Source organism: Lampetra fluviatilis, chromosome 57, assembly GCF_964198595.1.
Source record: "Lampetra fluviatilis chromosome 57, kcLamFluv1.1, whole genome shotgun sequence".
In the NCBI taxonomy this organism is placed as follows: Eukaryota; Metazoa; Chordata; class Hyperoartia; order Petromyzontiformes; family Petromyzontidae; genus Lampetra; species Lampetra fluviatilis.
The window spans coordinates 8,152,995-8,213,739 of NC_136331.1; the positions used below are offsets into that span (position 1 = coordinate 8,152,995).

Below are 60,745 nucleotides of genomic sequence, written 5' to 3' on the forward strand. Positions count from 1 at the left end.
ACACATAGAGACACAAACACAGAGAGAGACACATACACAGAAGCATCACAGCCAGTTATAGTCTGTTAAAACACGAGAGCTCCTGCCACATCGAGGGAAAGGGGCAACAGTAGCAGTGTTAGTGAGACACTTAGCCCGTGAATGTGTAATATGAGGATATATCCGGCTCACTGACGTATCACAACTCGTCATGGTGATTGGCTCTGCCGGTCCTGGTTTACAGCCAATGGGGGGAAGCCTGGGGGCATGGCCCTGACGTGATGGAAAGGTGACAGCTATAAGGATTGGTTCTGCTGGCTTTAGCCACAGCCAATGGGGAGATGAGTCAGGGGCGTGGTCCCGGGAGCTGACGAGGGAGCCTGGAAGTTTCCATTCAGGCTAACGAGAATTGGCGGAACCGTACCACGTGACCCGGGTATTAAATAGGGGTGGAGACGTACGACACGGGGTCAGAACGGGAACGAACAGGGAGGGGAGGCCACGCGGGAGCGGGGCTCCGAGCTGTCACGTGGCAGTGCGTCTCTCTCTCGATATCTGTCCCTCTCATGCTGCCTATCAGCAGCGTGAAGTAACTGTAAGATAAGTTGAATAAAAGACGAATTCCAGAAGTCGCCTCAACGAGCTTTATTACAAATGTAAAGACATTTAAAATGGTGATGTACTCAGAGTCAGAAATAACAGCTGACATCGGCAGTTAGGATGGAAACATCACAGTCAGTTAAGACTTAACCTGGTTAATAACGTCCTTTCAATGATTGCTCATTTTGTACCCATCCTCTCGGTTGAAGTTTTGTCTGTGTTTATATATCTGAATGGCTTCATGAACAAATCTCTGATGATAGTCGGTGGGTTTGCAGAGTACCTTCGTCTTGGAAAAATCTATTTCTTGTCAGCCCACAGCATATAAAACAATGATCAGCAACTGCAGAGGTATTGGTCCTACCGTGTTTGAAATCTGCCTTGCTTTCACGAACATGGTCCGAGATATGTCGTTTCATTTCCCCAATGTAACTGCTGCCGCAGCCACAGCTTAGCTTGTAGACACCAGGGTATTACATGTCAGGAATCACATCCTTTACAGATGGGATCAAATCACGGATTTTGTGTACTGTGTTTAAACGAACTTGGATCTTTTGTTTGTTTAAGATTTTGGAAATATTTTTGGTAACCCCTGCTATTGTACAGCAAGGTGATGGTTTTTATTGGGTCCTCAGATGGTGTCCCCTTGGCTGAGGAGACAGTTTTCCGATTGTGCAGTCGGAATATCCATTCATCCTGAGGGCTTGGTTTACGTGCTCCAGCTTGCTGGCTAGGTGGTGCTGGCCGGAGATGCAACGGGCCCTATGGTGTAGTGTTTTGAGGAGGGAATTCTTCTGGGCTGGATGGTGGTGGGATTCAGCCTTTGGATAGGCATCTGTGTGGGTGGCTTTCCTGTAGACAGGGTCACGAGCCATCAGGCCTCTTCATGATCAAAACATCCAGGAATGGTAACTTGCCACCCTTTTCCACTTCCATGATGAATTTGATGGCCGGGTGTATGGAATTGATGTGGTTGAAGAATTGGTTTAGTGCTGGCTGGCCATGTGGCCAGATGATGAACGTGTCATCTACGTATCTCTTCCACAAGGAAGGACGTAGGGTGGATGTCTGGATGGCATCTGTCTCAAATTTCTCCATGAAAACATTCGCTACCACTGGCAATAAGGGATAACCCATTGGGGTACATTCCTCTTGTTTATAGAATGTACCATTCCAAGGGAAGGAATTATTCTCCTTCATAGCGCAATATCTAGCGGAGACGTCTAGGGACGACGACAACGAGACGACAGCAACGAAGAGGCGAGTCCACTCCCAGAACCGGCAACCTCAAGCTCCGGCTCTCGGCTCCTTTTATATTACCAACACGGCCTGGCTCCGCCCTGACCGCGCCTCCCTTCTCGAACGGAGGACTCCAGATGGAGTCCTCCGTGACCCTTGCCCTAGTTCCTCCCCTCTGCCAACACACCTCACCGGCGTGTGTATTATCTGTCCACCACATTTGCTGCTGTTGTCCACCAGCCGGCGCTATTACACTACAGATTCATAAGGGGCTTTTGTTTGGACCGTTATTTGTCTGGAACCTTCACCCTGACCTGTTCGCGAAGAGAGACCCTACCAGGAGTACAAAACTCCAGGCAGACATAGCCGAGGGTTATTGGAATACGCAAACCCAACCACCACCACAATAAGGTTATGGTCCTTCAGGGGGTTCGCAAGTTGTGTTGGGAGTTTTTTTCCCAGCAGTGGTTTGTATTTATGAGATTCTCTGGGCAGTTTACAGTTATAGAGAGTTGAGTGGTTTTACCGCTTATCCATGGCGGATCTTCAATTGTCGCCTTTTCTGAGCATTTTTGTGGGGTCCTTTTTTTATGAAAGTTCACTACATTTAAAACCCTGTAGCTAGGAGGGGGATACACATAGTATGCATTAGCTATTGTGAATTGTGGATTTGCATAATATAGATGCCAGATTTGTGTGTTTTTACATTCATCTAGTTATTCTTTGTAGATAAGGACATTGTTAAGAGTAGTTTGGGGTATTTAACTTCCCTGTCCCTGAACATATTTCCATATCTCCTATTTCCTGTCACAGAATACACTTTCCTGATTCGTTGCTATAGGTAGGTTATAAACTGTATTAATCTCTGCCAAACGCTCACAGAACTGACAACTCCTGGTGTAGTCTGCAAGGCTGGTGTCTTAAACTAATCACCAATTCTGTTCTCACTCTAGTGCTCACACACAGCAACTATTTGCAAGTTGTGTTAGGAGATTTGTTCCGAACAGTGGTTTGTATTCACTGGCTCCTCTTGTCGCTGTTAAGTTATAGAGAGTTGCGTCGTTTCGCTGCTTAACCGTCAGACTGTTAAAATTGTCTCCGTTTCTGAGCATTTGTGCGAGGTCCTAAGTTCACCACATTTATGTTCCTATAGCTAGGGGGGACGGGCACGCAATTGTGAATGGTGGATTTGCATAATATAAATGCCAGCTTTGTGTTTTTTGTTTCTTAATCCATTTTTTGTAGATGAAGACATTGTTATGAGTACAATGGGATATTAAACTTCCCTGTCCCTGAACATATTTGCATAACCCCTATTTCCTGCCACAATACACTTTCCTGATTGGTTGCTGCAAGCAGGCATTCAACTATAAGTGTCTGCCCAACGCTCACAGAGCTGACAACTCCTGCTGTAGTCTGCAAGGCTGGTGTCTTATACTAATAACCGATTCTGTTCGCACTCTAGTGCTCAAAGTAAATCTTCGCAAAGTTGCATTGGGGGTTTTGTTACCTGCAGCGGTTTGTATGTATTGTATTTACAATACAATTGTATTGATCGCTGTAGAGTTATAGAGAGTTGCGTGGTTTCTCTGCTTATCCATGGGGCTGTTCAAATTGTCGCCATTTCTGAGCATTTCAACGGCACTTTTATGTGAGTTCCTTTTTATTAAAGTTCACGAAATGTATATAATCGATACAGTGCGCAAGTACATATTTTGCATATTTGTATATTTAGTTTTACCCTCTTATGCAGTAACATGTATATGTATGTTCAACTTCTTTCGCACCATACATAGGCAACCGTGCTAATGAGAGGTGTGGGGGAAGGACAACAAAGTTGAATGAAGTTCAATTTGTTCGACCGTTAAGAATAATCAGATATAAACAGTAATCGTTATATGCGGTGACTGTCTACCACCAATAAAATGTGATAGGCCTACCACCGACTGGGGATCGCCAACAGAATCATGATGTGCTTTGCTTGTGGGGTTTGAATCTGGGTGATGCTGATGCCTTGTGCTTCCAGGTGCCGGTGTTGTGAGGACAGCAGTGTGCTTCTCAGCAGAGGATTGCAGTGAGATTTCACAAAAGAAATGGTCCGAGGAGCTGCCACACTCATGCCTTGAAATCAAACAGAAGACAAAAACAGAGCGAGGTGAGGCTAGATGCTTCACACAATGCTTCAATGGAGATCTACCTCCTAACTAAGCTGACACACCGATATCGGGGATCCGACTCCAACCTTTTAGCCCAGGGGTCGGCAACCTACGGCATCTTTGGCTGCCCCCATCTCCCCGCATCTCGCTTCTCCGAACAAAATAGCTTGCAATTGCGAGTTTGCATGTCAAGGAAATGTTTTTTTTCACTTCATGGAAGCTGGTTAGCAAGTACGGGTGTTCGTAAGTCGGGCATTCGTTAGTCGAGGACTGCTTGTAGAGCTCAGTGGGCCTTACTTGGTAAAATAAAAAAAGTTGTAGTATTCATAGCTTATTTATAGTCATATTTTGTCATTTGCTGTATACCTGCTGTGGTTGTGTAAAAGTCGCTCTGGGTGCGATGCGGCTCTCGAACTATTTTGGTCAAAGACAAAAAAAATAATCTATCCTCATACTTTGAACGGTTGCCGACTCCTGGTCAAGCCTCAACACTGACGCCCATTGTCCAACTACCAACTGGCACGTTCCCCCACTTCCTGCCGCTCGTCCCCTACCGCCTCAGCCCTCCCTTGGATCCCGGACCCCTCATCTGGGGTGTTGGTGGATTGCAGGGCACGCTAGGGGATGTAGGTGGGGTCTGTTCATGGCTGTGATGCCACGAAACCATGCTCTCGATTTCTACCACGTGATGCACCCCCTTTCACCCAGTGACCCAGCCACCAATTCAGAGCAACTGATTGGGCCATGCCACCTGCAGTAGGCCCCCCTCTCAACCTCATAGCACTGCACACTATACCAAAATACACATTTACCTACATAATTGGTTTGATAATTGGATTGGGTATCACGAGTGCTCTGTTAATGGAAAGAAAGTGCACTGAGAAACCCACATTTGGTCCAAATGCACACATAACCCATTTGTTGAATCTGTTCCCTTTGCTCACGAAAGATGGGCTATACTTGCTGCAGACGAAGAGCGGGCAGTCCTACCAGGCGTTCTGCGACATGAACACCAACGGAGGGGGCTGGACCCTGGTCGCCAGCGTTCACGAGAACAACATCGCGGCCAAGTGCGCCACGGGAGACCGCTGGACCAGCCAGCAGGGCAGCAACTCGTCAGCTCTATTCGTAGACGGGGATAAAAACTGGGCCAACCTCAACACGTTTGGTGTGCCCGAGTCGGCCACTGATGACGACTACAAGGTTTGCCTGCAATGCAATTGCACCTCCTCCACTTGGACCCACACATTAGAGCAGGGGTTATACAATTTCACCAACTCACAACCTTCCTGAGGCAGCCAGATCGGTTTCTGTGACCCATACCTAGTGGAATAGTGCGTGAAAAATCTGATGGCTGGTGATTTCTAAGTCAGAGCAGGCATAAGTACAAATTTGTACCAAAAAAGGATGATTCAACACATTAAAGCAGTCATGTAAACAACAACAACAACGGTGTGCATCAGTGGTGCCTACCTTTGTATGAAGGTGTTAAGATTGCAGCTCACTTTGTGATAGTATTAAAGTGCAGCTTGCACACAGACACAGAGACAACACAGACATGGAGACAGCTACTGAGACACACAGACACGGAGACACAAACACAGAAACCCTTACAGACACACACAGTAACGATATATTTAAATCTTGATTTAAAGCTTTCGTGACTGCAGGAATCCATACTCTTTGGTTATTTCGTTAAAGTCACGTAGATAGCAAAAAATAATAGATCACGACGTTTCGATCGCAACACAAGCAACCGTCATCAGGTGTGAAACAAACACAGCAGGAGGACTGCTGACGTAGGAGAATACATTCACACAAAGACCCCCATCCAGCCTTAACATACTTTTGGGGAAACAGTTGTTAGTGAGGACCTATGAATGCCGGCACGGCACACGAGAGGGTTGGGTGACCAGCACCACTCCCGGCCGCATTTGTGTCCCAAGTGGCTATGTTCACACACTGCACCAGGTACTCACACACAGACACGGAGACACAGACACAGGGAGACGCACTCAGAGACTTGCATATAAATACAGAGACTTTCACGCAGACACAAATACACTCACGTGGTGGGGCAAATTATGTTCTGCGATTTTAGTAACGCCTCTTGATTTCCTTGTTTTCAAGAAAATAGGTATAAGAGATTGTGAATTCTCTAATCTACAATGCATTCTCACCCACTCATCTGGGGCCCACAATGAGTTATTGGCTCAGTGCGTCGCAAACTTGGTCTCTTAAATGGCCAACGTCAGAGGCACCGTTGTCAGGGCTGCCGTGGCGGCAGAGGCCACACGCCATGCTCCTTCCCCCTACCTGGGTACCTTCACTGCAAACTACACATAGTAGTCCCCTGACCCTACCTCTCTCACTCCCACCCCCACTCCCATTCTTATCTTCACTCACTCCCATCCATCGTGTCATCCCTTTTATTCCTCTGCCTCCCATCGCCATCAATCCATTCCCTACAATCTCATCAATGTTTTCCCCATACCCCCCACCAACCTCTTCTCTCCCCCTCCCTGCTCCCCTCCCCGCGCCTCCCCCACTTCAAACGTGGTCTCTAGAATTCACGCTCTGTTTGTAATACAACTGCTGCCACTCTGGATGCCTTCTTCTCCCCACACCTTGACGCCCTGGTTTCACTAAAACTTGCTACCATCAACACTGCAACCCCTGCTGTTCTCTCCTCTTTATGCTCTTTATTTATTCACTCTCCCCAGACTGCTGGGAAGAAAGGTGGTGGTGTTGGTCTTTTCATCTCTTCTCTCTGGTCTCATTCCCCTCCTCTCTTTCATTTGCTCTTTCGAGTTGCAACCCTCTTTTTTTCCTGTCCTCATTCCATCTCATTCTTTAAAATGTATTGCCGACCAGGTCTCCCTGCATCCTTCTTCGACCATATCGACTGCCTTTTTGCCTCTATTTACCCTCTTCCTCCCATCCCCTCATTCTCCCAGATAACTTCCAGCTCCACCTCAATTTGCCCTAAATCTACACAGTTTTCCTCCCTCTAAGAGGCTCCTTTAATCTATGCCTTCTTCCACCCCCACCCCATCCATATGTAGTGACACAGTTTGGAGACAGTAGTTATTGGAGGCACCTTCTTTATTCCACCCACAATGGGGACGACACACACCCTACGTGGGTGTACACTACATATATATATATATATCTCATAGAACTGTCTATCGTGGGCAGCACTCTCTAGCTAGAACAGTTGGCAGGCTGTCTAGCTAGCAGTGTCCAGTGTTGGTGAAGACGGTGGCGACGACGGTGGTGAGGGAATCTGCTTCCAGCAACAGCCCCGAGCTCTCGCTGAGGGCCCCCTCTTTTATCCTCCCGGAGTGGCCTTGCTCCGCCCTGGCCATACCCCCCTTCTGGAACCTACTGGCAGGTTCCCAGGGCTTCCAGATGGGCCCCTCCATGAACTCTGCCTTAGTTGTCTTCTCCCCGTGTATGCTGTCGCCTGTTGACATGTGTACTGTTGTACACTGCAGTTACCACTTTCAGTCAGCAGTCGGCACTATTACTCTACACATATATCTGACAACACTTTGGAGTTCTTCTATTGCACTGCTTCCCTCATCACCACTGATCTCTGCTCTCCTAATCACTGTCTCTTCACTCTGACCATCATGTCACCATCCAACCTATCGCTTCTCTCCCACCTCTGAAGAAGAAGACCTCCGATTAGCGCAGTTAGCTATGTACGGTGAGAAAGAGATTCAACATACATATACAGTATGTATATATATACAGTTCGCAAATGTCCAACGTGTCGTGCTCTGGATCTCCCAAACCCAAATGATACTTGGGAGAAAAACATACAAACAATTGTGTAAAGTCTGCTAATATAGATAAGAAATATGTGTCAATGTTTTTATTTTATTCTATGTGAAGGAACTGAAACAAGCAACACATGTCAATGAGTAAATTCTCGTGTCTGCCCCCTCGTTGCACTCAGTTAAGTGGTTCATCATAGCTCTGCTGCCTGTGTGTTTAATTTATTCAGAACCCGGGATATTACGATCTGGAAGCAAATGACATAGCAGTGTGGCATGTTCCCAATGGGACTCCTCTGCCTGCGTGGAAGACATCATCGCTCTTCCGCTACCACACGGAGTCGAAGTTTCTGAGTGCCTTTGGAGGAAGCTTTTACTCCTTTTTCAAGGTAGAGTCCTTTGTCTGACTTGTCATTGTGATTCATGAGGTTGAAAACTTCATATCAAAATTGTAGTGTGATGTTATATGTCTTTGACCAAACCACCTTGAAGGCACCGAAATTATCAGATCTCAGTAGCTAATTAGGGTTGTGCTTGCATAGTGATTGAATGAGTGACCAGCAATATTTAATTTAATGGATATATTTTCTGGAGCTCAGCCCCAGATAGCTCTGGTAGAAATTAATACCCATTGACCAGTAGGAACAGGTTGTTATCGCGCCTTCAGGACTTTACAGTGGATAGCAATGGACAGTGGAGCAATGTATGTTCCTATGTATGTCTATGCCTCCATAGATATGCTCCCTACCTCCACCAATCTGCACTTGTCCAAAGTGCTGATGTATGGCCAAGTAACCCCGATGACCCACAAAGGTGTAGGTAGACCTTAATCTAGCAGTGATTTGACGAAAAGGAAACCCCATACATGATATGGGTGATCTTAATGGGAGCGTACACATTAATACACATGAAAAAACACATTTTAAGTGGCGCAACACTGTTCGGTTGTTTTCAAGTAAATATTGATTGATGGTTCTCCTTTTGTTGGCAGACGTTCTTCCCGTTAACGTACAATTCCGGAAGCTGTCCTACCAATAACGGGCCTGCCTACCCCATTGTTTATGACTATGGAAGTGACGCAGTCATCAATTATTTCAGCTGCCCTAACTGTTTGAGTAAGTATTGCTTATACTGGTACTTAATCTGCGATGCGGTATGATTAACAGATTGTCAGAGTTATACAAAACATGCCAATTCGTTACTAGTACAGCACACCAGTGTGTTGGAGAATAAAGCCACAACATTTACAATTCGAGTACGATGTTTTGCCAGTAATTATAACTGGCATCATCAGGTGACAGCCAGATTTGTGGAGAAATCCTCCGGTTTCCTTCTGAAATAGAGCGGTCGATGTGATGTCGTCAGTTGTAAGCCAATCAGGTCCAAATGACAGAGGGGTGCGCAGGGGGGTGGTTAATGAATGCATATACATTTCAATGAATATATATGGTAATCAACACACATTATACATGCACATTATGCATGTACATCTTGCCGTTTCTTTGTGTACACGGAAATTGCAGTACTTGTCTGTTCACAGATAATCACTATCGACGTATGGTAACCTGTATAGGCATGCAGTTAAACAGTGTATGACTTGACGATTCGCCTCTAAGCAGCACTACCCATGTAGCTATCCTCTCTATTATGGATAGAGAGAGAATTATGGGTAATTAGGAATAATATTGGTCGCGAAAGCCTACGTGTTAGGCAAGCTACATGTGGGTTAAAAGGGGTGGAGGCATTCATATTACCGACGTTCAACATAGCCGTCAACCCATACGGGTTTACCCGGTATTCTCGTACAGGGAATTTATTTCTTAGGCCCATACGGTGTACATCCGTTTCAATACGGGCACATTTTTTTGTCTATTTGTTTCTGTTTCTCCCTTGCTATGGGACTTTGTAGGATGAACGTTGAGATTAATAAGGGCACGGGGTGACCAATAAGGTCTGAATTGGTCTGTAATGAGGTAGGGGCACTGATAAGGGGTTGACAGGTTTGATTTTGGGTCAAAATGAGGGTGGAGCTACGGCTGTGCTCAGTGGCTGTTCGCGGTTTTATTTATTTATCATGAAAGAGTTTAATTGTAAACAAAACGTATCCTGAGTGTAATCATATTTGACTACGCTAGTTAGGTGCCGAATTAGGAAATAGGTTGTAGTTTGCAAATAAAATTTAAAATAAAGGTTATTTTACGGCACCCGCAATTCCTAATGCGACGGATAAAGCGAGGGCACTTTGTTGGTGAAGTTCCCCACGAATCGCAACTTTGCAACTAACCTCTCTGATCGCTGTGGTTCCCCGATCTACCTGTTGCCCAATTGGATCCCCCCACCCATTGTGGACGATTGTAGGATAACCTTTTCTGCATTGAGGGCCCTTCGTTGTTGGCCTCTTCACCAAGTCTCATGAGACTGGCACGGTGCCCAACAGTTTTCTTTACGATGGCTGCAGTCACCCCACTCTTGAACAAAGCGAGGTTTAAAAAAAAATCAATATCCTAAAGCTGTGTAAAAGTGAGCGGCGCTGACAATAAAGTCGTACCCAGCTCACCGTGTGGCCCATTTGAGCCTTCCATAAATACCAGTTGCTTCAATGTTAATGACAACTGAAGTTGACAATGAGACCATTTTCCACAGGTGGAACGGCAACAGGGTTTGTGCAATTCAGAGTGTTTAACATCGAGAGAGCCCCATTTGCCATCTGCTCTGGGTTGAAGGTCGTCTCCAACTGTAACACTGAACACGTGAGTACTTCAATACTTGCTATCGAGCACGCTGCTACACCGATGGCAGCACAGACCAGTGCATACAAATACAGTAAACACTAGATCATGGGACCTTTTTGCCAAAATCAAAGCATGAAAAATAAGAAAGATACCTTTTGCAAGGAATCGAGTCTGTATTAACCACACGTACATGTGGTGAGCATGCAAACAAACATGCTCTGATAATATATGCATTGTCTTTTAAACAGATTGGCCGATACCAATCAGTTTCTAAGACCACAAGTACACGTGGTTGATGCAGACTTGATTAGTTGCAATATATATTTATTTGCTGTGTTAACATCTTAAACACGTGTTTTCTTGGCAGAAAGGGTAAAACCTATTCTTATTTTTCATATATTGCTCCTACATCTATGTTCCCCACCTTTACCAACCCACACTGACCAGCTTAAAAATATTGTGAAATCATCCCGACGGCCCACGTGGTATGAGGAGGCTTGTATCCAGCAGTGGCATGAAACAAGGGTTGCACATGGACATTTATATCAATCACAAGGCATGAGACCCATAGCGAATGAACTGTGATTTGAATTGTTTTCCAATGTATGATACGCACCGCAAACATTCACCGTTAGATCGTATTAATTCCAAGGCGGGATGAAGTTCTTCCCAAGTCGTCGCCATCTATTGACCGTTTTGGGATGTGATGTGACGTCATCGTCGCGCTTGTGCCAGAAAAGAATGCACTTTTAAGCATTGAAGGTTTTCTGGCGAGGAGTCACGAGACAGACACAGGTCTCTCCAGTGTTGCTGCTTGTTCGGAGTGGAGAGACCAAGTACTACGAAAGCACTTGGAAATGGCAACATCATCACCCCTCGCACTTTCCTGTGTTTTCGCCAGCCAGCCCAGGCCTCCCGGCTTACTGGAGCTGGCTTCTCATTATTGCTGGGGACGTCGAATTGAATTCCAGGCCCGTTTTTCCCTTGTGGCGGCTGCGGCAAGAACGTCAATGCAAATTCTATCCAACGCAACGGTTGTCAAGCTTGGTACCACAAACGCTGCACTAATTTAGCCCACATCGCCAGTTCAAATTCCGGCTGGTTCTGCAAATGTTGCTCATCATCCACTCCAACAACTCCACCTTGCACAACCACACTAGCACCACCACCTCATCCAATGCAACCACCGTTTCAACCACAACAAAACGTCCACAACAAAAACGACTAAAAAATCCTTCAACTAAACATCAACGGTATCAACAACAAATCTCTTGAACTCAGCACCTTCCTGCAACAAAACTCCATTAATATAGCCGCCATCCAAGAAACAAAATCTAAATCCACTTCTCGCCCACCCAACTTTCAAAATTTCACTTTCCTCCGTCGAGACTGACCAACAGCTGGTGGCGGTCGAGCTTTCCTCATCCATAACAGCATTCAATTTGAAGAAAATAAAATCTCAATGCCTCCTTCTGATATTACCACAGAAGTCTTAAGCATCCGTATCAAATCCCATCTAGGCCCACTCACTATAATCAACGTCTGCATCCCACCGACCAGTTCTTGCCCTCGCAACTATCAGTTCAATATAAATCGACTTTTACCAAACAACGACTCAATTGTTATTGGGGATTTCAACGCCCACAACAAACTTTGGTACTCTTCCCTTTCAGATGCACGTGGCGACCTCATTGCAGGTATCTTCAACGGCTCCCCCTATGGGATACTCAATGAAAAGATGCAAACCAGAGTTCCGTCACCTGGCCCTTCATCCTCACCAGTTATCTCAATAGCGTCAGGACACTTCCTTTCATCAATCGACTGGCAAGTCTTTACGGCCCTTGGATCCGACCACCTACCTATTGTGTTGATCCTCAATGCCGCCAGGCCTTCACAAACTCCTAAAAACCGCTTGTATTACAAGGTGAAAAAAAGCCAACTGGCGACTTTTTACTTCAGAATCAGAAGCATTATTCGCCGACAACATCAACCATATCCACACATCCGCACATAACTCTGAAAAGATTTTCAAACACATCATCGCAACTACCACCAAGCACACCATCCCGGCGGGTTGCTACAAGCAACACCTTCCCTGCCTCCCTAAAGAAGCCTCAATGCTAAAAAACCAACGAAACACTATTAGGACAAAAAATCCTACTTCACTACAATTCCCAGCCTTCAATATTGAAATCACAAAGCTAATCAATCAAGCCAAAACAGAACGCTGGCACGAGTTTGTTGAATCTTGTGACTACTGCCAAAATTCATCAAAACTTTGGAAGACCATCAAAGCCTGAGACGGACACTCCAAACCGCCACCCAATTGCGCAATCAATTTCAACAACAAACCCGACATAAACAACAATGACATCACCAACCACTTCAACAAACTTTTTTCATTAGTCGTCCCACACTCTTCCAATGAATCCACCCGTCAAAAAAACGCTCAAATCAAGGAACTGCCCCTAAACGACGCCCCCCAATTTAGCCTTGAAGAGGTGAAACTAGTTATCAAAAAACCCACAAATTATTCCGCAATTGGCCCCGATGGCATAGCTATGACAAACACCTCGGCCCCCTTGACATAACGTTTCTCGCCTCCACCATTAACGCCTCACTCCAGTGCAACCTCATTCTGGCCATCTGGAAATCATGGACAATCATCCCACTTTCAAAACCCGGCAAAGACCTAAATCAAGCAACGTCCTAGAGGCCGATTTCCCTACTTTGCCCATCAATTATAATTTAAGAGGCCCTCATCCTTCTAATCATCACCACCAACCGACCTCCATCATCTCACCAACATGGCTTTCGCCCTGCACACTCAACAACAACATCTCTTCTCAACCTAACCACCCAAATTACCAACGGTTTCAACGAGAAAAAGCCTCCATCCCACACTATCGTCGCCTCCCTTGACCTTACAATAGCTTTCGACACCGTTAACCACCTCACGCTCATCAACATTATCCAGGGTTCTACGCTACCATCAGGCCTTGTTTGCTGGCTTACAAATTATCTAATGGGCCACCAATCATGCACTCTCTTTCGTGATATTCAATCCTCCTCACGTAACATTCATGCAGGAGTACCACAAGGTTCCATAATATCCCCAGTGCTGTTCAACACCTACCTCCACGATCTACCAACTCCTCCAAAAGGAGAACAAGTAGTCAGCTATGCCGACGACATCACAGTTTACACTTCTAATCAAAATATACCCAAAATGGAAAACTCCATCAACTCCTATCTAAAACGGCTCAGCACTTTCCTAGCCAAGAGATCGCTTCAACTCTCAACATCCAAATCAACAGTCACCCTTTCACACCTGATCCGCATCAAGCCAACTTACATGCCAACGTCATAATAAACAACCAATGCCCTCCCACTAGCAAAAACCCCCAAAATTCTATGTGTAACTTTTGACACCATGTTCAGCTTCACTCAACACGGCAGAGACGTCCATGCAAAAGTTAACAGAGAAAATAACATCTTACTAGCTTTAGCCGGCACATCTTGGGGTCAACAAAAGGAGACTTACTCCTAACCTACAAATCCATTGGACGTCCCAACATCAATTATGCCAGTCCCATTTGGTGCCCAAACTTCTCCTCTACAGGTTATCCCCCTTCCAACCCAGCTTAAATAGACACTCCAAGCGTGGTGGTGTTTTCTTTTAGACGCTGTCGCCTCGACAGACCTGTCTTCACCTGAGGACGGCTACTTGTGTTGTGGCCGAAACGTCGTGAGAATTATTTTATTATGTTTTATTTGTATTGTTTTATTATTTCCATTCTACGTGGCTTTACCGAAAGAACCAAGAAGAGGTTATCAATACTCCAACCCGCCCAAAACCAAGCACTTCGCCTAACCACAGGATGCCACCTCATGGCGCCCATTGACCATCTCTAACAAGAAACCAAAGTTCTTCCGATTCAAGAACACTGCAAGCTTCTCACCGATCAATATCTGGCTTCGTGCCACTCGACGACGCATCCTTGCACAAAGCTACTCAAAGCCCCTGCACCTGCTAGGAAAATGAAATCCACCTTGCTTTCCTTCAGCTCTGCCAACGTGCAATCTACTTTTAATGCTCTTCCACCAAATAGCACCACCAAATCAATTTTGAACCACTTGTACACCGCTGCCACCATGCACTGCCTGAACGCCTACAAGCCCCCAATGTCGTGCTAGGGGGTTTGCCCCCACCCATATCGGACGACTAAAAATCTCGCACAAAACTGGCTCAACTCCGTTCAGGTTACTGCTCCATGCTAGCAAATTACCAAAACCGAATCGACCCAAACGCCCCAAACTGCTGTCCTTTGTGCCAAGCAACGCCAGAAGACGTCTCCCATTTTCTCAGTTGCCCAAAACGCGGACCAAACATGTAATCGATTGATCTCTGGCTAAACCCTTCCAAAGTGGCCACACAACGCCACCTATGAACAGAAAGTGCGAGAAAACCAACGGACACAGATATTATGGGCAAATCGACCGAGATAGACGACTGATAATATTTACCACCTGTGCTCCCCACCGATGATTTGCTCGTTTCTCTTTCGCATCACGCCTTCATTGTTGTTGAAGAGCGACTTGTTTCCAACTGCCCAGTAGCATCCCTCATGGGCCTCATCCACACACAGAGGCTGGTCTTGATTCCGCCGGTGCCAGTCATCGGCAAGTCCAGTCAGCTCCACATCTTGATCCACATCAGCCTTTCTCCGCTCTAGCCCATGTGATGCCCGAGCACATGCCCACTCAAGTAAATGGCAATATCTGTGTGTGCAGTTCTGTGTAGGCGGTGGCGGCTACGTGCCTGAGGAAGCTCCGAGGCAGTGCGGTGACTTTGGTGCCTTCGACTGGAACGGCTACGGGACAAGTGTGCAATGGAGCGCATCAAAGAAGCTGCTGGAATCCGCCGTCCTCATCTACTACCGTTAATCTGCCACGTGAAAAGCGCCCCGTGAGCAGCTAAAGTGAATTTATTTACAAAAAAATTACAGACATAAGCTTAGTCCTAGGGTAGGAGCAGGGAACCTCCCTGACTGGCGGGCCGAATGCTGCTTACGACTCAATTTCATACGGCCCACAATCGCATGACCCAACGATATTTATCCATTACTGATAGAACCTGATTAATACTGAGGGTGAGATAATAATTAGAATCATCATATGCGCCATCAGCTTCGAAGTGGACGTTCCAGATCCCCTTACATCGTCATTCACAAGACTAGGCCATTGGGTGCCAGTTTTAAGATCCACATTTTCTAATCATGAAACTAATCTTCAACTTACTCCATCGGGATTAAACGTAATCAATCGGCCCCAAACTGGCAGACTAATGCCCGTTTGCAGGCCAGGTTCCGGGTCACTTAGTGCAAACAGGGCCAGCTGCTACTGGTGCAGCCCTGTCGAATGTGTTGAGATGAGATGTGACGTGAAAGGAGGGCGCTATTATAAACAAAAACTAATTAATCATACAGTTACTCTACATTCACTTGTTATACTATATATTCACATGTAGTACTCTATATTCACATGTTGGACTAAAGAGCAGATATCCTTGCATATTCCTACAATACCCTAATATCTCAAGTAACACTTTATCTCACGTTACAGTCCAACTGATATATTCGTTACATTATACATGCTGCACTATTTCTTCAATTAATTTTCCATGTCTACATATTTGAATGCCTAAATAGTATGCCCCGTACAGCATTGGTCAACTTATTCCTGGCCTTAGCCCAGTATCTGTGAATCCCTTAAGGTCAGTGCTCGTCACGAATTTTCAGCAAGGGTGGGGGTGTGTCACTCTCGCTGTTAAGACATCGTCAGTGTGAGCGTGCCGCCACACATTTGAAACCATTGGGGGGTTTGACAGCAGCACGATCATGATGATGGGGGGGGGGTGTCTTCAGGAGCCACAGACTAAAGGTCACCAGGGGCCACTGGTTGGCTCCGTGTGGGCCTTGCAGTGAAGAGCCACTTGCCTAGAGAGAGAGGCAGCAGACGTCCTCCTGTGGTTAGATTGAGGAGGTGCTACTCTGCCTCCAAAGAGTCTAACTAATCCTCTCCAGGTAAATAGGCCTTACAAGCCTTGGAAATTGACCTCGTGGTTAGTTAGCCAATCGAAATCCGGCACCGTTTCTGTCAATGGCCACGTGCTTTCTCACTTCCAAGGGCATCGAAAATCCACGTTTATTTTTGCTTTGAAGACAGACGAAACTTGATTTTTTTAAATGTAGTTCAAAGATAGATTTAAAAAACAGTTACCGCTTTCTGTCAGAAGAGGGAAATGCGTCCCCTTAAATGTTCAATCCTCATCCGCACTTGCTTTTAATCAGCCCAACAATCCACGTGGTAAATTTAAAACCCCTTTAGCTACACCTGTACCATATTCTGCCGAACTGCGTAATGCATACCTGTTAACCCTTTATCAGCACCTACCTTATTGGTCACCCCGTGCCCTTATACATCTCAACGTTCATCCTACAAAGTCCCATCACAAGGGAGGAAAAAAAGTAATAAATACGATTTTTTTGAAACGGCTGTACGCCGTATGAACCTGAAAACTCAATTTCCCTGTACAAGAACACGGGGTAAACCGTGTGGGTTGACAGGTACGGTAATGGGAAAACCCCACGGTGTCTTGCATGCTCCCTGTTAAATGTCTCTCGCCGAGCTAGATGAGAAAATATGTGAAAGCATTTTCTTTTATAAATGTTCACCCTTTGCCTAATGCAAGTCAACAATCTACCCAGGAGTATACCTGTGGACATTCCACGTTGGGCCAACATCAATCGACGTTGGACCCCAACGTTGAATGTCTGAATCTCTCAATTCGGGGGATATATAAACAACGCGCTTTTATTTGTGCCAGGCGATATTAATAGGCAGCTTCATGAACGAACAACTAATTAACGATGCTCCATTTTTTGACGATTCATCTCCTTTTGATTGCGTTGGGTTTGTGGCTTTAGCTATTTGCTGATCATTTCTACTCTTATGCAAAATACAACCGTGCTAATAAAACGCATGCCAATTTCTGTACGTGTACTGACATTTATTGCCGTCGGAGCGACATTTTAAACACTTTCTAATCTCCAGTTGAAAGCATTAATTACATATATTCATTGAAATCTATATTGAAAACTCATTTATTTAGAACGTGTTTTTGTGTTCAGGTTTGTTGGCCTTCCACCGCACCCCTCCAATTACCGCGGTTGGCTACGTACGGTGCAAAAGAAGTTCAACAAACCTAGATTTGAGGGTTGTGGTGTTAGTAACATGGAATGCACAGCCAGCTACCGCTAATGTCTTCTTAAAGTACCATATCATGGAGAGAATACAATGCTAATCACCGCTTTTTAAAGTTGTCGTCGGTATATTTTCACGACAGGAAGTGCCCAATCGTATATGTTGCGGTTTAAAGAATGGCTCGTGGAAGCGTATATCACTGAGCCACCTCTGAGATCCCTGAAAGTGACCTCTGTTTCACTCTGTAGGGGGCAGCACTCACGAGGAACGTGTGATGCTCGCTACGTGACAGTAACACTGACATTTAATCTGCGAGCTGGAGTTTAGCAAAATTAATTAATGGAAGAAGTAAAGTTAATGCGATTCGTTCTTTTTTGTATGCAGATAGACTGAGACGATAAACTCCCTGCCCTTGAGAACCTGGTTTAACCTCAAGTACATGCCACCAGCCTGTATGTGAACTCCAGATCTCAGATGGCGCCAACAACGCACTGACATCCAAAGCCACGCGCTCGACACTTCTTATTACAAATCACTGTTGCAACTATGTCGAAGACAAATAACGTAGAGTGGCTCCGCTTACAAAGGAGCAGACGCTTGAGGATAACAAAAGCCTTTTAATTCACGCACGTTTGATGGCTGGTTACGTAAACGCACCGACACCAACTGCGTGGAACGCTGCCGCGGTCGATTCGGTTACCGCACCGGATTTGCGACTGATCCAGAGGTCGCCAATTCGATCTCAGTTGAAGCGAGTTTCTTGAATCCTCTGGGGCCTCCATCCACCCAAGGGGTAAAACATGGGCACACCGCAGTTAGTCAATCGACCGGGTTCCATGTGGTGGGGGTAAAGTGTGGGTACTCTCACCTACGTTTAATACGTCTGGCCCGCGTGGAAGAGTAGGCCAAGTGCCCTCTATAGCAGCTCTATAGAGAGCTCCCTCTGGTGGAGGGTTCGTCTGCTCAGCAGTGGCGTGACAAAAATTGGCAGTGCTGCGCCTTCATCTAATAACCGTGTAAATAACCAAACCCAATAACATATGTTCATTGGAAGGTATATGTACACGTTAACACTCCCCCCCCCCATGCCTCTGGTCCTCGCACCTGATTGGCTCACAGGTGACGACATCACCTTTTTTTGCTCCATTGAAGACCGAAACAGGAAGAGGATTTGTCCACGACTCTGTGGCCATCGCCTGATGATGCTGGTTGTTGTTGTTGTTGTAATTAGCGGCGAGACGTCACGGTACTTGAAATGTAAATGTTGTGGTGGGTTTACTCTCCCAACACACAACCGGTGTGTTGTGTGGCACATTACGAATGGATCACTCTTTTAATTATGTCCTTGTGCACCAAGTGAGTAAAGTGTGGTTCTGTGAAAGTCCTGATGTGCTGTGCAGTGCATCAATGCATGTGTGTACAGCAGCATGTGATGACTGAGTTGGGCCTGTGGGTGGCTGGCAGGGTTAATGATTAACCGCACGTGTAAACCAGCCACATGGTTAATTGCGACTCAGAAGAAATGCGGTTGTAACACGTGCTGTTGCATTTTACAGGTAAAGGACCCAAAGGTTGTTTTTGATCGTTATATAAATGTTCTAGACTTGTTCTAGACTTTAAGCTTGGCTTTGAATTGTTCGTTTGTGATATATGCAATTAGAGGCGGTTTAGCACTGCATTGTAAAGGGATGACGCACTGTAATTACCTACTGTCATTGTAATTCTCTAACTCTAATACTGTTTAGTCTATAACCATGCCCATGTACCCAGAATATGACTACTTGCAATGCTATTGAGAATAGAACACATGTAAAGTAGTAAGCTGTACAATGGTGATATACAGTACGTATACTGTACACATACAGTAGATATAATGGGTGTAAGATACCGATATAAGTGGATGGTATAGATAGACATACAGCTTAGGATTAAAGGAGTATTCTAATAGTGATGTGCAAATGTGATTGTCAAAGACAAAGATGGTTTATCAGTAGTAGAATTGGGTTTAAGAGAAAACTGTTAATGAATGACCGTGCGGATACACCAGCCACATGGTTAATGGCGACTCGGAAGAATTGCTGTGTGTGACACACGTGCTGTTGCATTTTACAGAGTGACGGTGCTGTTCTTCACAAGATTGCTATTAACCAGAATAAATGTGCTTGCCCTCGATTTGGAGCACCTGCCCACGTCCTTCGAGTGTGCAACAACTTTAATTCTTCCATTAATTTAGCCTAACTCCAGCTCGCAGATTAAATGTCAGCGTTATTGTCACGTAGCGAGCATTACACGGTACTCTTCAGTGACAGCGCAGGAGGGATGGTAGCTGCCCCCTACTGAGCGAAACAGAGGTCACTTTCAGGGATCTCAGAGGTGGCTCTGTGATATATGCTTCCACGAGCCATTCTTTAAACCGCAACATATACGAATGGGCACTTCCTGTAGTGAAAATATATCGACGACAACTTAAAAAAGCGGTGATTAGCATTGTAATCTCTCCATGATATGGTACTTTAAGAAGACATTAGCGGTAGCTGGCTGTGCATTCCATGTTATTAACATCACAACCCTTAAATCTATGTTTGTTGAACTAGCCAACCGTGGTAATCGGAGGGGTGCGGTGGAAGGCCAACAAAACTGAACGCAAAAACACGTTCTAAATGAGTTTTCAACATAGATTTCAATGAACATATGCAATTAATGCTTTCAACCAGAGATTAGAAAGTTTTGAAAATGTCGTTCCGACGGCAATAATGTCAGTACACGTAGAGAAATTGGCATGCGTTTTATTAGCACGGTTGTATTTTGCATAAGAGTAGAAATGATCAGCAAATAGCTAAAGCCACAAACCCCACGCAATCAAAAGGAGATGAATCGTCTAAAAATGAAACATCGCTAATTAGTTGTTCGCTTATGAAGCCGCCTATTAATATCGCCTGGGCCTAATCCTATACCTGACCCTCTTGCTAACCTAACCTCTGAGACCTAGCCCAATCCCGTTTATCAAGTTTTATTCGTTTTGATTTTTTGCTTCACTTTAGGTGCTCATGGAGAGCTTTGCAGGTGGCGTATTAACGGTAGTAGATGAGGACGGCGGATTCCAGCAGCTTCTTTGATGCGCTCCATTCCACACCTGTCCCGTAGCCGTTCCAGTCGAAGGCACCAAAGTCACCGCACTGCCTCGGGTTTCCCTCAGGCACGTAGCCCGCGCCGCCTATACAGAACTGCACACACAAATATTTCGAGAAGTAGGTTTTCGTGGCCAACACACGAGGCAGGAATTTACGTGACAAAACCTCACTAATTAGCTGTATCGGGTGGTGGGGGGTTAAACGACACATTTATATTTATGTGAACTAACCCGAAAAAAAACCTGTTATGGATAATATTGGTCGCAAAAGCCTCCGACGTGTTTAAATGTGAGGTAGTGAGCTTGGAAATCGAGTGCCGCTTCATCAAACTTTCCAATTTCCTTGCAATATGTTATTTATCTCAAAAGACTGAATGATCTTCAATGAGCTTCCGTTTCAATGGATATTTTTTTACGATGGTAATTATATCGAATATGTCTTAAAATGAGTATTTTTCAAAGGTCTAGACATGGATGCTTCGTCTGCTTCATGCTCGTGTTTTGTATTTATCAAATCACATTTTTACAATGTTCTTGTCTTTCGCACCGTACAATGCCAGCCGTGCCAATAATCGAAAAAAAACATTCAAAAGAAGAGATATAGCGATGAGAGAATGTGATGCGAGAAAGTTATGCAATAAATAAATGCGAGAGAAAGTTTATTCATGTATTCATTTAAAAGATAGGTTTTCGTAGGGCTCTATCATTATCTGCGAAATATCCTATTCTTGAGCATCTCTAGAATGTAGCCCTCGCGAGGGGATGCTGTATTGCACTGCACTGCCCTATGCTGCCCAGTATAGCTCCGTGGCAGATGTATGGCACTGCAGAACGCTACTTACGGTCTCAGGATTGCAGTTGCTCACGATCTTAATCCCTGAGCAGATGGCAAATGGGGCTTTCTCGTTGTTGAACACTCTCAGTTGCACAAACCCTGGAGTTGTTCCACCTGTGGAAACATACGTCTCAACGAAATTAATGTAAAACTATTTGCTGTAATGTTATAAAGTGTACTGTGATAAGAAAAAACATTGGTCATCTGGCATGACCTCCATCAGCTCTGATCACTTTTTTTAAATACTCACAAAAACAAAGATCACCCGTGTAGCCTTAGCACACTGTTGGGGCAAGTGCTGTTAGTGAGCACCTATGAAGGCCAGCACAGCACACGAGGGGGTAGGTGGCTGACACCACACCCGGCCGCCTTTGTTTCTCCAGTGGCGATGTTTACACACCGCACCAGGTACTCATTTGAGCCTGAGTCGACCCAGGGGAGGCCCAGGAGCGGTTCAGATAATCGTCACTGGTGGGCGGGGACACCCCATGTGCATTCCATCCTAGGATCCCCATGCGCAATGCATGAAAAGCAAAAAGCAAAACCAGAACCAGGGCAACCGACCAAACGAAAGGGGGAAGGCCACTTTAAAGAGATGGGGTTTCAAAGTAGGCTTAAATATATCTAACGACTCTGATTTCCTGATTTCGAGTGGCAAGCCGTTCCATAGCTTGGGTGTCACGCTAACAAAAGCACCGATCGCTAAAAGAGCGCAACCTAGACCTGGGAGTGCTGAGTAGTTGAAGATCAGAAGATCCCAAGGACCTTGATGGAATATATGAATGTATTAGTTCCTGCAAGTAATGCGGGGTGAGCGCTTTTAAAGACGTGTAATCTAATAGCAGTATCTTAAAATCTACTGGGAATTTGACTGGTTGTCAATGAAGGGATAAGAGGACTGCTGTAATGTGCTCATGGAATGGTGTACGTGTAAGCACTCTAGCAGCTGCATTCTGAACAAGCTGGAGTCTGCCCAGTACTTTGCTCGATATCCCAGGCAGTGCGGCGTTGCAGTAGTCTAGTCGGGATGACACAAAAGCATGGACCAGTCTCTCCAAGTCGGCAGGTGACAGGATGGATGCATTCTGACAATATTTCTTAGGTATAAAAAGGACATTTTAACCACCTTTTAGATAGATGTGCCTCAATGGATAACGACTGGTCAAACTGAACACCAAGGTTTCTGACCTCCCGTGAGGGACTGCCATCGTGACCATCAATCAACAAACGAGGCGAACCAACTTTAGAAAGATGCAAAGGGGAGCCGATGAATACGGCTTCGCTCTTGTCGGCATTTAGTTGCAAAAATGTTTGGCGCAACCAAATAGTGGGCGGGCCAACACCATGTGGGGGCATGGCTGCCAGATAAGAGGTGTTTCAGTGGACTCCCACCTCGTAGCAGATAAAATACCAATGATAAGCGGTACTTACTTATACAGTTAGGGCAGATGAGAGAATTGATGACTCCATCACTTCCATAGTCATAAACAATGGGATAGGCAGGCCCGTTATTGGTGGGACAGCTTCCGGAATTGTAGGTTAATGGGAAGAAATTCTGACAAAACAAAGGAGAATGCCATCAAAGTTTAAAAGCAACACAGTAGTTACTTAAAAACACCATAACACAACGCTGCACCAATTAATGTGTTTGTGTATTATCACCTCCGATATTAGTACATTTGGCTACATACAGTGCGAAATAAGTTCAACATACATACCGTGTATGCTTATTGCTTTTGTCAAATCACCGCTAAATTAAGGCCTCCGCACAGATTGTGGGTCACGGTAGTTTATAGGCCATATATCAACACTTTGGACAGTGCAGATTGGTGGAGGAAGTAGGGAGCATACACGTGGAAGCGTAGAAGTATGTAACAACAGATTGCTCCACTGTCCTTTGCTGTCCAATGTATAGTCCTGAGGCGCTATGACAACCTGTTCATACTGGTCACCGGGGATACATTTCATCCAGAGCTGTCTGGGGCCGAGCTCCAGAACATGTTTCTATGAAATTAAGCATTTCTCATCACCCATTCAAGCACTATGCAGGCTCAACCCTGATTATTAAACTATGTTTTATTTTTCTTCTTGGTTCTTTCGGTAAAGTCACGTAGAAGGGAAGTAATAAAATAATAAAAATAAAACATAATAAAACAAATAGAACAAAAAAAATTATGTTTTATTTTACCAGGTAAGGCCCACTGAGCTATACTGCTCTTTTTCAGAAGCGACCTGGCCACAAATTATAGCTCAATGAAGTGGCTTATCGTAGCCAAATACTGTTGATTCGCATGTTGATTCATTAGCATACAATGTGTATGTTTGTTGAACTTCCTTCACACCGTACGTAGCCAACTGTGCTAATCGATATCTAACAAGATCGGATGCCTTGTGGGTTTTTTTGTCATATGCTTTTAACATTCCATCCTCACTACAATTTTTCGATCACACTTTCAACCTCACGGAGCACAACCATTGGCGGCCTGTCCATACAGGCGAACTAGGCGACCACCAAGTTAAATGGGGGGCGCCAAATTCGAAAGGAAAAAATGCTTATAAAATAACAAAGATGTAATTGTTCCATATCCCATGTGCAAACCGAGGGAATGTATTGGCTCGACGGATGGACAGACAAACTGAATAATTATGCCACTGTTTAAAAAAAATACGCTTAAGAAAATAAAAAACTGGAAATCGGGGCAAAATGTAACCAGGTTAGCAAAAAACCCCAGCCTGGATCTCCCCTCGGGGTTTGGGGGTGGGGCGTCCCAATAGCATGGTTCACCCTAAGGGCGCCATTTGCTGGCAGCTAGTCTAGAGCTGCCCATGATCCCAACAACAAGTCAAGCAAAATAATTTACCTTGAAAAAGGAGTAAAGGTTCCCTCCAAAGGCACCCAGAAACTTCGACTCCGTGTGGTAGCGGAAGAGCGACGACGCCTTCCACAAAGGGAGAGGAGTCCCATTGGGAACATGCCACACTCCTATGTCATTTGCCTCCAGGTCGTAATATCCCGGATTCTGAATAAATGAAACACACACGCAGCACAATTGCAATGAACCACTTAAGGGAGCGGATATAAGTATTTACAAATGAACATTTTCTTTGCCTGTTTCAGCACGTTCACTTAAATAATCAAGCAATATATTTGTCTATATTAGCAGACCTTTCAAGCAATTGTATGTTTAATATGTTTTCCTCCTACATATCATTTGGGAGATCCACAGCGTGATGGACACGAATTTTATGTACGTGTCGTGTAATAACGCGGGCTGCTGACGGAGAAGTGATCCTGGCAGCAAGTCAGTACACTCGTCAGCAGAGGGAGATCTAAGGGGAATCCCAGGAAGGGGTCAATCTGGAAGCCTCAGAACCTGCTAGCAGGTTCGAGAAAGGGGGCGTGGCAAGGGCGGAGCGAGGCCACGCCAGGGGGATAAGAGGGGGCCCGGGACGGAGTTCGGGGCTGTTGCTGGAAGTGGATCCCCTCGCTGTATCACCGTTCGTCACCTTCGTCACTGCCATCTCGACCACCTCAGAAGCCACTAGCAAGACAGCCTGCCAACTGTGTGTAAGCACACATCCGTCTCTTGACGGTGCTAGGTAGCACCATCAAGAGACGGATGTGTGACTAGTGTGTAAGCACAATGTGTAGAATAAAAGGTGCCTTTAGAACCCTGTCTCCGACTGAGTCACGACATACGTTTCAACTAGCTGCCACTACATTTGTCTCTGGTTCCTTCCAAAAAGAGGTCAGTTTGAAATCTTGATGTCTACAAAGTAACTTGCAGCGCCACACCTATCACCATCCTTAAGGAAAAGAACAGGTTCACAGGTTTGATGAGCATTTCTGTCAGGTTTTGGGGGAGGGAAACCCCTTCATCTCATAACATGATGGGACAAGGTGGGGTTGCATAACGATTTATGGAAGCTACCTAGTTTGTCGCTCAACACAAAGTTTCAGGTCTTCTTGGCCAGTCATGCCGTCCCTTCTGGATGCTTGCCAAATGTGAACCCCCCTAATGGAACATCTGCGTTGGTTAGAAACATTTCAAACTGGCCTGCCTATGATCCATCCTGGGTTTAACCAGGCTGGATTGTGTGAGGAGCTCACAAATCATTGAAAGATCTGGACCCAGTCCCCATCTGAGCTCCTCCGGTGGGCAAGGCTCCAATGGCTGGGTCATGTAGCCCGCATGCTCAAGCCCCTGCATTTGTATGGGTCCAAATTGTGGAAGTGCCATTTTTGGTAAAGACAAACCTTGTAGTCGTCATCAGTCGCCGACTCGGGCACACCAAATGTGTTGAGGTTTGCCCAGTTTTTATCCCCGTCTACGAATGGAACTGCAGGATTGCTGCCCTGCTGACTGGTCCAGCGGTCTCCCGTGGTGCACTTGGCCGCGATGTTGTTCTCGTGAACGCTGGCGACCAGGGTCCAGCCTCCTCCGTTGGTGTTCATGTCGCAGAACGCTTGGTAAGACTGCCCGCTCTTCGTCTGCAGCAAGTATAGCCCATCTTTCGTGAGCAAAAGGAACAGCAACAAATGGGTTATGTGTGGATGTAGAACAAACGTGGGTTTATCAGTGTACTATCTTTCCATTGACAAAGCACTTGTGATACCCAAATCAATTATGTAGGTAAATATGTATTTTGGTACAGCGTGCAGTGCTGTGAGGTTGAGAGAGGGGCCAACTGCAGGTGGTATTGGTCAATTAGTTGCTCAGAGATATGGCTGGGTCACTTGGCTTGTGTGTGAAAGGGGGTGCATCACGTGGCAGGAATCGTGGGCATGGTTTTGTGGCATCACAGCCATGAACAGACCCCACCTACATCCCCTAGCGTGCCCTGGAATCCACCAACATCCCAGATGAGGGGTCGGGGATCCAAGGGAGGGCTGAGGAGGTAGGGGGCGAGCGGCAGGAAGTGGGGGGACGTGCCAGTTGGTGGTTGGACAATGGGCGTCAGTGTTGAGGCTTGACCAGGAGTCGGAAAACCATTCAAGGTATAAGAGCAATTATTTTGTTTTATAATTTGACCAATATAGTTCGAGAGCCGCATCACACGCAGAGCGACTTTTACACAACCACAGCAGGTATACAGCAAATGACAAATTATTACTATAAATAAGCTATGAATACTAAAACTTTTTTTTTTATTTTACCATGTAAGGCCCACTGAGCTCTACAAGCAGTCCTCGACTTACGAACACTTGTACTGACTAACTGCTTCTATGAAATATTTGAAAACATTGACTTAAATCGCAAACTCGCAATTGTAAACTGAGAATCGATCCTCAGCGAGATACGGGCAGCCAAAGAGTCTCAAGGGGGAAGACAAAGAGCCGCAGGTTGCCGAGCCTTGGGCTAAAAGGTCGGAGTCGGATTTCCGATATCGGTGTGTCAGCTTAGTTAGGGGGTAGATCTCCATTGAAGCATTGCGTGAAGCATCTAGCCTCACCTCGCTCTGTTTTTGTCTTCTCTTTGATTTCAAGGCATGAGTGTGGCAGCTCCTCGGACCATTTCTTTTGTGAAATCCCACTGCAATTCTCTGCTGAGAAGCACACTGCTGCACTCACAACACCGACACCTGGAAGCACAAGGCATCAGCATCACCCAGATTCAAACCCCACAAGCAAAGCACAGCATGATTCTATTGGTGATCCCAAGTCGGTGGTAGACATATCACATTTTATTGGTGGCACACAGTAACCGCATGTAACAATTACTGTTTATATCGGATTATTCTTAACGGTTGAACAAACTGAACTTCATTCAACTTTGTTGTCCTTCCCCCACACCTCTCATTAGCACGGTTGCCTATGTATGGTGCGAAAGAAGTTCAACATACATATACATGTTACTGCATAAGAGGATAAAACTAAATATACAAACATGCAAAACATGTACTTGCGCACTGTATCGATTGCATCAATTTCGTCAACTTTAATAAAAAAGAAACTCACAGAAAAGTGCCGTAGAAATGCTCAGAAATGGCAACAATTTGAACAGCCCCATGGATAAGCAGAGAAACCACGCAACTCTCTATAACTCTACAGCGATCAGAAGCCTGTAAATACAAAACATACAAACCGCTGCAGGTAACAAAACCCCCAATACAACTTTGCGAAGATATACTGTGAGCACTAGAGTGAGAACAGAATCGTTATTAGTTTAAGACACCATCCTTGCAGACTACAGCAGAAGTTGTCAGCTCTGTGAGCGTTGGGCAGACACTTATAGTTGAATGCCTGCTCATAGCAACCAATCAGGAAAGTGTATTGTGGCAGGAAATAGGGGATATGGAAATATGTTCAGGGTCAGCCAAGTTGAATATCCCATACTACTCATAACAATCGGATTGTTTTTGTCCAACAGTGTAAAGTTACAGCTTTTGAACGCGAATGGAAAATTTTATCAATTATATTACCGCCTCACTCAGCACAAATGACGCCCGCCTGTAAAGTATAACTGAAATAAAACCCTGTTAAAATGTTAAGTCTATTCCACTGTTTGTGCCAAACATGAAAGTTGTTCCAATGGTAAAATTGTGCACGCATGATTGCAGTAATATTTACAGTGCAATGAGTTAAAAACGCAACTTGAAGCTTAGAAACCCTAAAAAAACACATTTTGACATATACCATTAAAAATAGAAACGAATTTGAATGTATTTAACGTGTTCAGTTGTTTAAAAACTCACTAAAAATCAGTTTTAAAAAAATCTTTGCCATTACGGTATTCGTTGTACATTTTAAGTAGACATCCCCAGCGAGCACCAGCTGTGATGTTTACGCAAAGTCGTGAGGGCTCAATACAATATCCCAGATAAGTAAGTTCACCATGGTTGGCCTTCGGGGGGAATGGCGCCCCGTACGAACTTTGCATTGGTTACCTCCAATTCCACTCGTGTTGGTTTATTCTCTTAGTTATTAGACTTAAATACAGCAGCACTATCTCGGCCTCGCTGTGCGCTGCGTTGCACCCCTATCTCATCCACAGTTTAGTGTTAAGTGTAATGCTGTACATTTGGGGTGCAGTGGGATGAATACACTATGTGCCTGTATGCAACGCACCAGCTTGTGCCTTTGTCTAGTTGTTCAGGGGTAATGTGGGGGCCTGGTCCTTCCAGGATCTATTGTTATCTGAGACAATGTTCTGATGCTGTGGTGTTCATTGTGTGGGTGTTTCCGAATTATAACAGATGCTGTATCTGTGTTTTCTCACCAGTTTTACCTGTTACAATCAATAAATGACGATCGGAGTTGGACGGTCATCCTGGCTCCGAGGGTTTATTGAACACATGGTTATCTACTCGACTAGCGGTGCAACGCAGCGCATGGCAAGGCCGAGATAGTAAGAAGATACACTTCTTAAAGCTCCCAAGAAGTCCTGCAGCCAGCTCTGCAGCCAGCTCTGCAGCCAGCCCTGCAGCCAGCTCCGCAGTCAACTCTGCAGCCAGCTCTGCAGCCAGCCCTGCAGCCAGCCCTGCAGCCAACTCTGCAGTCAACTCTGCAGCCAGCTCTGCAGCCAGCCCTGCAGCCAGCCCTGCAGTCAGCTCTGCAGCCAGCTCTGCAGCCAGCCCTGCAGCCAGCCCTGCAGCCAGCCCTGCAGCCAGCCCTGCAGTCAGCCTGCAACAAGCAAGGAGCTCTGCAACGAGTCTACATTAAAATCGTGCTGCAAACATCGCAGCATGGAAAGCCACAGTTCAGCAGGGAGAGATGCTGAAGAAGATGAACCAAGCAATCCAGGATCTCCCATCCTGCCTCAAGAGGACCAAGGGAGTTCAAGGCCCCAGAGGGAGGTCAGGTTGACGCAACGGGCCTTGGAAAGCTATGAGGCTGAGAAACAGGACCTGGATGCCAGGATACAACGGGCATGGGACCGGGTCGAAGCAGATTTATCTGAAGCTTCAAACGCCTCAGACACAGTGGTCTCAATTCAGCGGGCCATCCAGCGAGTGAAGGTGAGCAGCTCAAGCTACAAGCTCCTGGCAAATAAATACATATCCCTCCTGACGAAGATGAAAACAGATGAGGGCATTGAGGGAGTGCGCACGCAAAAGCACTTCCTCGAACTGCTCGATGATAATGTGCAGGCAGTGATACAAGATGCAATGGACTGTGTGGAGGGCTTAAGAGAGACACGATCTCAGCACTCCGTCTCATCCAGGTCCACCACAAGATCTAAAGCCTCAGCACACTCAAAGACATCATCTACTAGTATGGCAGCAGCTCAGGCACGCGCAGCAGCAGAAGCAGCAAACGCCCGTATTGCCTACATGGCTGAAGAGGAAGCCATGCTAATTGAAAAGGCTCGCATACAAGAAGAAGAGAGTACATTAGCAGCTACTGCCGCACGGAAGAAAGCAGAGCTTGAAGAGCAAGAGCGTATATTAGTGGCTACTGCCACACGGAAGAAAATTGAGCTGGATGCTAAGTTAAGCACCCTACAACTCAAAAGGGAAGCAGCTGCTGCAAGGGCCCAGGCAGAGGTGCTCGAAGCAGCAGCCAACCTGGATAAGGAAGAGAATTGGAGTGAGTTTGGCACGCAGATACCTGTCAAGGACCGTGATCAACTCACCAGAAAAAATATTTTGGACTGGTCTGAACAATGCATCAATGCTCCTCCACCAAACCATACTGAACAAATGGTGGACGTTCAGGCTTCGCCATCTCCACACCGAATGAACATGAATGCTGACTACGGGAATGGTGGAAATGCATATCCTGCCCTGAGAGTTAGTCGCCGACTCAGCGTCGCGCATATGGCGTCAGACGTGGATGCACCAAGTCAGACCCACATTCCAGACAGTCACATAAGGGGATCCAACCAACGTGATCGAAACCGTTTGGGCCCACAGTCCAACGCCATCGCAAATGACGGCATGCTAGGCAATACAGCCAATAATGCCGCCTCACAAGCGCCAGTATGGACACACCCTGGATCAGCAGGACTAGGAGACTTTGCTAGGTACCTGGCTCACCGCAAACTAATCAACACAGGACTCGTTAAGTTTGATGACCACTCTGAGAACTATCGAGCCTGGAGATCTACCTTCAGGAATGCAATCCGAAATGCAGACATCTCTGCAAGTGAAGAACTCGACCTGTTGGTGAAATGGTTAGGAAATGAATCTGCAGAGTATGCAAAGAGGATCCGGTCAGCAAACATTGACGACCCCGCCTCAAGCCTGCATGCGGTGCGGGAGAGGCTCGAGGAGTGCTATGGTAGCCCAGAAACCATTGAGAAGGCTCTCTTCAAGAAGTTGCAGAACTTTCCAAAAATCTCTGGTCGAGACAATAAAAGGTTACGGGAGCTTGGAAATCTTTTGATGGAGCTTGAATCAGCCCAGGCTGATCCCTACTTACCAGGTCTCATTTTCTTGAATACCTACCATGGCGTGAACCCCATCGTAGAGAAATTGCCATTTGACGTGCAGGGAAAATGGAGAACAGCGGGTTCAAGATACAAGTCAGAGCATCAGGTTGCATTCCCCCCATTCTCTTTTTTCTCAAAGTTTATCCGCAACCTGGCTAAGACTAGAAATGATCCGAGTTTCATGTTTGGCACCACGGGGATTTCCAGTTCAGATCTCCCAAAAATGGAAAGGACAACGGCGAAACGAGGAACAGCGAGAGTGCCAATTTCCGTACACAAGACTGAGGTCTCTCCTGCGACATTCGCAAACTCCGTCCAGGCAACCACCACAAAGAAAAAGATAGAGGATCCAGAGAAGCAATGCCCATTGCATGATAAACCTCACTCCCTCCAGAAATGCCGTGAGTTCAGGAGGAAGCCATTGGAAGAGCGGAAGAACATGCTGAAAGAATTTGGAGTGTGCTTCAAATGTTGTGCTTCTACTAACCACCTTGCAAGGAATTGCAAGGCAGATATCAAGTGCGAGGAATGTGGCAGCGACAAACACGCAACTGCTCTGCACACATTTTACTCGAAACCCAGTAGCACTAAGGCTTCCGATCCCGAAGCAGAGCACGGCGGGGAGCAAGGCGAGACCGCCGCACTCACTTCGTCAATCACAACCAAATGCACAGAAGTCTGTGGAGAAGGCTTCAAAGGAAGATCTTGCTCAAAGATATGCCTCGTCCGAGTCTATCCCAAAGGACATCCTGAAAGGGCAGTAAGGATGTACGCCATAATGGACGACCAGAGCAACAGGTCTTTAGCAAGGTCAGAGTTCTTTGATCAGCTAAGTGTAGGTGGGAATTCCTTTCCATACACGCTCAGAACATGCTCAGGACTGATGGAGACATCGGGAAGAAGAGCGAGCGGCCTCATGGTGGAAACCATAGATAGCACCATGAAGCTAGCCCTTCCTATGGTGACAGAGTGCAACGAGATACCGGACGACAGGAGTGAGATTCCCACGCCCGAAGTTGCACGTCACCACCCACACCTGAAACCCATAGCAGAGTTCATCCCGCCATTGGATCACGCGGCACAGATTTTACTTCTGCTCGGCAGGGACATGCTGAGAGTCCACAAGGTTCGCGACCAACGCAATGGACCTCACGACGCTCCCTACGCCCAGAGACTCGATCTAGGATGGGTCATCGTGGGTGACGTTTGTCTCGATGGGACCCACAAACCAGACCACATTAGCACATTCAGAACGAGTGTGCTCATGAATGGACGCACGTCGCTCTTCAAACCGTGCCCCAACCACTTCACGCTGAAAGAGAAACTCGGCGAGAGAAGTCAAGGCTGTACCATGCAGGCCGACGAAGGAACCTCTATGCTGAAAGATGATGTTGGACATACGGTGTTCGTGATAATGAAGGACGATGACAAACCTGCTCCATCGCTAGAGGATAAAGAATTCTTGAAAATAATGGACAGAGAGTTCTTCCAAGATGAGTCAAACAGTTGGGTTGCCCCTCTGCCATTTCGTAATCCCAGATGCCGGCTACCCAACAATAGAGAGCAAGCCCTCTCACGGCTCAACTCATTACGCCGCACCTTGGACAAGAAACCAGAGATGAAGAAACATTTTGTGTCCTTCATGAAAAACATATTTGACAGTGGTCACGCTGAAGCAGCCCCTCCTCTAGAAGAAGGACAGGAATGCTGGTACTTACCAATCTTTGGTGTGTATCACCCAAAGAAGCCGGATCAGATCAGAGTGGTGTTCGATTCCAGTGCTCAATTTAATGGCATTTCCTTGAACAACGTAATGCTCACTGGACCTGACTTGAACAACAGTCTCCTAGGGTTACTCATCCGTTTCAGAAAGGAGTCAATCGCCGTAACCGCCGACATTCAACAAATGTTCCACTGTTTCATTGTCCGAGAAGACGACAGAAATTACCTCAGGTTTCTGTGGTACCGCAATAACAACGTCGATGATCGAATTGTTGAATACAGAATGAAGGTGCATGTCTTCGGCAACAGCCCATCCCCAGTGGTAGCCACCTATGGACTGAGGAGGACCGCGCAGGCAGGAGAAGGGGAATATGGGAAAGACGCCAAGCGATTTGTAGAGCGAGATTTCTACGTTGACGATGCACTTAAATCAATGCCCACGGCCTCAGAAGCCATCGATCTGCTCCAAAGGACGCAAGGAATGTTAGCAACTGCTAACCTGAGACTTCACAAAATAGCGTCCAGCAGCGCAGAGGTGATAAAAGCGTTTCCTTCCGACGATCGTTCAAAAGACTTGAAAGACTTGGACCTTAACGTCGACAGACCACCAATCCAACGCAGCCTTGGACTGAGTTGGGACCTGAAAGCGGATACGTTCACGTTCCGAGTATCAATTTGAGAGAAACCTTACACGCGATGAGGCATCTTGTCAATGGTAAACAGCCTGTACGATCCATTGGGATTTGTAGCGCCGGTTACCATTCAAGGCCGTTGGATACTTAGAGACCTTTGTGCTGATACACAAGACTGGGATAGCCCGTTGCCAGAGGAACGGCGACAAGAATGGGAAACTTGGAGAAATTCCTTACAGGCACTTGAGCAGCTGCAGATTCCTCGTTCCTACATGCCCACATCGCTTTCCGTAACCCAACGGAAGGAGTTACATGTGTTTGCAGATGCTTCTATGATGGCCGTAGCAGCCGTAGCTTACCTAAAAACCACAAGCGCAGAAGGGATCCAGCATGTTGGGTTCATATTGGGCAAAGCCAAACTGGCCCCACAATCGGACCATACCATCCCAAGGCTTGAGCTGTGTGGAGCGGTTCTTGCTACAGAGGTGGCGGAACTGATCTTAGACGAATTTGACGTCAAACTGGACGCGGTCAAGTTCTACATGGACAGTAAGGTCGTACTAGGCTACATAAACAACCAAACCAGAAGGTTCTACACCTACATCAGCAACCGGGTGGAGCGCATCAGGAGATTGACACAGCCGGAGCAATGGAATTACGTTCCAACTGACCAGAATCCAGCAGATCTCGCAACTAGGTCCGTCCCTGCATCTCTGCTGAATCAAACCATCTGGCTGACGGGTCCAGCGTTCCTGTTACGACGTGACGTTGGCCCATGTACTACCAAGGAGACCTTTGGACTCTTAGAGCCCGAGTCCGACAAGGAGATTCGTCCTCTAGTGACAACTTTCGTAACAAATGTGCGACCAAGAAGTCCACTGAGTCCACACCATTTTGAACATTTCTCGAAATGGACGACGCACGTGCGAGCGATAGCACATTTAACGCATATTGCAGACTGCTTCCATCGCCCAATGAGAGGCACCACTGGTAGCTGCAATGGATGGCATCACTGCACAGTGCCACGCACTGAAGACGAGCTTTCCAGAGCAAGGAAATCAATCTTCCGCTGTGTGCAACAGGCAGCTTATGCAAGTGAGATCAAGACCATCAACAAGGGAGAAGACCTTCCTAGGGTCAGCACCCTCAGGAAGCTAAACCCCGGGATGGACAAAGACGACTTGCTCAGGATCGGTGGTCGGCTAGGGAATACAAAATTAGATGAGAATGAACGAAACCCCCTCATAATCCCAAGCCAGAGCCACATCGCAATCTTACTCGTGCGCCACTACCACGAGAAGGTCAAGCACCAAGGTCGGCACTTCACAGAAGGAGCAATCCGATCTGCAGGGCTGTGGATCGTTGGAGCAAAGAGGTGCATCGCCAGCACAATCCACAAGTGTATCCGGTGTCGCAAGCTACGTGGAAAACAGGAAGAACAGAAAATGGCAGACCTCCCAGCCGATCGACTCAGTGTGGAACCTCCCTTCACCTCTGTAGGGATTGACGTGTTCGGACCGTGGACAGTCATCTCCCGCCGCACCAGAGGAGGGCTCGCGAACAGCAAACGTTGGGCAGTGCTGTTCACCTGTATGAGTACACGAGCAGTGCACATCGAAGTCATCGAGTCCATGGACTCTTCGAGCTTTATAAATGCACTCCGGAGGTTCTTCGCCATCAGAGGGCCAGCCAAGCAACTCCGTTCTGATTGTGGAACCAATTTCATAGGAGCATGTAAAGAGCTTAAGATCAATACGGAGAATGTCGAAGATTATTCTGTCAGGAAATACCTTAGTGATCAAGGCTGCACATGGATCTTCAATCCTCCCCACTCTTCACACATGGGTGGAGCCTGGGAACGCATGATCGGAATTGCTCGACACATTCTCGACTCCATGCTATGTGATGTCGGGTCCACACGGCTCTCTCACGAGGTCTTGACTACTCTCATGGCCGAGGTCTCAGCCATAATTAACTCAAGACCCCTGATCCCCGTCTCAACCGACCCGGAGTCACCATTCATCTTGACTCCTGCTACACTTCTTACCCAGAAGACAGATGTGCTCACAGCACCTACCGAGGAGGCCAGCACTGCAGACCTCTACAGACGTCAATGGAGACAAGTGCAGAGCTTCGCGAACACGTTCTGGCGTCGCTGGAAAAACCAGTACCTTACGACACTCCAAGTGCGCAACAAGTGGCAGTCTAATAGACCAGACATCCAAGAAGGCGACCTCGTCCTACTGAAGGGCAACCAAGCCAAACGGAATGAGTGGCCAATGGGCCGCATCCTCAAGTCGATTCCAAGTGCCGATGGAAAAGTTCGAAAGGTCGAGGTTATGATTGCGAAGCAAGGTGTCGCAAGAACTTTCATCAGGCCCATAGTCGAGATAGTACTACTTCTCTCTCGCAAAGATATGGACAAATAAGTCAACCCGTTGAAGTTGTTATACACTTGTTTATGAGATAGGAAATAAATGGTGGTATCTCCTAGATACCAGACGGGGAGTGTCTTGCCTCACGGCAGATGTGGAGCGTGTGTTCACAGGAAGTTCCTGTTTTTTTATGCTAATGTTGGTCACGTGACCAGGAAGTGACGATGTTAGATTTCAACTGTACCACGCGGGCGTCAGCCATTACACAGATAAGTCAAGATGGCGGCACGCATCGCATCTCAGTGAGACCACAGCCGCACTTGTCCATTGTGGGAGCTTAAGAAGCATTATCTGTAAGTTGTTTATATTCCTATAATATTGGAAATGCTGTTGTAATGTTGGAATGACCGTTATAGCAATGTAAATGCCTTTATGGTGCCGTTAAGTTGTTGTAGTAAATACAAGGCCTAGTTAGTAACGAAGCCTGTGACTTTCCTTATTGTGGATGTTACTTGTGATTTAGTAGGTCGAGTCAGACTTGTGCCTATGTTGCGATCCTGAGAGTGATGACGAAGTATCTCATCCACTTACAGACAATGCTTCTTAAGCTCCAACAATGGACAAGTGCGGCTGTGGTCTCCCTGAGATGCAATGCGTGCCGCCATCTTGACTTATATGTGTAATGGCCGACGCCCGCGTGGTACAGTGGAAATCTAAAATCGCAACTTCCTGGTCACGTGACCAAAATTAGCATTAAAAAACAGGAACTTCCAGTGAACGTACGCTCCACATCTGCCGTGAGGCAAGACAAGGACTGTAGCAGTGGGGAAACACGACTAGTGTTGAGATAAAAATAGAACCCCCCCCCCCCGCCATAGAGTTAATGCGGTGTGTGTTATGTTCTCCTGAGAGAGGGAGTTGGAGCATGCCTGTGCATGTTTGGAAATGTGATAAGAGTCTGGGTGTGGGCTCGGGTTCACCAATCGAACGAAGTAAACTGATAACACAGCACATGAAACAATCTGTCATAAAGAGTATAAAACCTATAAATTGCGTGTGGTGGAGTTTGTGCATGATGTGGGATCACACATCCCACCCAGCACTAAATGATGTTCCCATTCCCTACAACTGTCCTTGAAGTGCACATTATCAGAGTTATGTTCTTTTGTTTGTATTATGACTGCAGGTATTGCGGTCTATTCAAACATGACTCCTTGTAAAGAGGTGTCAGTTTTGTTGCCAGATAGAAGGGTAAAGAACTAATCATCATATTTTTACTGGCAAATGAGGTTCCCATAGTGTAGATGCTTGCCCCGAGCTCTCATACTCTGATGGTGCATTGTCGTTGAGTTGTGCGCCTTTTGGCGTCATCTGGTCCAACCCATGTGAGACTAGGCTCTAAGGAAAGCTGTCTCGGGTGTGGACCAATCAACTTCAAGGACAGTGCACATTATCAGAGTTATGTTCTTTTGTTTGTATTATGACTGCAGGTATTGCGGTCTATTCAAACATGACTCCTTGTAAAGAGGTGTCAGTTTTGTTGCCAGATAGAAGGGTAAAGAACCAATTATCATATCCCATACTACTCATAACAATCGGATTGTTTTTGTCCAACAGTGTAAAGTTACAGCTTTTGAACGCGAGTGGAAAATTTTATCAGATATATTACCGCCTCACTCAGCACAAATGACGCCCGCCTGTAAAGTATAACGGAAATAAAACCCTGTAAAAATGTTAAGTCTATTCCACTGTTTGTGCCAAACATGAAAGTTGTTCCAATGGTAAAATTGTGCACGCATTATTGCAGTAATATTTACAGTGCAATGAGTTAAAAACGCAACTTGAAGCTTAGAAACCCACAAAAAACACGTTTTTGCATATACCATTAAAAATAGAAACGAATTTGAATGTATTTAACGTGTTCAGGTTGTTTAAAAACTCACTAAAAATCGGTTAAACAAAAATCTTTGCCATTACGGTATTAGTTGTACATTTTAAGTAGACATCCCCAGCGAGCACCAGCTGTGATGTTTACTAAAAGTCGTGAGGGCTCAATACAATATCCCAGATCAGTAAGTTCACCATGGTTGGCCTTCGGGGGGAATGGCGCCCCGTACGAACTTTGCATTGATTACCTCCAATTCCACTCATGTTGGTTTATTCTCTTAGTTATTAGACTTAAATACAGCAGCACTGTAGCAGTGGGGAAACACGACTGAAAATAGAACCCCCCCCCCCCCGCCATAGAGTTAATGCGGTGTGTGTTATATTCTCCTGAGAGAGGGAGTTGGAGCATGCCTGTGCATGTTTGAAAATGTGATAAGAGTCTGGGTGTGGGCTCGGGTTCACCAATCGAACGAAGTAAACTGATAACACAGCACATGAAACGATCTGTCATAAAGAGTATAAAACCTATAAATTGCGTGTGGTGGAGTTTGTGCATGATGGGGGATCACACCTCCCACCCAGCACTAAATGATGTCCCCATTCCCTACAACTGGTTCATATCATACTCGTCGCCCATGTTAGCTGTGAATGAATTAAACTGAGATTGCCAGCCTCGGTGCAGTGATGCCCTTCCCATCTCTGTGAGGTTTGCTCGTTTTAATTTTAACGTGGAAAAGTGAGTTCAGATGAAATTTCTCTCCCATGCAATTCGTTTAATATTTTTATCGGATACCAATGCGGATTTTTGTTTAAACGTGCTTTTACGGCGACAGAAAAGAGGACAAGAACTCGATTCAGAATACAATAAATCTTAACAAGAGTTGGAATGTATTAACGAGGCCTAGATTCGTGATGCACTATTGACACACTCTGCACAAGGACACGAACCAACTGGGGCGGGTAACCACATCTTGACAAACAGGCACAACCAGTTTAACACGGAGGAGGCTTTCGCGACCAATATCATTTACAATCTAATTACGACATTTCACCAGTCATTACAACAAGCTTCATCAGGCGACAGCCAGATTTGTGGAGAAGTCTACCTGCTTCGTTCCTTATATAGATGCGTAGATGTGTTTACCACACTTCTGCGCTCTTGCACAATGTGTGGGGGGGGGGGGTTACTGAGGCAACGTACATTAAACATGAACTTTATGCGAGCCCTATGAGCTTGTCCTTCCTGTCTATTGCGTTTATTAAAATAGCTCTACCAACAGTAATCCCTATTGAAGTACGCTGCCATTTGTAGGCATGCAATCATTAAAGACTTGGTCCAACAAGGACTGAATGCTGATGTACCGGCCCTGGTGAGATACTGCCTCACCAACACTTACTTCACCTTGAATGGAACTTTCTACAAACAAGTTGAAGGTACCCCAATGGGTTCTCCCTTATCTCCAGCTGTAGCCAATGTTTTCATGGAAGATTTTGAGACAGATGCCATCCAGGCATCAACTCTATGTCCGTCCTTGTGGAAGAGGTACGTAAATGACACGTATGTCATCTGGCCACATGGCTGACTAGCTCTGATCCAATTCCTCAAAAACATCAATTCCATACACCCAGCCATCAAATTCACTATGGAGGCTGAAAAGCATGGCGAGCCACTATTCTTGGATGTTTTAAGCGAAAGGAGACCAGATGGCTCAATGGGACACTGTCTACAGGAAAGCCATCCATACGGATGCATATCTAAAATCTGACTCCCACCACCATCCTTCCCAGAAGAATTCTCTCATCAAAACTCTACACCATCGAGCTCGATGTATTTCCGACCATCATCACCTAGCCAGTGAACTGGAACACGTACACCAAGCGCTGAAGAAGAATGGGTATTCAGACTACACAATCCGTAAAGCTATCACCCCAACCGTTGGGAAAGAACCATCTGAGGACCCAATGAAAACCATCACCTTGCCATACAGAGCAGCGGTCACCAAAATATCTCCAAAATCATGAGCAAACACAACATCCAGGTTCAATTTAACACAGTACATAAAATTCGTGATCGGATCCCATCTGTGAAGGATGTGATCCCTGGCATGCAATATCCGGCGTCTACAAACTAAGCTGTGTCTGCGACAGTAGTTACATTGGGGAAACTAAGCGACATGTCTCGGACCGTGTTCGTGAACACAAGGCAGATCTGAAACATGGTAGGACCAATACCTCGGCCGTGGCTTATCATTGTTTTAATGTGGTAGGCTCAAACAAATTAGATTTCTCTAAGACGAAGGTACTTAGCAAACCCACTGGCTATCAACAAAGATTCGTTCATGAAGCCATCCACATATACAGACACAGACACAACTTCAATCGAGAAGATGGGTTTGAACTGAGTAATCACTGGAAGAACGTTATCAACCAGTTTAAGTCATAACTGGCTGTGATGTTCCCATCCTACCACCTTCTGATGTTAGTTGTTATTTTCGGCTCTCTGATTTTACATTAACAGGTAAAATTTCTCACACTAACACAGCCGCCTCGCTCGCCGAGCTCGACGTTGCTGCTCTGCGATCTGCCATTAACATGCTAATCTCTCACATTAACATAGCCACCTCTGCACCTCGTCGTGGACGTCACCCTCCGATCTTACATTAACATGATAATTTCTCACATTAACATTACTAGCCCCGCCCACTTCGTTTATGACCCTTGGGCTACACCCATTTTAAACCTTTAAAACAGCCTGCCTCCGCAGCTTCCCACTTCTTTTATATTCCTGATGACGAATGTCTGTGTTGTGATCGAAACATCATCGTTTTTTGTAATTTTTTTGTCATTTTCTTTTAACCTATCTATGTGACTTTACCGAAAGACCCAAAGGTTATTACATTTTAGTTAAACATACAAATAGGACCACAATGGCCGGGGAGCTGGACCGTTTTTTTATTAAAGCGTGAATTGTCATGCGAGGGGATCTGTGTAGACAATTGCAGCTCATTTGGCTTCGTAGATCCGAAGATATTAAGCCCCAACGATTTCAAAGAATATAAACGGACGACACGGCAAGTTCAATAAAAGGGTGTGAAAAAGGGCACCTCCACGAGATTCTGTATGGACTGCTGAAAGCTGAGCAGCATAACCGTCATCGATACTTTTCCCGTCCCACACATCGACCAAGATGCAGATGCCTTTTAACTGCCTGGCGGTGGGGTCAAAGTCCTTCTTCACACTTTACCCTACTACGGACGCTTTGTAGGAAAAGTTTAGCGAGTTCGCCGCCCCTTTGGCCACTGACGCTTACTCGCCTCAAAGAACCTGAGTTTTCAACGGACACCAGAATGGCGGTCGGCCTTCAGAGGGGTTCACAAGTAGAATGACTAAAGCACCGATCTTGGCTCACCCCGACTTCAACCGGGAGTTATTTCTCGACACGGGGAGCCAAGAGCGGGTCATCACCTAAGCCAGGCACATCCTCAAGGGGGCAACGCTGAACTACTCCATGACCAGGCGAGAGTTGGTCACCATCCGGTTTGGCTGCTGACAGTTCCGTACATCTATGGTAGGACACGTCACATACGAAATGTATCGTCAAGTGCTGTGGCTCTTGTTCTAATTCAACGAGCCCTGGTAGAGGCATTGCCTAGCTGGGGAGTGGCCTAAACCAGGAGTGGGAAGAAATGCATGCTGGAGTTTACATGGCACGAGGTGATTACGCATTTAATAAAGTAGGCATGGCTTTTATTTTTCGGTTTTGTTGCATTATATTCCTCCCCCCCCTTATGCTACACACAATCGTTGCCCCCGAAGTGGCAAGGTGACGGACCCAACTTTCCCCTATGGGTCCTCCTGTATGAAAACGTGATAACCCTGGTTCGATGTGCATTTTGTTCCTCTTATATACCTGGCACCGCACATGTCCGAACCACTTCACAAGGATGCATGCATGTCAGTGGTTGCTAGAAGTTGCATCATCACTCCCGCTACCACCAGCCAATCAGCTGCCAGAAATAAGATCCCAATATAACGTGGCTGCCGTTGTTGCATCAAGTTCCCGAGCAACGCCTAGGATGTGGTTGAGGTATGTTGTACATTCTAGCTATTCATGTTTTTTTAAGTAACGCGTGATTTTCGTTTGCATTTATTTGCGAGCTCCAAATATACAGCAGGCATCAGGGTCAGGATAGAACTTACGACCTCCTGTATACCAGGCGAGGTAGAAAACATTTCACCACTGTGGCTAATTTGACAAACAGTGTAAGCTAATGGAACAAAGCAAAATAGTGTAGAGACGACTTCCAACCATTTGTCCTGGGAAGGTTTTCTTTATTAAGGAGCCACGTGCTCACACTCGGACAGGCAGAGACCCCATTGCAACAGCCCCGAGTCTCCGACGCATCTCCCTTTTATACGGTCCGAGGCCACGCCCCCTTTCCAGCACCTTCTCGCTGCTTCTAGACCGCTCGCTCTAACAGCAGACTCCACTGTCCTCTTCCATCCCCTAGCCACGCTCCTATTCTCGATCATTCCCGTAGCCAACAGTCAATTCGTACTGCAGGCTGACTCCCCTGTCATTACCTCCCATGGCCACTAGTCCATTCATACTGCAGGCTAACTCTCCTGCATTACCTCCCGTGGCCACTAATCCATTCGCACTGCAGGCTGACTCCCCTGTCATTACCTCCCTTGGCCACTAGTCCATTCACACCGTAGGTTGACTCTACTGTCATTACAAAAGTACAAACAAGGTTGAACAAAGAAGAAATGCAAACGAAACAAAAAGTAATCAATTATTGAATAGAATTTTGACCCCGAGTCGTGAAAATTGATAAAATCACCGAGAGAAGGACGACTCATGATATGTCTGCTGGCTTTTGCAAGGCTTCAAAAGACCAAGTGGATCCGACCGCAATGCCTCACTCACTTGATACGGTTTCATTTCCTTAGGGGCACCCTTACACGGTGACTTGATGTCAATCAGGCCCAAGTGCCCTCACTAGTGTGTACCATGATATAATTTTTATCATACAATACGAGATCAAATGTTACGTGACAGTTATCGCGACATAATTTTGCCGTAACTTTGTCATTGTATTCAGATGTTTAGTTTATTGTTTTTGCTCTTCGCTGCTCCAATCATTACAACCGTATAATCTATGTTGCTTATAACGCACAGTACACTACGAATAATTATGTATCCTGAACTTTTTTCGCACCGTACGTAGCCAACCACGCTAATCGGAGGTGCAGGAGAAGGACAACAAACTAAACACAAAGAGCAGTTCTAAAGAAATTAGTTTTTCATCTGGATGATTTAAAAGTGCGCAGCTCCCAGTGATTTCCTAATATCGAAAGGAAGAGTGCTCCAGACGGCTATGAAATGATGACATCGCATAACTGTTAAGTCACCAATTACTCAGAAAAACATTTTTCTAAGGCACGCGATTGAATGGGTAATAGCCATGTAATGATATTGTACAAAACGGATGACGTGGTTTTCTGTTATCTCTATATTTTGTGATATATTGTAAAAGCTTCATATCGTGGCAACTGTAGTACACTAACCGTTTAGGTATCCATTGCCAGTATGATTTAATAATCGATTTTTGGGTAATGATCTGAAACAATTTGTGTCATTAAGAGCCTCCATCTAGCCAAGCAAATTAAATGGTCACGTTTCAAACGTTTAACAACGCGCCAATTATAATTGTTTCAGCACACTTACTGGAAGAGTTAAAGAACAATCCTAGCAACTGAATTTAGCAGGAATGATACTAAAGATTCGCTTCAAACAAAACATCAACCATCTTAAGGACATCCAGGAAGTCGGAATCAAATGCTGGAAGTCAGAATCAAGTTGAAATTACTTCCTGAATGACTTCCAAGAAGCTAGAATGACTTCCCGGATTTTATTCTCACCTGGAATTTTGACATCGTTTCGAACAAAATGGCCCTCATCCAATTGTCTGATTTGATTGTGACAACTGGTCTTAAAACTATCCATTGAGATGCAACAACAATCGGTGCATTGAACGCTTGTGGAAGTGGCAATTTAGTTTTTGTCTACGACGTGTTTGCAAAAGGGTCTTTTGTAATGCAAGTCTTGCCATTATTTATTGCGTAGCCTAACCCAACAAAATGAAATTCACTAATAGGGTTTTTCCCCTTTTTTCTGGCAACAAAACTAACACCTTTAGCAAGGAATCATGTTTACATTAACCACAATACTTGCAGTCAAATGCAAACAAAAAACAATACTCTGATAATGTATGCATTGTCCTTGAAACTGATTGGTCCACACCAGAGACAGCCAAAAGGCATCATCTGGTCGAACACCATATGAGACTAGGCTCTAAAGAAAGCTGTCTCTGGTGTGGACTAATCAATTTCAAGGACAATGCATAAATTATCAGAGTATTGTTATTTGTTTGCATTTGACTGCAAGTATTGTGGTTAATGTAAACATGATTCCTTGCAAAAGGTGTCAGTTTTGTTGCCAGAAAAAAAAGGGGAAAACCCTTATTAGTATATATTGGTACTGGCAAAGGAGGTCCCATGATGTAAAAAATGAAATTCGTCAGCGGTAGAAGATGAGTACGGATGCCTCCAACAACTTCTTGGAGCAGCTCCAGCTGATCTGCGTCCCGTAGCCGTCCCAGTCGAAGGCGGAGAAGTCGCCGCACTGTCTCGGAGACTGCTGGGGAACGTATCCTGCACCGCCGATGCAGTACTGCAGAGAGACAAGCACGGATTAGAGTTCTCGGCTGAAGCAAAGTCACACATCGACATGGCTGAGAAATTGGGGAAGAGCGGAGTCTGAGATCGGCGTTTATGTACGGTGAACCTCTCGGTTATACGGTTAAACACTCGGTTATCCGTGAGCAGGTTTTCTGGGTTGTACCATGTTTGAAAAATGTGTAAGAACCATGTATGCAGATATCGGTTCGGTTATTATCTGCGCTTCACTCATTGAGGGTCGGTGACTCAGCGTCTACGTTTCTTTAAATAAATGTAAACCGTTAATTTCGTGTGTGAAGTGTTTTTAATGGAGGCAGTTGTAACTATTTATTTGCCATCCACTGCAGCAAGCCTGCCTTTTGTTGTCACTCGTTAAATGTCAAATGACGTGTGTGCTACCCAAAATATTCAGAATTTTAGGACACATGCATAAAATTTGGTAACAAAAAAAATAAAAGTTATCTGCCTTCTTCTTTAATATGCCATTTTTTGGGGGATTGCAACAGATTACAAATTTGATGTTGAGATTTCATATCCATTTGACTGCTTCAGGAATAGCCACCTGGATTTGTTTCAGATCGCTGTTGAATGATCCGATTGGACAATTGTTCACGACACGTTACATGGTCTGAGGTATCCAGTTCTCTGTGATCAGAGAGATATATATACATTTTTGTGTGCCCTTAACAGTTTTTCGTGAGTGGCCATACTCATCACCCACTCCTAAGGCTTCGTCTAAGTAGACTCGATTATCCGCGTGCGGTTTATCCAATTTCTGGATTAACTGTGCACCTGAGATTTTGACGTAAATTAAAAACTCATGGATTCTCCCTTAAGCACGAATTAATCATCTAAAAACAGGCCCACTCTGTCTACTTGACGGACCTGTTCTCCACCTGAGGACGGCTGCTTGCGTTGTGGCCGAAACGTCGTGAGAATTATTTTACTATGTTTTATTTTTATTATTTTATTATTTCCCTGTGTTATTCTTGGAAATGTTTTTTACAAGCCACGTGCTTAAACCGAACAAATATGTGCTCCGGTTAGTCCGAAATCCACGTGATCGCCTCTACAGTACAGTAGTAGCATATATTTACAACAGTGGGCGGAGTTTGATTGATGTTGATTGGCGTGGCTCTGCTATCTACTTAGTGAGCTGAGTCTTCTGCGATCGTTAGTATTCATTATAAGTTGAAAGAGTAACAGTAGAAATCGTCAGTTGTGCTTAATTTTGAGTGCTTTATCCGATCATGTATTTGTGAGTGTTAATTTGTGAAACTGTGCGTGTGTTTGTGTATGGACTTTTGTAATTAAACAGGTGAAGGAGAGAATGTATTGCTCATTTTTGGTTCATTAGCATACCAAATTTCATAATTTATACATATACTCGTGTTTTTTTTGCAAAGAGATCCTCGTTAAATAGTTCTATTTTGGATTATCCGCGGCCATCCTTGCCGTCGTTAGCGTGGATAATTAATCGAGTCTCCTGTATGTGCAATTGCTATACAGCAGAGGTGGTGGAGACCCTTTTCTTTACTACAGAATAGGACTTTCCACCGCCTCAGTTGATCCAACCGCACATTAACACGCAACTTAGTGTTATCCAATAACAATGCAAACAAAAAAACTGAAATAGGGCTCGCGTTCACAGACGGACTGAGTGAGCGCTGGCAAAACTCACAGAACGCAAAGTGCTGCCAGTTGGGGCATTTACGTTACCAACGACAAAACCAAAGAGTACGTTACCAGTGATGGATGCGTGCCTTTCACAGGCCTATTTTTGAGGTGTTTATGGCCCTATCAAATGAGGTGACGGGGGGGGTTAGTTTCCCCGGGCTCTGCTTTACCGTATGGGGCGAGTGTAACATGACATCACTCTCAACACCGTGTGTCGGATGGTGCAAATGCTCCTCTCACATGCTCGGTGTTGCACTTGAGAGCCATGACCCCGGAGCAGAGGGCGAATGGGGCTTTCTCCGTGTTGAACACTCGGAACTGCACAAACCCTGGCCGTGTTTCACCTGTAGTGGGGGGGGGGGGTGAATCGTTGTTCGGTCGATCTACTGCTGGATGAAGGAGTCCTCAGTCACCCGCCCATATTTCTACGACGCAATAATCCACCTCGAACCTGATTTCATATTCTCTACAGTCGAACCCCCTCTCAACCACGGTACTTGGTTCCACGAAAGCGGTCGCTAAGCGATTTGGTAATTAAACGAGAATAGGAGATGCACGTTAAAGGCTTAATTCGTTCAGATCGCATCGAAAGTTATCATTTTTCACCGAATTTTTTTTAATTTTAGCTATTTAAACAATGGATATCAATACATAAAGATACCAACAACATTATAAACACATAGTATTAACATTAACACGGTTAATCAATGCATTAATTCATATTTACTGTACCTACAACAGCCCGTCGTTAACAAGGGAATGGTCGGTAAGTAAACACATTGGGCTCTATGGAGGCACTACACATTACACTTCTATATACACTCCACTACTATACACTACACATTGGGCTGTATGGAGGCCTGTCGTTAAGTGATTAGTCGTTAACAGGGGTGGTCGTTGAGAGGGGTATTTCCTCAGTGGATCACCCCTCGTTCATCCCAAGACCCCCTAATCTCTCCCCATTATAACCACGACCATTACTGTTCTTCCTTCACATTCTCTCTCCATGGCGACCACTCATTCTCCGTCCATCCAATGCGTTCATCGTCATTTGCTCTCGTATAAAACAAGGTTTCACTTAATTCACGCATCACCGGTCCGCCCATCACTTCCTCTCGTCTTATTGTATTCACCTCGTCTTCACCATTACGTTCATACATACGGTTGTTAGTACTCAAGGCGCTAAAAAAATATGACAAGACGAGATGCTCCATTCCTTGCCTATTACTCAGTCTTCATTCGTGACCATCGCTCTGCCGAACTAAAGTTCCGCGATTCTGTTAATTAAGTACGACCGATCGTTCACAAGTCGTATGATTAAAAATAATAACAGTCTATCTTATTGGTTCTTTCGGCAAAGTCACGTAGAATGGAAATAATAAAGTAATAAAATAAAACATAATAAAACTTCTTTTATTTTATTATTTTATTTTATTATGTTTTGTTTTATTTTATTATTTTATTATTTCCATTCTACGTGACTTTGCCGAAAGAACCAAGAAGATGAACCCCTGCAGTCACGAAAGCTTTAAATCGAAAAATAACAGTCTAATTGCGGTTCGTTCATAAGTATGGATATTCGTAAGCGAGACTTTCGTATCTCGGGGATTGCCTATGTTCACACTAGCAGCATGGAAAATGGAGGCTTGCTGTAGACCTGCTAAGCGTGATATACTGTACATATTGTTGTGTTTTACAGACATTACAAGTAAATGTGGTGCCATCAATGTGAAGTCCCTCCTCTCTTCATTTCGAACGTGCAACATGTTTCGTGCGTGAACCCAATTTTGACGAGTTAAACGCTCGGTAAAAGTCACTCACCTATACAGTTAGGGCAGATGAGTGAGTTGACAACATTGTTGCTTCCAAAATCGTAAACTATTGGGTAAAAAGGTCCATTATTGATTTGACAGGTGCCTGAACCGAACGTCAATGGGTAGAAATTCTGAAATATAAACAGTGCAAACAATTAGATTTTAACAAGGGCGAGACTACTGTCCCTGCAGATTTGTGTGAAAAATAGATTTTTGGTATAACAAACCTTAAACCCTCACCCCAACCTTAACTCTAAGGCCTATCCCCTAACCCGTAAACCTAAACCCAACCCCTATCCATTTCCCTGAATGTTACCTGTAAGCATGAATCTCTTACTTTATGCATGAGTTAAAATGTATTGTAGAGACATTGGCGCATTTGACCATGTTTTTTTAACAACAACAACAACAAAGATCAAATTTACGTAACTGTTCAGCTATTACAGCATTTAGAAGCGTTTTAAAACGTGCTATTAATTACTAGTTACAAAGCAACACTAAATAATTTAACAGTGGGCAATACATGGATTGCGTTCCGTCCGCGAATCGCGAAGATACTTTTTTGTGAATCTCGGGGAAAAACAAAATTAGATCATGAGCATGACGTCACAGTGGCATCCAGAGTGCTGCTTGGTCGTGATTGGCTGAGGGCAGGTGGGTGACTGGGTGGTACTTTCGGCCCCCTTCCTCCAGACACACGTACGCGGACACGTGACTTGCAGGTGAGCGTGTGTGTGTGTATTGGCACTGTGTGTTGGTACATATGGGGAGCGGTAGTGTAGTGGTTATCGCACTGCGCTACGGAACCCGGCGACCCGGGTTCCCGCTCACGGCTGACACCAGTGGCGATTTTCTGAACCAGTTCTGGGCCTTGCCAAGGTCAACTCAGCCTCAAATGAGTACCTTGTGATGTGTGTAAACATCGCCACTTGGAAGAGAAAGGCGGCCGGGCCTGGTGCTGGCCACCCACCCATGTGTGTGCTGTTCCGGCCTTCATAGGTGCTTGCTAACAGCACTTGCCCCAACAGTATGTTAAGGATATACAGGGGATCTTTGTCTTTGTGTACACCCGGAGCTCAGATACATGCTGCACATGTAACCCCCCCTGCCCCCTCGCCCGAAATCCACAACTGCCCAAAACATCATGGGCAATCGCACACGAGCGCATGGGGCCATGTATGTGTAATGACTAGTGGCCACGGGAGGTAATGACAGAGGAGTCAGTTGTGAGTGCGAAGGGACTGGTGGCCACGGGAGGTAATGACAGAGGAGTCAGTTGTGAGTGTGAAGGGACTGGTGGCCACGGGAGATAATGACAGGGGAGTCAGCAGACAGTGTGGATGCACTAGTGGCCACGCGAAGTCATGACAGGGGTGTCCGCTGTGAGTGCGAAGGGACTGGTGGCTACGGGAATGATCGAGAAGGGAGCGGGGTCAAGTGACGGAAGAGGACGGTGGAGTCTGCTGGTGAAGCGAGCGTCCAGAGTCAGCGAGAATGGTCGAGAAGGGGGGCGTGGCCTCGGTCCGTATATAAGGGAGATGCGCGGGAGACTCGGGGATGTTGCAGTGGGGGTCTCCGCCTGTGTCAAGTGAACGTGACTTCACTAAAGTTCCATCTCAAGAAAAGTGTGTCAAGTTGTCATGGTATATGTATGTATGTTGAACTTCTTTCACACCGTACATACCTTGTATAAGGAGTAAAGGTTCCCCCCGAGGGGTTCCAGAAAGCCGACTTCCGTGTGGTAGCGCAGGATCGCCGACTGCTTCCACTGGTGCAAAGGTGTCCCATTTGGGACGTGCCATATCGCGATATCGTCCGAGTCAAGGTCATAGTATCCCTCGTTCTGAACGCACACATGTGCGCGCCACACAAAAACGGCATTAGACGGATAAAAAATAAACATTTGGGAGGCTTAATCTGCATACAGGGGCTCCTCTACTTAAGAACATTCAACTTTCAGAATTACAAACAAACCTGTCCAGTCGTCTGTTCGGATGGAGAGTCGTTCAACCGCTGAGCATTAGATGGCGATGGTGGCATCTACATCTGCAGAATGCGAAGAACCAGTGGAATCTACATCTACAGGAGATTATTAAACGTTTGAAGCCATTCTCCGTGTTTGGTGTACATGCCGTTCAACGTGTTTGGAATCGACGGGGCTAAAGTTGGACTTACGAACAAATCGACTTACAAACAGACCTCTGGAACCTAACTCGTTCGTAAGTAGAGGAGTCCCTGTACATTGTGAGCTGCCAGCCACTCTCTCTTTAAGTCCCGCCCACTTTCACATAGTCACACCCACTCCCCCCACTAGCCCCTCCCCCACAGTGAGTAGCTCTGCCACTGACCGCCCCGTCCCCACCTGCTGTTCAGATAGCCACTTTCATGGCTCCGCCCATTACTGAGATAGCCACGCCTAGTAGTCAGCGTTTCCCCCTCCCCTCTTTGTGTATGCTGTCGACCATGTGGTTAGAACAAAAAAAATCAACTGAGAAAAAAGTTTAACCTATGACAAAATTATTTTGGGTTTCTTTTTCTTTGCAAACGCTTCAGTACACCAGGACACACCGTCCGATTATCAGATCGTCCAGGGAAAAAATAATACAACGATGTTATTATTGTTGTGTTTTTCTAATGCGCCTGGACCCATCCGAGTGGCAGCTGAGCCTGTCATCAAAACTACAATCTCGAGGAGAAAAACTAAAACAAATATCGGTGACAAATACACCAACTTAAAAAATTCCGCTCCACTACGATCGTTTTAAATGGACAATATCATAAATTCCATATTCCCATGGTAGTTGCCAGTCACTCTATATCACAACCACTGTTAACTTTCCATACTGCGGTATTTATTGTATTGACCCCGAGTAGGACAAAGGGCATGTGGACACTCAACGAGGATTTGAACTTGTGTGTTCTGTGCTGTTAATTGTAAATTAATCATTGTGCAGCATCAATGGGGTGTCGTTGGAATTAAACATAGAGGGTCTGTGGCACAATTATTTGTGTATTAAAGTCACTCCGTCCATTTGAGTCAGTAATTCCTGGGGTTGGTCACAGACACTGACATTGGGTTAACAACTCGGTGGTTATAGGAGGCCTCAGGCATACTCTCATGTGATACAGCACACAGATATATCTACTTTGAATGTGGGTGCTGTAACACTGGATCTGTGGCACAATTTTCAGATTACTAAAGTCACCCAGTCCATTTGGGTCAGCAATTCCTGTGGTTGATCACAGACACTGACCTCGGGTTAATAGATCGGTGGCTACAGTAGGCCTGGGGTATAATCTCATGTGATACAGCACGCTGATAAATTTGCTTTGAATGTGTGACATAACGTTGAACATTTTCAAGAAATAGATTAAACTTACGGACTAGGCAGGACATTGCTGCGCCTGTAGGGTCCTGGAAAGGCGTCGGCGTGAAAGCGTGTCCAAAGTGGCTCGTAATTAAATATTGGCAGGAATCCCGGGACTGGGTTATTAGACCGCTTTACATTCCCGTTACAAGTCAGTTACACTTGTTCATAGGCCCCGGCTGGGACAGATTGCCTTGGATCAAGCTTAATCGACTGGAATATGGCTACGGTCGATTTGGTAGCTACTGCGTAGCTGTCCAACAAAACAGCTGTCCACATTAGCGAGGGAATTTTTCCCCTTACAGCGGCGGCCAGAGTGTTTGATTTAACTCGACGGCGTGGCAATAAAAGGTGGTCGAGTGATTTTGATTGTGCGTGTGTGCGGTGGCTTGGGGAATAGCAACTTAAATGTCGATATTCAAGTTTGAAAGCCAAGCGATGGCCATTGGTGTCCCTCCTCCTGCTGCTGCTGCTTCAGTTGTATTTGCAAAGTTGGCAGGAGTTGACAATGTGGTCCACGTCTGGCAATGCGCTCTCCGTTTGAAAATGCGTCCTGCGGCTTGCAATGCGCTCTGCTCTTTACAAATGCGCTCTCGGGCATAGAATGTGCTCTAGGGTTTGGTCAGTATTCATATTATTGGTTCTTTCAGTAAAGTCACGTAGAAGGGAAATAATAAAATAATACAAATTTTACATAATAAAATTCTCACGACGTTTCGGCCACAACGCAAGCAGCCGTCCTCAGGTGAAGAACAGAGCTGTCGGAAAGACCGCGTCCTAATGGTTTGGTCAGTGTTTCCTCTGCTGTACCACCTTTAAAGACGATGAACGGATCCGGGATGAAGGGTCATGCCGGAATCTCATTGAGTCATGATTCTCCATTTGTTTTCGGAGAGCCGTGACACCAAACGGCTTCATCAGTGGCATCCAACAATAGAAACGAGTCCGGGACGTCGCCGTAGGACGTCCGTTTGATGCCTTTGCTGGCAAACGCAAGAACGGCGAGCAGAACTGACCTTATTCTTATGTTTTTTCGGTAAAATCACGTAGGTAAAAAAATTAAAATAAATAAAAGTAAAATAAAATTAAAATAAAATAAAAATCACGACGTTTCGGAGGCAACACAAGCTTCCGTCTTCAGGTGGAACCGTCACAGCACGATTGCTGTATCAAGTAAATGAGAGATTCCAAGAGATACTACCCCGTATATATACTGGTTGAGGGGGGGGTGAGCCAGGACAGGCCCCCTTTTTATTATTATGGTCGTGATTTTTATTTTATTTTTTATTTTATTTTACTTTTATTAATTTAAATTTTTCACCTACGTGACTTTACCGAAAAAAACTAAGAATATGAATCCTTGCAGTCACGAAAGCTTTAAATCGAAATAGAACTGACCTTGTAATCGGTGTCGGTGGCGGAAAGGATCTTGTTGAAGACATTGAGGTTGGTCCAGTTCTCGTCACCATCCACGAAGATCGGCAACGGGTTGCTGCCTTGCTGGCTGGACCAGCGGTCTCCGATGGCGCACTTGGCCGCGATGTTGTTCTCGTGGACGCTGGCGACCAGGGTCCAGCCCCCTCCCTTGGTGTGCATGTCGCAGAACGCCTGGTAGAGCTTGCCTTCCTTCGTCTGCAGCGAGTAGATGCCATCTGTGCGTGAATACAATGCGCATCGGGAGAGAGAGATCGTGACCAGGGGCAAGGAGTGCAACCATGGGGGGGGGGGGCCCGGGGGGTTATGTGGCAGCAGCGTTATGCGACGCACACATGACCCCAGTTGGCTACAGATAAACAAGTTACACACATTTTATGAAAATTAAGAATAGAAGTTTCCATGATAGAGCTGCTCACCCCAAGCTATAAATGCTCTGACAGTGCCTTGTCTTTGTGCTGTTCTCCTCTGCGTTGTTCCCCGCTCTAACACTGCTGGTGAGACAAGGCCATGAACGAGGCTGTCTCTGGGGTAGGCCAATCAGTTTCAAAGACAATACTATCAGAGCATGTGTGTTTGCATATTCACCACAAGTACGTGTGGTTACTAATAGGGTTTTCCCCCTTTTTTCTGGCAACAAAACTGACACCTTTACATTAACCACAATACTTGCAGTCAAATGCAAACAAAAAACAATACTCTGATAATTTATGCATTGTCTTTGAAACTGATTAGTCCACACCAGAGACAGCTTTCTTTAGAGCCTAGTCTCATATGGTGTTCGACCAGATGACGCCAAAAGGCGCACAGTTCAAAGACAACGCACTACCAGAGTAATGAGAGCTCGGGTTGATCAGCTACATCATGGGACCAGAAAAAAGGGGAAAAACCCCTATCAGTATATTTTGGTACTGGCAAAGGAGGTCCCATGATGTACGTGTGGTTAATTAAGACTTGATTCCTTGCAAAAGGTTTCTATTTGGTGTTTGAACATCTGAACCACCTGTGTTATTGCCAGAAAGGATAAAACTTATTATTATTCTTTTGCATGTGTAGTAGAGTTCACGACTCTTGGACGCCGGAGTTGGAGGCACACGGGTTTATTCACACAGCACGGTTGTGGCATACAACACTAGAGGGGGTGTCGGCCCCCTCACCCGGCTAGCTGGGGATACACGCGCTAGCTACTCCTAGCCTGCCTCCTAGTCCTCCACTAACGGGCTAGGGGAGGCTATCTGGCCCGACACTGGTAAGTCGGGCCCGGTACCCAGAGTCCCAGACCAGCGCTGACAAGAGCACCGGCTCTGGATCTCGGGACCACGCCGCTGGCTCGGTCCTGTTCGGCCCTGATAAGGACGGCGAACCAGGGGAGTCCAGGGCTCTAGCTAAGACGTCTTCAGTCTTCACTGGTTAGCTTAACAGGTTCCCTGAGCCCTCCGATACATCCCCTTTTATACCCAACCCCCCGCTGAGGGGTGGGGCCCCGGGGGATCATAACTCCGAATCAGCCCCCCCCCCAGGGTGCCTGGCGCGGACGTCGTAGAGAGCACCTCCCCGTGCACTCACGTAGCCCCGCCCACTGTGTTTGTTTGCCATAAGCTGCCATGCATAACGGGCTCTCTCTCTAACACCCCTACACATGCATTGATTCTGGCAAAAAAGGTCCCATGATAAGTAAAAAATATATATATACACGTGTTTTGAATTGTTTTTTTAAATATAGGAGAACAATACAATTTAGTTATAGCCTATATATTTATTGCAAGGAGTTAAACAAAGAAAAAAACCGTAGGGATTTCAGTTCAAGTGAGTCGGGAGAAAGAAGGGGTCGGCGAGCACAGTCGTATCTTGCATAGCCACCAACTTGCATAGCCACCCACTTGCATAGCCACCCACCCCCGTTGCAATAAGTCGTTGTGCCCCCTGTGCAGGTGCTTCCGATAGCATCGATGTGCAGAAGGCCTGGGACGAGGAATGAGTTGGCAAAGAGGACAAGAAAGGGAGCCCCAACCATTCGCGGGGAGAATGCCAGGACATGGAATTGTTACCGAACAGAACAGCCACGTCCTCGACGCCGAAGATAAATGGATGTGATGTTTTTCAGGATTACCTTTGGTTGTGCCTGTCGTCTCTTTTATCTCCAGGCAGGATCTCGGGTACTTTTTGCAGCACGCATCCGCTAGATTTTTGGCACAGCTGGTCCAGTCGTATGAATTGTCGCATGTCTTCTTGGTAATCGTAATGCCTGCAGACACACCTCATGCAGTTTAATACGTAGGCTTTCGCGACCAATATTATTAATAATAACAAAGCACCAAATAGGTTACTACTCCAGCCTACCGGTGTGTTGGAGAAGTAGTCACTATTTGGCGCTGTGTTTACGTGACAAATCCCTTACTAATTGGCTGTGTCGGATGGTGGAGGGTTTCGACACATTCATACTTACGCGATCTAAGTTAAAAACATTTACACCTCATGCAACCCGATTTCATACTCAAGCATTCTGATTCCACTAGTCAGACCACTCTTATGTTCTATTAGAAACTCGCTGATCATTTTTAAACCGACAATTCTCGTTTTCTGAGTTCGGAGAGTAGTGAGGCAGTGGTTAGTGCGCTACATTATGATCCCGATCACTTTCAATCCTGGCCGCGGCTAACAAGTGCTGATTTTACATCAAAATCAATCCAGCTCCCCACACCCCCCCCCCCCCCCCCCCATTTTTGTATTCAGCTCTCCCCGGCCGATGTGGTTACTGTGGTGAGAAACCACATTAGCCAATCAACCCCCATGACCAACAAGGCAAGTGAGAATGCACGATTTAATGCCATGAACCTCTTGGGCGACAGAACATCGATCGATCCCCTGGTCTCTCCGGGCCCAACAGCTCAATACTTTGTTCTCCTGCCCACTTTGTGGCCCAAGCGTGGTGAGATTCTGCAGTGGCGAAATGTTAACTAACTCGCCTGGTACACAGGAGGTCGTGGGTTTAATCCCGACCCGAACGCCTGCTGCTGCTGTATATTTGGAGTTTGTATATTTCACGCCGTGGTCACGTGGGATTTTTCTCTGGGTCCTCCCGTTTCCCCCCCCACATTTAAACACACGGGTTTAGAGCATTCGGTAGCTATACATTTCCACGTGCTAATCCACTTTGTTGAGCTATCATTTGTGGCCAGGTCGCTTCTGAAAAAAGAACTGTATAGCTCAGTGGGCCTTACATGGTAAAAAAAAAATAATAAAGTTTAGTGGAGTACAACACGCGGAATTATAGCGAATCGTTGGAGCGTGCTGACCTACCACCGTCGTCAGAAGCACTGAAGAAGTTTGGGTACTTGACCGGTCCCCTCACCGGGGTGACACCATTGGTGGGGATTATTTCGACGGCAAGGCCGCTAATGGCTTGAGTGACGTTGTCCGCCCGTGTCCATCTGCCACCGACAGCCGCAGCTGGAAGACCGCACGGACGTGCGCCGCATGATCCGTGAGCACGATTGGCGGCGACGTACGGTCAGATTCGCGTCCGGCACTGTTAGTCCGACCCCCTCCGTCTAGCAACCATTGTTTAAAAAACAAAGAGGGCAGTCAGGGCCAGTCCTCGAAAATATGGTTGGCTGTCGGACAGCGCTGTTAGGTTTAAGGACATCAGTGTATGAACTTCACCGCTTACGCTGTCAAATCCGGGGGAAATGATCAAGCATGCACTTAGAGAGACTCACACTGTTTTAAAGTGGGCTGGGGGAATTGACATCACTCCGTCAAAGATCTTAAGGGGGGCGAGGGAGAATGCTTCTATACACAAAAGTGGGGGGGGGGGGAATGTGTGGAAATTATATTTGTGAATACTGTTACAAATCAGCACTGTTATGACTTGCCCACAATTATCCTTCCACATTTGGGAAGCCGACAGTTGGTTAAATTAGGAATGTTTCCTTTCAACCGTGATGTGTTTCTTGCGCGTGAAGGCTCAAAATATGCCAAGTAGCCAAGCAAAGTTGTAACAGTGTTATTATTTTTCGATTTAAAGCTTTCGTGACTGCAGGGATTCATATTCTTGGTTCTTTCAGTAAAGTCACGTAGAAGGGAAATAATAAAATAATAAAAATAAAACATAATAAAATAAAATTCTCACGACGTTTCGGCCACAACACAAGCAGCCGTCCTCAGGTGAAGACAGAAGAGAGAGCTGTCATTGGAGCGCTGTCTTTCAGACAGCTCTGTTTCTTCACCTGAGGACGGTTGCTTGTGTTGTGACCGAAACGTCGTGAGAATTTTATTTTATCATGTTTTATTTTTATTATTTTATTATTTCCCTTCTACGTGACTTTACCGAAAGAACCAAGAAGATGAGTGTTATTATTCACAATTGATTTTGGGTTAGGACACGCACTGACTGGGCCATCCCCCTCCACAGCGAAACAAATGGAAATTTCCATGGCTACAATCGTTGAACAAACGTGCCAATTATTATTTTTTTCAGCTCACCAGTAAGTTGAACAACCATTTTCACAACTCTTTGTTTTTTTCGGTAAAGTCACGTAAGGTAAAAATTATAAAATAAATGAAATCACGACGTTTCTGAGGCAACACAAGCTTCCGTCTTCAGGTGGAAACGTCACAGCAAAATGACTGTATCAGTAATTTTAAACTTCTGATACAGTCATTTTGCTGTATCAGTAATTTTGCTGTATCAGTAATTTTGCTGTGACGGTTCCACCTGAAGACGGAAGCTTGTGTTGCCTCCGAAACGTCGTGATTTCATTTATTTTTATTTTTTTACCTACGTGACTTTGCCGAAACAACCAAAGAGTATGAATCCTGCAGTCACGAAAACATCAAATCTAGAACCATTTTCACAATCCGATTTCGTAATTAAGCTGCTCCACAAAGTACAAATTCAGCCGAAGCTATTCCAACTTTGGCCGCATTTGTGGGTTGTCGTTTAGATGCAATAAATAAGCCGAAACAATTAAATAATGGACGAAGCAAATCGGAATATATCGATGCTCAAACGCTGAATGCAAAGTTCAAATTCTTGTACATACATAGTTGTGAACCATTGCAAAATATATCGTATTAAACTTCACTTTAAGAACAGCATTAAAATGTCAGCATCACAAGTAAAACATTCCCGTGAAATGGAGGCCCAGATGAAATAATACGTTACGGAGAAATATATCTTTGAGTGCAATTCCAAAAGTTGTGAAATTAACTGCTTCAGTGACTACGGCTTTATGTCAAATAAAAAAAACCCATCAAGAATATTACCCTCAACGCTCAATGCACGCGGACTTGTTCTTGTCGATGTTTTCGAGTGCCTTTTCTAACCGTGCATTATTAACTTGACGTGAGTCGATGAACTTTGCCTCTCGTGTTGGCAGCGCGCGACTTTGGAGTTCTCTTCCCGATCGCGTCTGAGGTTTTGCTCCCCATGGTGGCGACGTTCAAATCACGGCCAAAGGCGGCCGGCCCAGTTCTATAACACTGGTCAACACACTTTTTCTGGCATAAGGTATTCCAACGGTTTTAATGTTAGTTTGGGGTGCTGATTCCAAATCTGGCATCAGTTTTTGTCTATCACATCAGGTTTTTGAGATATCAAATATTGCATTTTCAATAAAAACTGCAGAATAAAAATATTACATAAATGTGGATATCTACATAAAATGATATTATAAACACACTATCCTAAAAATACAGCACCATATTTTAACACCAAAGCAGTCACTGACTCGCAACAACTTGCAATCATAAGTGACAGAGTTAATTTCGGGTAAAATCAATTAAAATGGGGTATGCCGATAGCATAAAATGAGATGTGATAGAGCAAATCTGAGATCAGATTTGGAATCAGCACCCTGAAATTAGTCTAAAACAGCTGCAAAAGTACAGGCCAGAAAAAAAATTGTTGACCAGTGTAATTTAGCCTCCTGATTATATTTTAGCATCTTAATTATTTTACCGTTTTTTATAATGCTGTGTCTTCTCCTTATATAAGTGGATTATTATTTTGTTCACATTTGGCTTTTGTAAATGTTTAGTTTGATCTTAACTCGTGTGAAGTGGCATTGAACCTTGCGCTTCGAAAGTGTGCTCTACAAATAGAGATAAAAAAACCATTATTACCTCGGAAGCGGACATTGTCGTAAAGACGTGAATTACAAAACTAAGAAATCGACGAGTTCATTCATTTAAAAAAATCGAGAAACTTACACACAAGTGCCGCGCTGGTGGTGAGAAACAACAGCAACGCTCCCAGAGTCCCCATCGCCACGTGGAATCCGCAGCTCGTACGGGACGCCGGCTCCACTCGTGGTCCAGATGCGTCCCTCCTTAAATAAGAACCGCTCGCTGCCAAACTCGCAGAGCTAACGCGACATCATCTGTCGAGCGCACGAGGGGCAGCTCTGTAGACTGGACATTTTGGCAGCCTTCCTCTGCAAACAGTGGCTCGGTTTTATTTTTTTGGGCGGGGGGAGGGTGGTAAGCGCCGTCGCATTTCAAGCTCTCTCCTGCAAGATGTTCCAACGGGGGTGGGGGGGAGGTGCCTCATGTCACTTGATGGAGCTCTGGTTCAAGAGAGGTCCTTGACGAATGCGGTGCAAAGATGATGGTGAAGGCCTGGGGGTGGTTTTCGGTGGGCAAAGAGCGCGGGTGTTTCATCCAGCGCAGCGGCTGCGGGTTCTGGCAGAGGTCAAGAAGCGATGGCTGCACTTCTCATGTAGTTGGCGTTTTACTTTACAGCTTCTTTATCAATCCGCTGCTGGATGAAGCCCCCCCCCCCAGCACTCCCTCTTGCCATACTGAGCCACGCTGGTCATTGTGTGCTGAAGTGGGGGGGGGCCGAAGGGCCAGCTCGAATATCAAAATTTCATCTCTGTGAAATTAACAAAAATATCGGCTCGATTGTCATATTTAGCTAACTTTGCTCGAGTACGATTCCCCGACTAACGTCGAGTGAATCATTTCATCAGCGTCGTTTCAAGACAATGCAACAACTCCGAAACCGGTTTCGACTCCGCAGTGTCTCGTCAGCGGTCTGGTTCGCCTAAATGAGCGCTGGGGTAATGCCGATCTTGCGGGTATCGGAGATATGGGGGGAGAGGATGACCAACTCTTTACGATATGGGGTCCCCAGATTGCATTCGTGACCGATGGCCCACTACACTTGCGTTGGTGCTATGGGGCGTGAAGATGTTGTTATCGCAATGCCAGAGGTTTGAAGCAAACACGCCAGGGTGGTCCGCTCCTGCCCAGGCTGCCGTGACTTTACTGCGGGTCGCAGTCACCCCGCATCTCTCGGACGCGCTGATAATGTCTGTTATCATTACAGACTCTTATCATTCTTGATTAAACATGTTTTGCTCAGACAAATGTATTCAATCGATGGTGTTTGTTTCGAATAGATAATTGTCTGGCGATGTTTCTGTTTTTTAGACGTAGAATTGCGCTCCAGTGGTTTTTCTTTCAATTGCCTTCCAGTCGGCACGCTCCGACAGTGGAGCAATGGTTTGTAATCCAGAGGTCACCTGCTCGATCTGATCGCACGGCGTGGCAGTTGAAACAACGGGGGAGAGTTGCTTCACGACGTTTCACACGTCGTAGGCTTTCGCGACCAATATCATCCATAATATAGGGTTTTTTTTCGGTTAGATCGCGTAAATAATATACATGTGTCGTTAAACCCGCCACCACCCGACACAGCCAATTAGGTTTGTCACGTAAACAGAACGTGCCAATTCGTGACTAGTACAGCACACCGGTGTGTTGGAGAGCAAAGCCACAACATTTACAATCTGAGTAACGAATTGGCATATTCTGTTTACGTGACAAACCTTACTAATTAGCTTTGTCGGGTGGTGGCGGGTTTATTGGCACATATATATTTAAGCGATCTAACCAAAAAAAACCCTAGATTATACACACAAAGTGCCTGCCACAAATTAACCCCAATTTTTTGCTGATCTCGTCAAGTAGCATAAACCATCACGCGAACTCC

At 45.7% G+C, this 60,745-nt stretch overlaps 3 protein-coding genes across 3 annotated transcripts; 1 reads left to right on the forward strand and 2 right to left on the reverse strand.

The window, feature by feature from the left end:
* The first annotated feature begins 3,379 nt into the window (after nucleotides 1-3,379).
* Nucleotides 3,380-15,610, forward strand: LOC144950313 (intelectin-1b-like). The gene is made up of 7 exons (XM_078880416.1): nucleotides 3,380-3,469; nucleotides 3,845-3,973; nucleotides 4,924-5,177; nucleotides 7,987-8,145; nucleotides 8,748-8,871; nucleotides 10,400-10,506; nucleotides 15,283-15,610. The coding sequence occupies exons 1-7, from the start codon at nucleotides 3,418-3,420 to the stop codon at nucleotides 15,433-15,435; spliced, it is 978 nt and encodes a 325-aa protein (XP_078736542.1). The 5' UTR covers nucleotides 3,380-3,417; the 3' UTR covers nucleotides 15,436-15,610.
* A 5,102-nt stretch (nucleotides 15,611-20,712) lies between these two features.
* On the reverse strand, nucleotides 20,713-27,885 carry LOC144950314 (intelectin-1-like). The gene is made up of 7 exons (XM_078880418.1): nucleotides 27,679-27,885; nucleotides 27,174-27,302; nucleotides 25,978-26,231; nucleotides 24,581-24,739; nucleotides 23,151-23,274; nucleotides 21,727-21,833; nucleotides 20,713-20,978 (listed from the first exon to the last, which is right to left on the reverse strand). Exons 1-7 carry the CDS (start codon nucleotides 27,728-27,730, stop codon nucleotides 20,826-20,828), a joined length of 978 nt encoding a protein of 325 aa, XP_078736544.1. The 5' UTR covers nucleotides 27,731-27,885; the 3' UTR covers nucleotides 20,713-20,825.
* Nucleotides 27,886-44,292: 16,407 nt separating this feature from the next.
* On the reverse strand, nucleotides 44,293-59,014 carry LOC144950409 (intelectin-1a-like). The gene is made up of 8 exons (XM_078880521.1): nucleotides 58,960-59,014; nucleotides 56,047-56,196; nucleotides 54,857-54,991; nucleotides 52,711-52,964; nucleotides 49,629-49,787; nucleotides 47,952-48,075; nucleotides 46,371-46,474; nucleotides 44,293-44,445 (listed from the first exon to the last, which is right to left on the reverse strand). The coding sequence occupies exons 1-8, from the start codon at nucleotides 59,012-59,014 to the stop codon at nucleotides 44,293-44,295; spliced, it is 1,134 nt and encodes a 377-aa protein (XP_078736647.1).
* Between the last annotated feature and the right edge of the window lie 1,731 nt (nucleotides 59,015-60,745).

Bases quoted from the DNA above. Each gene is read 5' to 3' on its own strand.
- LOC144950314 (XM_078880418.1), bottom strand. From the start codon at position 27,730: ATGGGGCTGTTCAAATTGTTGCCATTTCTGAGCATTTCTACGGCACTT. The intron at 24,740-25,977 runs GTTTGTCTTTAC...TCATTTATTCAG, and splicing joins CGACTGATGACGACTACAAG to AATCCGGGATATTACGACCT. The intron at 23,275-24,580 runs GTAAATTATTTT...TTGTTTTGTCAG, and splicing joins ACCTTTACTCCTTTTTCAAG to AATTTCTTCCCATTAACCTA.
- LOC144950409 (XM_078880521.1), bottom strand. From the start codon at position 59,014: ATGGGGACTCTGGGAGCGTTGCTGTTGTTTCTCACCACCAGCGCGGCA. The intron at 52,965-54,856 runs GTAATCCTGAAA...ATTCACGCACAG, and splicing joins GACGACAGGCACAACCAAAG to ATGGCATCTACTCGCTGCAG. The intron at 44,446-46,370 runs GTGAGAGGAGCA...GTCTCTCTGCAG, and splicing joins TCAAGTGCAACACCGAGCAT to TACTGCATCGGCGGTGCAGG.
- LOC144950313 (XM_078880416.1), top strand. From the start codon at position 3,418: ATGGGGCTGTTCAAATTGTCGCCATTTCTGAGCATTTCAACGGCACTT. The intron at 5,178-7,986 runs GTTTGCCTGCAA...TAATTTATTCAG, and splicing joins CCACTGATGACGACTACAAG to AACCCGGGATATTACGATCT. The intron at 10,507-15,282 runs GTGAGTACTTCA...CTGTGTGTGCAG, and splicing joins CCAACTGTAACACTGAACAC to TTCTGTGTAGGCGGTGGCGG.